This window comes from Silene latifolia, chromosome Y (genome assembly GCF_048544455.1).
Source record: "Silene latifolia isolate original U9 population chromosome Y, ASM4854445v1, whole genome shotgun sequence".
Taxonomy (NCBI): Eukaryota; Viridiplantae; Streptophyta; class Magnoliopsida; order Caryophyllales; family Caryophyllaceae; genus Silene; species Silene latifolia.
In genome coordinates this window covers 354,903,727-354,975,815 of record NC_133538.1, presented here as the reverse complement: position 1 = coordinate 354,975,815, position 72,089 = coordinate 354,903,727, and the positions used below count along the sequence as shown (strand labels likewise).

Genomic DNA, 72,089 nt, shown 5'->3' with positions numbered 1-72,089 from the left:
TTATCTTTGATAGGGTTGCGATAGCCGTGTCAAATTTTGGCGCCGTTGCCGGGGAGGGTATTGCATCCTTTTGAGTCTGCATCTGCATTTGTTTTGCATTCACGTTTAATTTCTTGCCTGCATTGTTGTTTATTTTCAATAAAAATAAAAAAAAAATCAAAAAAAATTAGAAAAATTTCAAAAATTATAAAACATTTCACGTTTATTTTTGCATATAGGTTGAGTCGGAACGGTAGATTCCCGTGATGAAATTGCACTATAACTTGTCATATTACTTGAGCCTTGCACTTTTATTGATAGTCTTGACCTTGTCATACGCATAATCTACAATTTACTTCAAATATAAGTTTGTTTAGACTTGACCTATAAACTGGCAAACTACTTAAAAAATTCTGAGTTTTAGAGCCATAACTGGTGACATTCATGGCCAGTTCATTAGGAATTTTGAGAGTAGTACTCCTTGCATAGCATGTTTGTCTCATTTGCACATTTATGACATTCAATTTCTCGTCAAATGCACATATTCGGGTTTGTGGTTGGTGTCACATGCAGGGAGGGTCTTGCAAATTTCCCTTTCTTTATATCTTTCACCCACTTAGCTCCACATTAGCCAAAACTTGCCTTTTGACCCATTAGCTACATTCCAAACTCAGCCTGCCTAGTCAAGCTAGTTAGTTTGTCCTTTTGTGGTATATTTTCCACTGCAGTTTGGCCTGTCGTTCTTGTTGGGAGTTGGTGTTTGTATTAAGGAAGGAGAAAAAGAGAAAAAAAAAGTATTGAAAAAAAAAAGAAGAAAAAGAAGGAAACGTGAAAGAAAAGGAAAAAAAAAAAAGAAAAATTATACATGAAAAACAGAAAAAAAAAAGAGCTGATATGAAAAAGAAAGAAAGAGAAATTGTGTAAAAAGTTGTACCCTCTTGTCAGAGTTGAGAAGATGTTCGAAGATGTACAATCGACAAGAGTTGTTTTTCAGTTAGTTGTTTCAGACGGTGTCTTTAAAAAGGGAAGTTTGTAACCGTCTGACTCCTCCGTTCTATCCTATATTTTTTGAGGAGATTGTGCTTTGAGTCTAGTGAGTTTTGTGCCAAGTGAAGGGCACTAATACTTAGTTTTCAGTCAGTTTGAGATCCGGATGGTTTCATTATGGTCCTGTTAGGAACTAGCTTGACGCTCTTACCTCCACATTTCCATAACTTGTTTTGCCTTTTCTCACCTAAACCTCACTATTCCCATATTATTTGCATACCCTCGGCTGTGACGGACATTATTGGTTGGAGTGTGTGCATTAGTACTTGAATTGTCTTTCATTTTTGTTGCATGCATGCTATGTAGGTCGCAGTTAGGTGAGTGACTGTCCCTTCTTCTCTCTTCTACATATTACATTCGCCCTTTGCTTCATGAGAGAAGAGTGACCACGTGAGAGTCCAGTTTTGTCGGTCTTGCAAGGTCGATAGGTCAGCTTTATTTATGAACAGCTTATAATTCGTTTGCGTACTGACTACTTGGCTTTAACTGTTGATTTTTGTTGCATTAAATCGGTTCAAGTAGACAAGTTAAGCTAGCTCTGAGTTGTCATTTCCGTTCCATTAGTTTAGTTTTGAGTTTACTCGAGGCCGAGTAAAGGTTTGGTTTGGGGAGATTTGATACGTGCCTAATATATAGTCTTTTTGGCCTATTTCAAAGACGTATTTCTATGCATTTCTATACTATTTTTATGGTATTTTGCCCCGAATTGGCTACTTTGGTGTATTTTGTCCTTTTTGTAGGAATGATCGCGAAAGTGGTGGAACCATATCCCTTTTTGCCCTTTTTGCATGCATTTAGAGGAGACGGGATTGTCCCAGTAGAGTACCGCACTTGGAAGCGTCGTGGCACGCACTACGAGGCACTTGGGTGAAGACGTGAGCTGAAACGAAGACACAATCACTTGATCGAGCAGTTTCCCAGTCGATCGAGTGGTTCCTACACCCCCTGATGCTCGATCGAGCTATTCCTTACTCGATCGAGTAAGCTGAACATGACCAAGTCCTCGATCGAGTACCCATTTGGTCGATCGAGGGACTTCTCTTGAGATGTTGGTCGATCGAGTGGTTTAACCAACTCGATCGAGAGGTTTTCGACATTATGGGCTTTAATCAGTCCATGTTTTACTTTTCCGCATAAACTCTTGGTTGTTTTGGCTATTTAACCTATGATTTACTAGGTTAATAGCATCTCCTTTTCCATCTAAGCTTTTACATTAGAAAACTACTGCTACTTTCCTCGTTACTTTTACTTTATTTGCTACTCTTACTTTCGGGATTGCTTCATTGAATTTCGTGTTCTTTACGCCGGAATTTGCTTGGATTGTAATTCTCCCCTTCTCTTTATTAATAAGAATTGCTTGTTGCTTTAAATTCTCGTTTATGTTATCATTTCTCCTTGCCCTAATTTTCATTATTGCGTTTTATCATTTATTCATTATGTTTTCTCGCTTTGAAATTTATCTACTTTATTAGTTTAATTAAGAATATGAGTAGCTAAACCCCTTCATGTTGGGATTAGGGGATCTGCGGTAGAAAAATGACGACGTAGTGAATGAATTGGACGAATTGATTAAGAGACCTTGTCACTATAGCAATTTAACTGTAATTCCCGACCTAGTTGAGTGCACGCTTCTATGTCACCCATTAAATCAAGCTACAATTAATCCTGGATCGAAAGATTGGACTAAATAGGCCTGCTATAAACAAGAGACTACCCTAATGAGGACGAAAGTTAAGTTAGTGGTATTTTAGGGTAGGAAGTGGACCGAAAGGACCTTCTAACATCCGTCTCACATTAGTTAAATCCGAGTCATTTCTTCTTTGAGTTGTTGGACTACCGTAGTGAACCGAAATCCCGACATGTCCCTCTCTTCTTGATAGTTAATTCGTAATTTACCGCTTTAATTGTCGTAGTTTAGAAATCAAAATTTAAACAACCCCCAATTGTTACCATAGGATTAGAATAGACAGCTATAATTACATTTCCTCCCTGTGGATTCGATACTCGACTGCCTCTGCTACATTTTAGTTGAGACCGTTAGGTTTTATCTTTGATAGGGTTGCGATAGCCGTGTCATAGCACATGTTTAGTTATATGATCTACTGCTAAGAGCTTTGAGTTGCTTTGATTTTGACTGAATGGAGCAGCTGTTGAAGAAAAGAAATTCGAGCTGGGACCTGTCTGAAACTAGCGCTACTCGGGAGGCAACCCGGAGAGATTTAATTTTTAGTTGTTTTTTTTCAAATATTTCATTTTAGTTGTAATAATTGGTTTTTATACCATAGACTATATCAGTTATGCTTGTTTTGTTAGTTTTGCGGGCTGTTATGTTGCGTCTTTGCAGGTATATATTAAGGAGGACTCGATCGAGTACTTTTGTAACTCGATCGAACACTGTTGCTGCTAATTTCACTCGATCGAGCATTTAATCTTCTCGATCGAGTACTTGCTAAAAGATGATCACTCGATCGAGTGCTTCACCTCCTCGATCGAGCTGTTTTAGGATGCCTAGTTCACTCGATCGACCGTTATTCTCTCTCGATCGAGTTGCTTTGGACTTGCTTAGATTTCTGTGACGACGTTCTCGGCTATTTAGCGACCTCCCACGTTGCAGGCTGGTTTGGGGAGGTCCCTTCTACGCGTTATCTTGTAAGCTTTCCGCATCTACACTCTTTCTCTTTTGGTTTGCGTTTCCTTTCCATGTTTTGGTACAATGAGGGCATTGTACGGTTTCGTTTGGGGAGGTTATGCATCCATATATCTGTGTCTGCATATTGTTTTTATTGCATTTCTGTTGTCACGTTTAATTTTTCCGCTTGCATTGTTGTTTATTTTCATAAATTTCAAAAATCTCATAAAAATAGAAAAATTTCGAAAAAATCCAAAAAATATCACGTTTATTTTAGCATATAGGTTGAGTCGGAACGGTAGATTTCAATGATGATTTCGCACTATATTTGTCCTTTTTGTTTAAGCCTGGCATAAAACTTAATATCTTTAGCCTTGTCTTATTGCATATCTACGAGTTAATGTTAAAATTTAGCTGAACGAATAGACTTGACCTGAAAATTTTGGCAAGCTACTTATAATTTCTAAGATCTAGAGCTTAAAAAACTGGTGTCATTTATGACCAGTTTCATGTAGGATTGTGAGTAGTTACTCCTTGCATACCATGTACATTAATTTGCACATATATGAAATTCAATTGCTTTTTGCCTACATACATTCGGGTTAGTGGTTGGTGTCACATGCGGGGAGGTGCTTACAATTTCCCTTTCTTTCATTTTTACCCATTTAACTCCACATTAGCCAAATTTGCCTGTTGACCCTTAGCGACATTCCAAATTTAGCCTGCCTTGTCAAGCTAGTTTAGTGTACGTTTTTGCGGTATATATTTTATTGTGTCGAGTTTGGCTTGTATCCACTGATTTGGAGTTGGTAATTTATGAAGAAAAAAAAGAAGGAAAAAATGAGAAAAAGAAAAAAAAAGAAAAAAAAAAGAATTGAAAAAAAAGACGAAAAATGATGAAAGAGAGAAACCGAAAAAAAAATAGAAAAAAAAGATGTTGTTTGATGAGATCGGTTTCTGCTCCTATACTTTACTTATATCTATTGAGGAGTATTTTCAGTTCGGTTTGGTGAGTTTTGTGCCAAATGAAAGGCATATCCGCTTAATTCTATAATTGAGTTGGAAATGGATGTTGTCATATGGTTTTTTTTAGGTACGCCTATAACTCCACATTCTCATACATGTTTTGCCTTTTCTTACCCATTGCCTCACTTTACCATATTTTTGTAAGCCCTCGGCTGTGACAGGACCTTGTTTGGTTGGAATGTATGTACGGTAGCTAGAATGTCTATGATATTAGTTGCATGCATTTTAATGTAGGTCGTAGTTTAGGTGAGCGACTATTTTTCTTTCTCTCTCACATTTAATTGCTTAGCCTTTGCTTCATGAGAGAAGAGTGACCCGTGAGAGTCCATTATTAAAGGTCTTGCAAGGTCGACGGTTCAGCTATTTTATAAACATCCTATAACTCGTTTGCATTTGACTACTTGCTATAAGTGTCAGTTTGCTTGCATTAAATTGGTTTAGGTGGGCATTTGTAGCTAGCTTTGAGTTATCTTTTCCATTCCATTAGTTGCATTTAGTTTACTCGAGGACGAGTAAAGGTTCGGTTTGGGGAGATTTGATACGTGCATTTTATATAGTCCTTTTAGGCCTTTTTATTCACGTATTACTATGTTATTATCGTAGTTTTATGCTACGAAATGCCCCGAATATGCTACTTTGGTTTTCTTTGCCTTATTTGCAGGAATGGACCAGAACGTAGTGAAATCAGGCCTTTTACCGTCCGTTTAGTATGCATTTGGAGGAAAGAGTGAATTTCGAGCGAAAATGTAGCTGTCTTGGGATGCGTGAAGCCATTTCGGGAGCTAAATATTCAAGTTAAAGCTGAAACTAACGGAATAAGTAGCTTCTAGAGTCATATTTCACTCGATCGAGTGCATTTCTAGTGGATCGAGTACTTATGGATGGTTGAAGACCTCGATCGAGTGCTTTCTTAGCGCGATCGAATAGTTTCTTATTAGGGTCTACTCGATCGAGTATAGTTTCTAGTCGATCGAGTGGTTTGAGCTCGGATTTGCTCGATCGAGTGGTTTTGAATCACTCGATCGAGTGGTTTCTCTAATGGCCTCGGTCTTTTTACTCTATTTTCGTTATTAGGTCAAATAAAAATCCTATTTCTTATAAATAGGAATGACGGACGTCATTTGTAGGCTCTCCATCTCTCTTACGATATCTTATCATACCATACACTGTATACGTTACTTTTTCTCTGCTTCTCTTTCTTTGCCGGATTTTACTTTGTAATTCTCTCTTCTTCTTTTCTCTTTTATTTAATTAATGTTTATTTGTTCTTCTACCTTTTGTTCTCCCTTTACCCTTATTTATGTCTAACTAATTTCTCTCTGCTAGGATTAGGGGAGTCGATTATTATTGTTAATTGTTAATTAGTTTGCAGATCTGTCGTTGTTATTATGTCTCTGTTGTTTATCACTGCTCTTAATTGTAACTAGTTGATTGAATCGATGCAATTAGCTTATTTAACATTGGTAAGCCTTGACCTAGACCGGAAGGTTGGAAGGGGTGAGACCTGCGGTGAGAATTAGGGCACTTTAGTGAGGGCGGAAGCTAAGCTATTAGTGTTTTAGGGTGAATTGAGACCGGAAGGAGATATCCGTTGCCCCTTTAACCGACACATCGACTGATCTGTGACCTTAGCTGCAATTGACCGATAATCATTGATGACTCGACATCCTAGTTCCCTTTTCTTATTGTTAATCTCTCTTTTTATTACCTCTTCCCTTAATCTTGTTTAGTTTAGTTTTATTCAATTCAAAACCCCCAAATGTGACGTAGACAGACCGAATAGACAAGTAGAAGGTGACCGCCTCCCTCTGGAGATCGACCCTACTTACTGCTAGCTTCTGTTAGTGTAACTAGGTATTTTATTTTTGGTACCTGACGACTGATACCGTCGTAGAGTATCAAAGATAAATTTATAATCTAAACTACTACTATAGATAGTGGCAGTCAGGGTCGAACCACAGAGAGGCGATGCAATTAATAGTTGTCTAATTTCAGCCTAAGGTAACAGTCTGAGGGGGTTTGATTTAAAAAGTTCTATAACTGAAGGCAATCAAATTTAAAATTAAACTAAAACAAATAAATGAGTGATTAAAGAAACTGGATGAAATCAAATATTAAAAGGATGCTAAGATGGTCGGTTCACTGTAGTTTCGACGGCAATATCCTAAATAAGTCTGAGAAAATCACGTAAGACGGGAAGAATAAGAAGTCCTCTCGGTCCATTCTTAACAGGTAGCATATCTCCATCTAGCTACGGGTCCCTTATATCACTAGTACTGACTCTCGCCCTGAAAAGTGATTTAAAAGCCTAAATTAACTTATCTCTCGATCTTATTAATTTAGTCGTCTTAATTAAGTAGTCTATTTCCCTCTCCTATCTTTCGATCTATCGGGTCGGTCAATTCCTAAGCATTCAACTAGTCGCGTACACTCGATTCGTCAAATATAGCAATTAAATTAATTAAGTTGAAGTTGTTCTCACGTGAGACGGTCGATCGACCATGCAAGGCAGTCGATCGACCATGACGCGACTCGGGTCAACCTATTCTACACCGTCTACACTATAGGTCCCCTACATCTTAGCACAAAGGGTTTAGCTACTCATACTGGAATTAACAATAATAACGAAACTAGAGATGAAAACAGTAGGATTCATAACTAAATTAAATGAATAAGAAAACCGCGTAAAACAAGGAATTAAGGCTTTAAGGATTCTAACTAATCAATTCTAATCTAATAATGAATAACAACAAACTGAAATCAAGGAACGTAATTTACCGATTGAAAGCAGGAAGAATCTGAAAGCACGAACGAAAGTAAAGAAAATAAAATCGATTGTATTGAATGTTTATGAGATCTAATGCTAAACTTGATATTGAACCCTAATTATTTCCCGAAAATTCCCTCATGATCCTCTGAAAACATCAGGTTACGTTATATAGATAATCTTACGTAACTTATTCCTAGAACCTAATTACATTGGGCTTCGGAATTCTCGTTCTTTTAATTCACGCCAGAATCACGGTTTGGTCGATCGACCACAAGGACCAGTCGATCGACCAAACCTCTCTGAACAGTAGCTCCTGATCTATTTTAGGAATCGCGCTCTGGTCGATCGAACATAACGGTCAGTCGATCGACTGCTTCATCAGGTAGTTGCTCCAAAAGCCTTGTAAATTTGTCTTTCAGGCCTCGATACGCGCACCAAGTTTACTTCCCGAGTAAATACTTCATGTCAAATAATATGCCAAGTACTAGGGGACGGATTTGGCTCATTTCCCGCCGGATTCTTCACATTTCTGCAATATTACACAAAAACACAAAAGTAGACGGAAATAGGGGAAATAGTAGCTTAAACTACACAAATGAGCTCTGAAATGCGTGTAAAATAGGGTGTAAAACATCATATTTAGGACACGCATCAAACTTCCCCAAACCAAACATTTGCTTGTCCCCAAGCAAGAACTAGACTCGATCCTAGGACCTAATGGAACGAGTTCAATCTCAGAGCGAAATGCGTGCTGTAAAGCCTAAACCAGTTTAATGCAACAACTAACAATCAATTAGCGATATGAATCATGCAAACGAGTTATGTAGTCGTCAAAAAACTGCTGAACCGTCAACTATGGAGACTTATCATTATGGACTCTCACGGGTCGCTCATATCTCACGTAGGCACAGGTGAATATATGTAAAAGATAGAAATAAGTATATGTGATGACTCTCACCTAACTACGACCTATAAGAAAACGCATGTAGTCTAATATGAAAATAATCTCTACAACCGTACATATGCATTCCAACCATAAAAGACCATGACACATGCCGAGGCACAATTTGGATATGTGAGGTATGGGCAGGAAGGGGTTAAGATAAATTTGGATAAAAACAGAGTTAAAAGCCAAGCTAGTAACTAAGGGAACCAAATTAATAATTCATTCCAACTTCTTGCTCAAGATTAAACGATATAGCGGTGCTAATAGTAAGCACGAATCTCACAATCTCCAATAGTAACTGTAATTCCCCAAATGATAATAACAAAACTTGGGAATAAAATCACCATCTACTCAAAACTGCAACCATGTGATTTTTTTTTCTAATTTTCTTTTCTCAGGTTTCAGTCGATCGACCAAGATAGTCAGTCGATCGCCTGGATTTTGCTCTTTTGTCGAACGCTGTTCTGTTTTTGCTCTTTTTTCCTTTTTTTTCTCTTCTTTTTTTCTTGTCCTTTTCATCTTCGCCACATCATCTCAAAACGAGCATTAGCTACCAAAAACGAAATAACAATCCCAAAAACATAAACTACTAGCTTGACAAGGGCAGGCTAAATGTAGGATGTAGTTAACGGGACAAAAAGGCTATTTTTGGCAGTATGGAGCTTATGGGCAAAATGAATAAAGGGGTGACCTCTTCCACATGTGTCAACTAACCACGAACCCGAATGCATACAGGTATTAAGCAGATTAAGTTCATATTTATGCATATTGATATAACATGTCTTACAAGGAATAACTACTCACATTCCTAGATAAACCGGTCATGAATGTCACCAGTTATAAGCTCTAAACCTCAGAAAAATAAGTAGTTTGCCATAAATCTAAGTCAAGTCTCAAGGTTCAGCGAATAAAGTAACGAAAATTCGTAAACTATGCATATATGATTCTACTAATAACATGTCAATTTAGCACGGCTTAGGCATAAACAGCTGAAAATGCAATGTCATCATTTAAATACAGTCGTTTCGACTCAACTTATATGCTAAATAAACGTGAATTTTTTTTTGAATTTTTAAAATTTTTCAATTTTTTGAATTTTTGTATATATATAGGAAATAAAATAACAAATGCAAAATGAAGTGCAATAAACGTGAAACAGAAATGCAAAAGAACATGTGAATGCAATGCGCAAAACCCTTCCTCAAACCAAATCACACAATGTCCCCATTGTGCAAAATTATATAAGAAAATAAAAGGGAAATGGGATTTTTGCGATAAATAATAACTAAATAAAACATGAAAAGGACTCGGAAACTCACAATACTTTAAGCACAGCAAAAGGAAACCTCCCCAAACCAGCGTGAGCTAGGAGGCTTCAGTAGCCAGCAGTGCTACCATAGGTACCTGAAAAGAAACAAAAGTACCGCGCGTAATTCCGAGAAGCAATTTACGAAACGCAAAATTATGTTCAAAATAAGAAAAATAGAAGAAAACAGAAATGGATCGGAGAATAAAGTGGAGAAAAGACTCCCTCAACTCCGCAAATCGACCAAACACAGCAGGGGAATGGTCGTGAACAGGTACAGCAGCGGGAAGCAGTCGTTCGACCATAGCAGCCAGTCAATCGACCAGAGGTGACAAGAACAGAAGCCCCTGGAATCGCGGCTCAGTCGATCGACCATAGCAGCCAGTTGATCGACTGAGAAAACCTGCTGTAAGTTTCTGATTTCTTCGAATTAACTCAATAAATTGAGCTAATATGGTCTACGAACCTGCAAATACACATAATAACGCGTCTAAAATTGCGCAAAACCCAAATGTAAAGTCTAAAGTCCTTAAATCCTAAGCAAACTTATTAAAGCGAAGTCTCGCGCAAACTTAAACAATAAAAAGTCTAACCAAAGCAATAAAATGTCTTTTAGAAAAGTCTCAATCTCCTCAGCAAACTAATAGTTGATCAAGAATGGCCACGGAATGGCCCACTTGCTCGGCTTCTGGCTACAAGAAGTAGCCTCTACAGTGCTCATCTCCTCAACAACACTCCTATCAATTCCAATATCCGCAGAACTCAACGGATCAACATCTCTAACATCTTCCCAATCAATGACCTCGTCTGGCTCGTCAAAATCCAAATCGGACTCCGTCACCTTGACAGGCTCCTCATCTGTTCCATAGCTATGACATCCTAGGCCGCCTCTTGGAACGATTGCCTCCTTCACAGCTGGAGCAACATGCGGCTCCAAATTCCCCAAACCATTTCCTGCAATATCTAAAACAGAAGAATCTTCCTCCAATTTGCTCTCAATCAGGGGGGGAGGTGTTATAGCAGATATAGGCATAGGGGCAGGCATATCAGAAAGCACAAAATAAGATTTCTTCTCAGAAATCGTATTACAAGTGACTGGCCACATAGAATCTTTCTTCTTCGCGATCTGGGCAAAAACAATGGACTGTTTCCCTACTTTAAAGGTCAATGTCCCTGAGCCAACATCTATAACTGCACCAGTAGTGTGCAGAAATGGTCTACACAAAATGATAGGAATGTGAGCATCCTCCGGTATATCTAGTACAACGAAGTCAACTGGGAAAAAAACTTTCCTATTTGCAGAGGAATATCCTCTAAGACTCCTATAGGCTGTACCGCAGAACGATCAGCCATCTGTACTGTCATATTAGTAACTGCAAACCTAGTCAATTTCAATTTCTTAGCAAGACTCACAGGCATAACACTAATACTGGCCCCTAGGTCACATAACGCCTTCTCAATTGAGAAGGTACCAATATTACAAGGAACAGAAAAGCTACCAGGGTCAGCTAACTTATGTGGAGCAGTATGAGTCAAATAGGAACATGACTCCTCAGTTAGTGCGACAGATTGCACAGTATCAAGTGACTTCTTTTTAGACAAAAGCTGCTTCATAAATTTCGTGTAAGCAGGCACTTGATTAACTAATTCAAGGAAATGAACTTGCACATTTAAACTAAGAATAACATTTTCAAATTTGTTAAATGATACTTGATTCTTTGTTGGCACCAATCTCTCTGGGTAAGGGGCTGTAAGAAGCAACTTAGCCCTCTCCTCTAAGTCTCTCATACCGGCATCAGTGGATTTCGGTTGAAAATCCACTACTTTGTCCTTGTTGTAGCTCGGACCTTCTTCAGACCGTCTCAGGAATGAACCATTAACCATCAGGGGATCATACTTTGGAATCGGAACTGAGCCATCAGCATTTGGATCGTGCCTCAATAATTTCGGAGTCGTCGTACCCCGAAGTAAGTGGTCCCTCAAGTTATCTGGCATTGGATGACGAAAAGGTTCACGATCAGCAGTATCTTCAGTCGATCGACCATGTAGGTCGATCGATCGACCGCTTCCTCGAGAACAGAAACGCCTTCATATTCGCGAGCTGGTCGATCGACTAGGCGTGTCAGTCGATCGACTGACATACCTGCTGATCGTCTTTTTCTTGCTACTGTTCACTCCGGCCTTTTTCGTGCTCAGTTCCGCCTCATCTTTTTCAGTAAGATCTTCGACCATAGCGGGCCCATCAAGGGTAGACCCACTCCCCAAAGTGATCGCATTTAGAGTCTCTTTTTGATCCGGCAGCGACGGTAAATGCCCCGGAGCTCGAGTTGCACTTTTGCTTACCAGTTGGGCAATTTGACTCTCCAACATTTTTGTAGAAGTCTCTCTAGCTAGAGACTCCTTTTGCACCAAACCCGACAAATTCTGAATCATGTTTTTCAATTCAGAAATATCAGAACCTTGAAATTGCTGTTGCTGAGGCACATAGGGAGGCTTTTGATACTGCTGCTGCTTATGAGGGGGCACATAACTCCGCTGCTGCTGCTGTGGAGGTGGACCCGGATTAAGGACATTCTGGTTAGTCCACCTCAAACTGGGGTGGACATTAGAGATATCGGCATAAGTACCCGTCTACCTATAATGTTGAAAGGCAGCACATGTTTCATTCGAACTAGTACAAAATTCCAAAACATGTCCCTCTCCTCCACATCTTTTGCATGTAAAAGGACCATCTGAAACTGCATTAACTTTATATATCCCTCCTTTTTGGGATCCCCCAAAATCTATCTTGTCGAATCTCGTAGTAAGGACTTCTATTGCAGCTACAGCAGGAGATTCAGCTGATCTTCTCTGATTTCCTCTAGAATTCCCATGCTCAGCTTTATGGGTGGCCAGGTCATCGATGATTTTCCACCCCTTTGTCTCACCGCTATTTTCTTGAAATCTTCCATTAGCTGCATTATCTAGGATAGCTCTCTGATCATCATAAAGACAATTATAGAATTGGTTGCACAGAAACCATTTCTCAAACCCATGGTGCGGAATAGTTCGCACCAGTCTTTTGAAACGGACCCATGCCTCATGAAAATCTTCATCAGGACCCTGTTTAAAGCTTGTGATATAAGATCTAATCGCATTGGTCTTCGATGCAGAGAAATATTTCTTATAAAATGTTAGGGCCAGCGAATTCCAATCAGTAATCCCGTTAGCAGCTCGATCCAGATCTCGGTACCATTCCCTTGCAGCATCACGAAGCGAGAATATGAACATCGTCTCCTTTACCTGGTCCTGGGTCACACCTGCTGGTGGGGGTATGGAACAATAGTAGTCAATGAATGTCTCCATATGTTTAGCCGCATCTTCATTTGCAGCTCCCCCAAATAGGTTTCTCTCAACCAGGTTAATGTAAGACGGTTTCGGTTCAAATTTCCTTTCCGTCCCGGCTGGCAACGCGAAACCCTTATATAGATTTTCGGGTTCTGGCTCGGAGTGACTGGCTATACTTGCTTCTTCAGCCATATCTGGAGATGTAACGGTCTCAGCTGAAGAAGTAGAAATAGGAGATGAAGGTGGATCCTCCTAAAATAGCTCGTTCTCGTAGTAACTGGACAGAGTACTCAGCTCTTCCTCTGTCGGCAATACTCTAGATGATCGTCTCAACTCACGCAAAGTCCTTTCGATCTCAGGATCTAAAGGTCGTAATTCACCACCCTGTGACCTGCGCATAAGAGGAAACTACAAGTAGAATATGAGAAGAGTTTAAGGAACAGATGTCCCTTAAACCAAGAAAAAGACTAAAATAAATACAACTAAAAAATTAAACAATTGCCTCTCCGGCAACGGCGCCAAAATTTGATACCGTCGTAGAGTATCAAAGCTAAATTTATAATCCAAACTACTACTATAGATAGTGGCAGTCAGGGTCGAACCACAGAGAGCGATGCAATTAATAGTTGTCTAATTTCAGCCTAAGGTAAAAGTCTGAGGGGGTTTGATTTAAACAGTTCTATAACTAAAGGCAATCAAATTTAAAATTAAACTAAAACAAATAAATGAGTGATTAAAGAAACTGGATGAAATCAAATATTAAAAGGATGCTAAGATGGTCGGTTCACTGTAGTTTTGACGGGAGTATCCTAAATAAGTCTCAGAAAATCACGTAAGACGGGAAGAATAAGAAGTCCTCTCGGTCCATTCTTAACAGGTAGCATCTCTCGATCTAGCTACGGGTCCCTAATATCACTAGTACTGACTCTCACCCTGAAAAGTGATTTAAAAGCCTATATTAACTTATCTCTCGATCTTATTAATTTAGTCATCTTAATGAAGTAGCCTATTTCCCTCTCCTATCTTTCGATCTATCGGGTCATCAATTCCTAAGCATTCAACTAGTCGCGTGCACTCGATTCGTCAAATATAGCAATTAAACTAATTAAGTCAAAGCAGTTCTCACGTGAGCCGGTCGATCGACCATGCAAGGCAGTCGATCGACCATGACGCGACTCAGGTCAACCTATTCTACGTCGTCTACACTATAGGTCACCTACATCTTAGCACAAAGGGTTTAGCTACTCATACTGGAATTAACAATAATAACGAAACTAGAGATGAAAACAGTAGGATTCATAACTAAATAAAATGAATAAGAAAACCGCGTAAAACAAGGAATTAAGGCTTTAAGGATTCTAACTAATCAATTCTAATCTAATAATGAATAACAACAAACTGAAATCAAGGAACGTAATTTACCGAATGAAAGCCGGAAGAATCTGAAAGCACGAACGAAAGTAAAGCAAATAAAACCGATTGTATTGAATGTTTATGAGATCTAATGCTAAACTTGATATTGAACCCTAATTATTTCCCTAAAATTCCCTCATAATCCTCTGAAAACATCAGGTTACGTTATATAGATAGTCTGACGTAACTTATTCCTAAAACCTAATTACATTGGGCTTCGGAATTCTCGTTCTTTTAATTCACACCAGAATCACGGTTTGGTCGATCGACCACAAGGACCAGTCGATCGACCAAACCTCGCTGAACAGTGTAGCTGCTGATCTATTTTAGGAATCGCGCTCTAGTCGATCGACCATAACGGTCAGTCGATCGACTGCTTCAGCAGGTAGTTGCTTCAAAAGCCTCGTAAATTTGTCTTTCAGGCCTCGATACGCGCACCAAGTTTGCTTCCCGAGTAAATACTTCATGTCAAATAATATGCCAAGTACTCGGGGACGGATTTGGCTCATTTCCCGCTGGATTCTTCACATTTCTGCAATATTACACAAAACACAAAAGTAGACGGAAATAGGGGAAATAGTAGCTTAAACTACACAAATGAGCTCTGAAATGCGTGTAAAAGAGGGTGTAAAACATCATATTTAGGACACTCATCAACGACGGTATCATTCGCTGTTTTCTGTTCTTAATTCACAAGACTTTTCATTAATTTGTCAACTGAGTACTTGCCTTGCCTAACTCGTTGTTGCAATACAGTTGTAGATTTCTATTCAATTCTAAATGGAAGAAATTTCAAAAGTAAAAATGACTATTTATTTGATTTTATTTACCTTTTAGTAAAATTCATTTCTTATCGTGGTAGGTATTTGAGTGATGTTACCGAGACTATGCGAAGTACGAGTTCATATGAATTCTTGTGCCCACATACATTTTTTTTTTTGATAAAGAAAGTAAAATAGGTCAATCGAAATTGACCCATAACATCCTCGCGGATTAGACCGGTAATCGAAAGTAAAAAAAAACTTTCACATTACCCAAAGAAACATAAAAACAAGGGATACAAACAAAGAGACTCTCAAAGAAAGTTAAACGGAACTTGAAATCCCAAAAAAAGAAAAACCGAGTCAATAAGAGTAAAAAACTAAAAATATGCAAGAAAGGAGATAGCGAAATTAAAGGAAACCAAATCTCCATTCTCAAAATATTGAGACTAATATTTTTTTTACAAATCATGCATAGTCAGATCTCCATTGCAAATGCCAAGCTAACAATGGAAATGGAGAAAACATCCCAAAAAAAAAACAAATTCTGTCAACACAATTCTACTATAGTTTTGCTAAAATCATATCATGAGATTAGATCTCATAAAGTATTTTTGTTTAAATTCATGCCTATTTTAAACCTTCAAGCTAAAGATGAATGATTGAAGGTAACTCTCCAGTGCTAAAATGGAGAGCGTAAACAATCAAATCTTAAAGAAGGTAAAAAATAGAACAAGAAAATTGACGGAAAAAACATTCAAGAGGAAAGAGGCAGAGATTGCTGGAGAAGAAAGAAAACCAAGAGTAAACTCTATAGATCTACTTACCGGATATTAGGCCAAAGAGGTTGTTTGGAAAAAGATTAAGGTACTTCTTGTTTGTCAATATTTTAGTGTTTTAGCATAGTTTTGGTTAATTTCACTTATTAAGTAGTGTGTATGTATTAATAATATGAGGTTGTATTTTAGTGCCCTACGCAGCCCTTTGGTACCGTCTTATGTAGATATTATATTTGTCGGTACATGCTGGAGATAATCAGAGGAAGATATGTTAGTATTATTCCAAATGTATGTTTCTGTTTCCTTATTTAAATCATTACAACCTATTTGTTTACTTTCATTTAGATGTCATGGATATAATTTTTCTCACATATTTTCTTTGAATTTGTTTGGATTTCATGCTTAAAGCCCCAAAGTCATATACACTTGAGCAAATTGATGAGGTGAGGGATATATGGGCCAACTTTGCACTCCGATTTAGCCAAAGATAAGCGATGATGAAGTTTAGCTTAAGTAGGTTAGGTTTTGTTTTACTTTGCTTGTTTCGTAAAAGAACATTGAACTTAGAAACATTTATGTACGCTAATTCAAAACTTGTAGCTAGAATTTGTGGATCGGAGATGTATGTTGGCGTTAATGTAGTATTTGGAGATTCTTTTGGTATGGCAATGCAGGATTTTACGCTATTATTGTAAGCTATATGGCTTATTTAAGCCATATAGGCTGGGAATATTAAAAAGAAAATTCTATATAAAAAAATAGCAGGTACAAAGACGTCGGTTTATTTAATAACCGTGCTCTATTAATTCAAATTTATAGTGGTTGGTGCAAATGGGTCGCGGGAAATTTTAATAAAGAGAACGGTTGAATTAATTTCTGGAAAGAGAACGCGCAAGCAGAACGGTTTTGTTTTTAACCGCTCTAAAAGGGGTTACAAAAGAAGACGAATATAAATTGAACCATTCGGTTAAAGTTATCTAAAGAGAACGGTTTGATTATGAGAAACCGTTCTCTTAGGAAAAGAGGACGGCCAACGGGAGCATGATTCCCTTCATGATATAAGGACGGTTTTCAACCGTCTTCTTACCTCTGTTTTGTAGTAGTGCATGAGGAATGTCAAACTTTATTTTTCTAAGCTAACTTATCGTGTACCTTTGAAGCAAATATCATAAGAAAAATCGTTGTTTAATACGGAGTATATTACTCTGTGTGTAGTATAGGTTGATATGCCAAAATATTTATGCAAATTTTGATGATAGATTGATATAGGCAAATAGACAATTATACCCAGTGGCAGAGCCAGGAATTAACCCCAGCGGGGACAAAAAATCTGAAGGGGGGCCGGGGGGGATGGCTAATGGTTTAAGGGAAACTCGAAAAAAGTTTGAAAATTTAAACTAAAGCTTTGAATTTCTGACCGCCGTCACCCCCTCTAGCCCCCTAAAACCACAACTTACGCGACCCGACCCATTTTGAATCAAATTCTTGAAAACCTTAATTGTCCCAACCCAAACCTGACCCGGTTGGCTCGTTTCCCAGGTCTATCTCCGTCCCAATCATTTTTTTACATTTAAGTAAAATATTACTAATAAAAATTAAAAGGATAAATAAATGACGGGGCGTGAGGAATGTCAAAGTTTATTTTTTTAAGCTAACTTATCGTGTAACTTTGAAGCAAACATCCTAATAAAAACCGTTGTTTAATACGGAGTATATTACTCCGTGTGTAGTATAGGTTGGATATCCCAAGAAATTTATGCAAATTTTGATGATAGATTGATATAGGGAAACACACAATTATAGCAAAATTTGAACTGAGGGTCGGAAAATTATTATGATGGAATAAAATAGGCATGATTGCTCTGATAATGATAAAATACGCAATGAATGGATCGTGAAATGATCAATTTCAGCTTGTCATAGGAAGCAATCAGGTTGTTTAACAAAATTTCTAGAATGATAGATTTGTTATGGAATTCATTTGCATTCTCGAGAGTAATTAGTACTAAACAAAATTAAGTCACTCGGATTGATTATAAAGACTTGAGACTACTATTAAGTTATTAGATATAATATTTAAAATATGATGTTTAGCTAATTGCAGTATTAAACTCTATTTCTATATTATTCTTATGTTACTTTTTATTAAACACTATTTCTATATTATTCTTTGTGTTAATTTTTAATTTTATTTTAAGTGTTTTAAAAAAGTTCGAGCTGACAGACATATTATGTTGTGAATTATCATATTGAATAATCCGTATAAAACTGGTGATTATGAATATACCTAAGTTTTTTTTTTCTATAGTATATCAAAGTTTTTATATATCTAAATAAATACGAATATTAAGAAATAATCTTCTAATTCCAATAGAAAAGTTGGAAAAAGTAATTTGAAAATAACAAGTGGACTATTATTAAAAAACTAATTTTCTAGTTTTGATAGGAAAATTGTAAATGATTAATGATTTTCTAATTCTAATAGAAAAATTGTAAGTAATTAATTTTAAAATTTATTTAAGTGTTAGTTTTTAAAAAGTTGGAGACTACAACGTTGCTCGAACAAAGGCTCAAATATATATTTATATTATATATTGATTGATTGATTGACTACATTGAAGCTGGAGAAATATATTTACAAATTGTATAATAGTTCATATAGTGGCAATTAGCTAATTTGGCTAATAATTTAATTAATGTAGACTAAAACAAAACAAAACATAACAGCTATCGCAGGAATCGAACCCCAGAAGCTCTTGAGCATCTTCACTACATTAGAATACTTGTAGAATAGTCAAGTAAAAAATTCATACCCCAAAAAACAACTTGGGCTAAAGCCCAAGTAGCCTAACACCTGGGTCCGCCCATCGAGTGTTCTTGATATGGAAAGATTTATTAGTTAATGCAGCTGATGACAATTTTCAACAGTGCTCTATCTTACAAGGTGTTACTGGTTTTGCTGATCCTGGAATTGTCTTGGGTATTATGGGCCCTTCTGGCTCTGGTAAATCCACTCTTTTGGATGTTTTGGCAGGTTAGAAATTTTAAGAGATCCAAATTAGTCGAAAAATTATGTATATGAGGCAGGGGCGGACCTAGGGGGGCCCGGGGGGGGGGGGGGGGCACGTGCACCCCAAAAAAAAAAAAAAAAAAAAAAATCTAAAAAAAAAAAAAAAATTCTAAAAAATTAGATCGACGTTTCATTCCTATCAACATATCGCCAATCTCAATTCTCACCATCAAATCGCCTTCACCAATACTACCCCTCCTCTGGTTCACCAGTCTCCTCCACGGCACCACCACTCTCGTTGTCGCGAGTCACGTCCACCGCAGCCAGCCACTACCGCACCACCGCAGGTATGAATCCCTAATTCGATTAATAACCCCCAATTTAATTTCTCAAATTTTAAACCCTAAATTAATAAATCCCTAATTCGATTTTGGATTTGTTCATTTGTTGATTGTTGTAGTGTTGTGTGCATTGTTGTAGTGTTGTGTGCTTAATTAATGAATGGTCATCATTAATTGAATCAATGATTTAATTGTTATTTGAGACTTTGAGTATGTTCTTAATTTTTTTAATTTTTGATGGTAATTACTAGCTACTGCTCACTGCCTCACTGTCGGATGCCCTCAGGGGAATATGATTTCATATAAAATAGAACCCTTGCTCTATTCCTGTTACCACAGAAACAAAATTTTGGTAGTCATAGATAGCTCATAAGATTCATTACATGCTCTAGTTTAAACAAAAAGAGTTCAAGAGGAAAATATAGATTACGAAAAAGACAGGTTTATTACCCTAATTCCCTGGTCACCAAAAAATTTCAACATAAAGCATATTGAACTGAATATACAAAAATGCTTAATGCTTGATCCTTGATGACATGATTCAAATTTATAGCATATAATTCAAAACTGAACGCTAACTTCCGAGTTAAGCTGTATTGCTTTCGCTTTGTGACAGATTATTAGTGAAATTTAGAAGACTATTCTGCAATTGAAACCCTCTAGGCAGTAGCTTAGTTCCACAAAAATTCCTTTAAAATTTCATTGTTTTGTTTATTTTAGTAACTGAAGAAGATGGGGAAGAATAAAACTATTCTAGACTGTTGGAGCAAGTATAGAAAGTCCCAAAAATCTTGTTCATCATCTACACCATTATCAAGAGAAACTCAAGAAGTTAACCACCAAAGTGAGCAAGATGATGAACACACCTCAGAGGTAGAGAATCAAAATGAGCAATGTGATCCAATACAAGTAGAGAACCAAAGTGAGCAATGTGATCCAATGCAAGTAGAGAATCAAAGTGAGGATTGTGATCAAGCACAAGTAGAGAATGATAATGAGCACGAGTCTCCTTTTATTCCTTCTCAAAATCAAGATGATGAAGATGAACTTGATCTTTTACCACATGATCCGGCAAAGCGAAACCCAATTTCATCTTACCCGGTTAATGTTCGAGATATTATAAGAAGAGGATTTATCGACAAGAAGGCTTGTAGACCAATACCAAAACCAGATTTCCCTCAAACACTAGAAGGTACCAAAAAGCGTCGCTTTAAAGCTTATTGGTATAATCAATATGATTGGCTTGAGTATAGTGAGCAAAATGATGCGGCTTTCTGTTTTGTATGTTACTTGTTTAGAGATTCTACAAGTTCTCCCGGTAATGATTCATTTGTGGATGGAGGGTTTAGAAAGTGGAGAAAAGCATTAGAAAGGTTTAAGAGACATGTTGGTGGAGTTGGTAGTGCTCACAATGAAGCTAAAGAAAAATTTGAACATTTCATAAATCAAAAAACGTCTATAATAGAAAAGGTAGACAAAGTAAGTAGCAAAACCAAAACTCTTTACAAGGCTCGATTGGTATATTCTCTTCAATGTTTGAGATTTCTTTTGAAACAAGGTTTAGCATTTCGTGGCCATAATGAAAAAGAGTCTTCAAATAATAGGGGAAATTTTCTTGAGCTATTGACATGGCTTGCTGGAAGAAGTGAAAGTGTTGCTAAGATTGTTCTCACTAATGCTCCGGGTAACCACCAAGTGACGGCCCCAAAAATCCAAAAAGATCTTATCAAATGTTGTGCAAAAGAAACTACTAGGCTTATTGTTGAAGATCTTGATAATGATTTTTTTGCAATATTAGCTGATGAGTCTTGTGATGTCTCTCAAAAGGAGCAATTAGCCCTTTGTTTACGTTATGTTAATAAAAAAGGAAAAGCGTGTGAAAGTTTTCTTGGTGTTGTGAAAGTAAATGATACAAGTAGTCTGACACTTATGGCTGCAATTAAGGATTTACTTGATGGACATTCATTGAGTATGTCGAATATTCGGGGTCAAGGTTATGATGGAGCAAGTAATATGAGAGGTGAGTTGAATGGTCTTAGAAACTTGATAATGAGGAATAACCCACATGCCTACTATGTTCATTGTTTTGCTCACCAACTTCAACTAACTCTAAAGGGATCAGTTGATCACCACCATCACATGACAGTAACGTCAAACTCTAGTCAGCCAAGCGTTATCGATTAACGTTGATAAACTGACAAAGATATGAACTACGTCCCTTATATTCCTTGTACGAGATTTAAAATGTAAACGCGCTATTGTGAAGGACACTCACTCCAACAGATTGCAGAGCACATGATACCCATTAAACCTGTAGCTAAACCCGTAAAGCAGAAGTTGCGCCGTATGCGCCCTGAATGGGCCGTGAAAATCAAGGAAGAGGTGGACAAACAGGTCAAAGCCGATTTCATCAAAGTGTCCGAATACTCTTACTGGTTGGCCAACATAGTCCCCATGCCCAAAAAAGACGGTAGAATTCGGGTTTGCGTCGACTTCAGAGACCTGTATAAAGCAAGTCCGAAAGACGACTTCAATCTGCCACATGTTGACATCCTGGTGGATAACACCGCCGAACACGCCGTATTATCATTCATGGACGGGTATGCTGGGTACGACCAGATCAAAATGGCCGAGGATGACATGCACAAGACATTCACTACACAATGGTGTACATATTGCTACACTGTCATGCCCTTCGGTCTAATCAACACCGGAGGAACTTACCAAAGAACTGCCACCACTCTCCTACACGACATGATGCACAAGGAAGTGGAGGTATATGTCGATGACATGATCGTCAAATCAAAAGAGCGGGATGGCCACATCAGCGCCCTTCGAAAATTCTTCGCTCGTCTGCGAAAATACAACATGTGACTAAATCCTCAGAAATGTGCATTCGGGGTCACCTCCGAAAAACTCCTAGGACACGTCGTCAGCAAAAGGGGCATCGAAATTGATCCTACCAAAATCAAAGCTCTCCAGCAAATGCCTTGGCCTAAGAACGAGAAGGAGATTTGGGATTTCTCGGTCAAGTCCAATACATCAGCCGCTTCATAGCCAAGCTCACTATGATTTGCGAACCAATCTTCAAGAAGCTTTGAGCCTCCAATCACACCGATTGGGACGATGATTGTCAAAAGGCCATCGACAGGATAAATGAAATCCTATCCAAGCATCCTATCCTCATGCCACCTTAGCGGGGAATTCCCTTATCCCTATACTTGACTGTCACCGACACAGCCATAAGAGTAATAGTAGCACAAACAGTCGACGTCGAAGAACGAGACATCTACTACATCAGCAAAAAGTTCATCGAATACAAAACAAGATACACCCAACAGGAAAAGACATGTCTTGCCCTGTTCTGGTCAACAAAGAAGCGGCGACATTACATGCTCAACTACACGGTTCACATCTACTCCAAGATGGACCCGGTCAAATATATCTTCGAAAAATCCGTACTAAACGGATGGCTGTCTAGATGGAAACTCATGCTATCCGAATTTGACCTCAAATTCGTACCCCTCAAGGTTATCAAGGGAAGGGCAGTCGCCGATTTCCTAGCAGAAAATTCCGTCAACGAGGATCCAACGACCGACACATGGTCACTTCCTGTCGAAGATATCCTTTGTGCCGACACCGACGCATGAGATATATACTTAGATGGTGCATCGAACCTCAGAGGCTTCCGGGTAGGAATCCCTCTAATATCACCGAAAGGGGAACATGTTCCGATCTCAGTCAAGCTAGACTTCGCCGTCACCAGCAATGCCACCGAACACGAAGCATGCCTTATCAGCCTATAAGTAGCCATAACACTTGGCATCAAGAAGTAGAGGGTCCACGGTGATTCCTCACTCATCATTAATCAAGTGTCCGGATCATGGAAAATCCGAAGCGATAACTTAGCACCCTACCGAGCAAAAATCAATCAAGAGGCCAAATTCTTCGACCAAATCAACGACTTCCACTTGCCACAAGAGGAAAATCAATTTGCTGATGCCCTAGCAAAACTTGCCGCGCTCGTCAACATACCTGACGACATGACGCCAATGCCCCTATGTGTCGAGAGAAGGAGCGAGCCAAATCACATTTGCACCATCAACTACAACGAGGAAAATCATGTCGAACATTGGTACCAAGCCATCTTCAACTACAAAACCAAAAACGAATTCCATCCTAACTCTGATACCAGAGGACAAAGAGCCATCCGTTTACTTGCATCACAATTTATGATAAACCAAGAACAACTATACAAATGAACACCCCAGAGGATTCTTCTCCTTTGCATTGATCACCACAAAGCCAAAAAAGCCATGGAAGAGGTCCACGACGGAGAATGCGGCCCTTACATGAGCGCAATGATGCTAACCCAAAAAATCATGCGGTTAGGCTACTACTGGACCACCATGGAAGCCAATTGCAGAAAATACGTCAAATATTGCCACAATTGCCAGATCTTCGCCAACATACAACATATACCACCATCCCTTTTATACACCATGACATCACCCTGGCCTTTATCGACCTGGGGCATCGACATCATCGGAAAAGTCAAACCGATATGCACCAAAGGACATTGCTTTGTCCTCGTCGCCATCTACTACTTCACCAAATGGGTGGAAGCATAGTCCTATGTAGTCTTGACTGCCAAACAAGTGGCCAAGTTCATTCAGGAGAACATTGCTATGATACCACTTGTTAGTATTTTAAACCATCTTAGATTCATCTTATGATAATAAAACTAATAGCTAACTTTATGTGATGGTCTAAAATCTACATGCATGCAAAGATTTTAAGATGAAATTTCCTTACATTAGGTATAAGGCAAATTGGGCACCACAAAGATTGCCTATCTTTGTAGTTCTTGAGCCATGTAAATATGGATGATCCTCCAAGAACACCAAACCACCAAGGAGATGGTCTCCTTCATGATGCACCCAAGACTAAACCCAAATTTTATCCTATAAATTACTAACTAGAAAAAGTATAGGATAACCTTGTATATTATGTAATATTATTACATTAATAATATTAGCTTATGTTTATTATTTATGTGAAGTATTTGATGATGATTAACTAATTAATCAAGTGGTTTTTGGTGAAGAAGATGGAAGAAAAAAAAACTCTCCTTTTCTTCTTAATATGATCCGGCAAAGAGGGCCTTTATGGGTGATTTTTTTTCCTTAAAATTTTCCAACCCTTAATTTGTGTATAAGATGAGGGTATTTATAGGCAAATGGAAGGGGACACAAGGTGTTATGTGTCAACAATTTGGACACTTGTCCAAGCATTAAAAACCGGTCCATTGACTTGTATTTGGGTCCATTTCGATTTTCGACATTTGTCCCATAAATGCTTATAAGTCTTATATTTAATTATATTATATAATTAAATATTAATTTTATTATTTAACACTTAAATAATACAAATTAACAACTAATGACTACTTAACTATTATGTAATTATTAGCTCATTTTATCAATATAAGATGTGTCCTATGAACCCTTATTAGCTAATTTTACAACATCTTGTAAATTTAAATAGCTAATTACCTCCGCCTCAAAACTTATACACATATCGTATAAAATTAATTAATTAACAAATTCTAATTTACATTTATTAATTAATTATCATATAATTAAACAATAAATCCTCTTGGCCCGAGTTCTTAACTCGTCATCAAATAATATATACACATGACTTAATTAAAAGTCATTTAATACAAGGATTTATTTAATTTGTATCTCATACAAATAATTAGTTTTGATATTTATTTATTTGGGCATCATCCTATAGGTGTGACCTAAAGGGATCAGTTTATCACCGCCATCACACGACAGTAACGTCAAACTCTAGTCAGCCGAGCGTTATCGATTAACATTGATCAACTGACAAATATATGAACTAAGTCCCTTATATTCCTCGTACGAGATTTAAAATGTAAACGCACTATTGTGAAGGACACTCACTCCAATAGATTGTAGAGCACAAGATACCCATTAAACCTGTAGCTAAACCCGTAAACCAGAAGTTGCGTCGTATGTGCCCTGAATGTGCCGTGAAAATCAAGGAAGAGGTGGACAAACAGTTCAAAGCCAATTTCATCAAAGTGTCCGAATACTCTTACTAGGTGGCCAACATAGTCCCCGTGCCCAAAAAGGACGGTAGAATTCGGGTTTGCGTCGACTTAAGAGACCTGAACAAAGCAAGTCCGAAAGACGACTTCCCTCTGCCACATGTTGACATCCTGGTGGATAACACCGCCGAAAACGCCGTATTATCATTCATGGACGGGTATGCTGGGTAAGACCAGATCAAAATGGCTGAGGAAGACACGCACAAGACTGCATTCACTACACAGTGGTGTACATATTGCTACACTGTCATGCCCTTCGGTCTAATCAACACCAGAACAACTTACCAAAGAACCGCCACCACTCTCCTACACGACATGATTCACAAGGAAGTGGAGGTATATGTCGATGACATGATCGTCAAATCAAAAGAGCGGGACGACCACATCAGCGCCCTTCGAAAATTCTTCGCTCGTCTTCGAAAATACAACATAAGACTAAATCCTCAGAAATGTGCATTCGGGGTCACGTCCGGAAAACTCTTATGACACGTCAACAGCAAAAGGGGCATCGAAATTGATCCTACCAAAATCAAAGCTCTCCAGCAAATGCCTCGGCCTAAGAACGAGAAGGAGATTCGGGGTTTCTCGGTCAGGTCCAATACATCAGCCGCTTCATAGCCAAGCTCATTATGATTTGCGAACCAATCTTCAAGAAGCTTCGCGCCTCCGATCACACCGATTGGGACTATGATTTTCAAAAGGCCTTCGACAGGATAATGGAAATCCTATCCAAGCATTCTATCCTCATGCCACCTTAGTGGGGAATTCCCTTATCCTTATACCTGGCTGTCACCGACACAGCCATAGGAGCAATGCTAGCACAAACAGTCAACGGCGAAGAATGAGCCATCTACTACATCAGCAAAAAAATTCATCGAATACAAAACAAGATACACCCAACACGAAAAGACATGTCTTCCTCTAGTCTGGTCAACAAAGAAGCCGCGACATTACATGCTCAACTACACGGTTCACATATATTCCAAGATGGACCCGGCCAAATACATCTTCTAAAAACCCGTACTAAACGGATGGCTGTCTAGATGGACACTCATGCTATATATCTGAATTTGACCTCAAATTCGTACCCGTCAAGGTTATCAAGGGAAGGGCAGTCGCCGATTTCCTAGCAGAAAATCCCGTCAACGAGGATCCAACGACCGACACATGTTCACTTCCCGACGAAGACATCCTTTGTGCCGACACCGACGCATGAGATCTATACTTAGATGGTGCATCAAACCTGAGAGTCTTCCGGGTAGGAATCCCTCTAATATCACCGGAAGGGGAACATATTCCGATCTCAGTCAAGATAGACTTCGCCGTCACCAGCAATGCCACCGAATACGAAGCATGCCTTATCAGCCTACAAGCAAAGTTTAGGGTCCACGGTGATTCCTCACTCATCATCAATCAGGTGTCCGGATCATGGAAAATCCGAGCGATAACTTAGCACCCTAACGAGCAAAAATCAATCAAGAGGCCGAATTCTTCGACCAATTCAACTACTTCCACTTGCCACAAGAGGAAAATAAATTTGCTGATGCCCTAGCAAAACATGCCGCGCTCGTCAACATACCTGACGACATGATGTCAATGCCCCTATGTGTCGAGAGAAGGAGCGAGCCAACTCACATCTGCGCCATCAACAACGACGAGGAAAACCATGTCTAACCTTGGTACCAAGCCATCCTCAACTACAAAACCAAAAACGAATTCCCTCCTAACTCTGATACCAAAGGACAAAGAGCCATCCGTTTACTTGCATCACAATTTATGATAAACCAAGAACAACTATACAAAAGAACACCCCAGGGGATTCTTCTCCTTTGCACTGATCACCACAAATCCAAAAAAGCCATGGAAAAGGTCCACGACGGAGAATGCGGCCCTTACATGAGCGCAATGATGCTAACCCGAAAAATCATGCGGTTAGGCTACTACTGGACCACCATAGAAGCCGATTGCAGAAAATACGTCAAACATTGCCACAATTGCCAAATCTTCGCCAACATATAAAATATACCCCCATCCCTTTTATACACCATGACATCACCCTGGCCTTTCTCGACCTGGGGCATCGACATCATCGGAAAAGTCAAACCGATATGCACCAAAGGACATTGCTTTGTCCTCGTCGTCATTGACTACTTCACCAAATGGGTGGAAGCACAGTCCTATATAGTCTTGACCGCCAAACAAGTGGCCAAGTTCATTCAGGACAACATCATCTGCAGATATGGGGTACCCCATGAAATCACCAGCGACCAAGGCTCCCACTTCCTGGGGGAAACACAAGTCTTGCTGGACAAGTACAAAATAAAACGGAATCGATCATCCCCTTATTGTCCCCAAACCAATGGAGCAGTAGAGGCAGCAAACAAAACTTTTGTCACCATCATAAAAAAAGATGCAAGATAATTACCGCGATTGGACGAGCAAACTCACATTGGCCCTCTGGGGATACCGAACCTCTATTAGAACACCAATAGGAGCCACACCCTTTTACCTAGCATATGGTATGGAGGCGGTTCAACCAATAGAGTTGGAGGTCCCATCTCTACGCATCCTACTGGAAAGTCAAGTTCCTGAGGCAGAATGGACCCGTCGAAGGTTCGAACAACTCACGCTTGTAGACGAACGGTGACTCAACACCTTGCACAACGTCCAGCTATACCAACGACGTATATAACGGGCGTTCAACAAAAAGGTCAAACCCAGAAACATCAAGGAAGGCGACTTGGTCCTCAAGTGGGTTCGATCACCTTTACCCATCGATCCGAGGGGGAAATTCAAACCCAATTAGGCCAGGCCATACCCAGTCAAGAAAATACTTTCGTGGGTGGCGCAGTGAGATTGAGTGACCTAGGCGGGGAGGATTTCACAAACCCGACCAACCTAGACCAACTCAAGAAATACTACCCTTGAAACCTAGTAACCACAAACCTTACCCTAGTTTCATAACTAGTGACCACAATATCCCTTTCAATTCAATTCCTGAAAGCGTTCTGATTTTAAATCGCATGTTTTATCGAGTCTAAGTTATGATACCGTGCCATGTTTCAAACGATCTTTGATCTGTCAAAGGCAACATCCATTTGCACTCAAACAAAAACACCTGAACTACGAGCATGGTTTGATTTCACTTCTTCAGGTGGATACGTAGGCAGTCCTTTCTTACACAAGAAGGATACAACCACAACATCCAAACAATATTAACAAAACATTCGAACTACGAGCATGGTTTGATTTCACCTCTTCAGGTGGATATATAGGCAGTCCTTTCTTATACAAGAAGGATACAACCACAACATCAAAACAAAATTAACAAAACAATCGAACTACGAGCATGATTTGATTTCACCTCTTCAGGTGGATACATAGGCAATCCTTTCTTACAAACGAAGGATACAACCATCCCCACAAAAAAAAAAAAAAAACAATCACCCATACCAACTTCAAAACAAAAGAGAAGGGGAAAACATTCCCTTTTTCCACAAATAAACAAAAAAATAAGCCTTTCTCCCTTGCCACGAAAATCTCCCTTCACAGGTGCAATGTTTAGGATAATTCAAACCGAATTGCCTTTACAAAATGGATGGAAGAAACAACAAGCGTTCACAATTTATTTCAACACAAACAATCCTCTTATTTAATTAATAATGAGAAGGATTACAAATTTGGCAACAAATAAAGCTATTCAAGTCCACAACTTGCCAAGCTAGAGTGTCAACTAAGACATCTCACATAGTAAAACTAGCACAAAAATACACAATACCTAACTAGTACAACATAATAAAAACACACAACAATATTACAACATAATAGTAAAATAGGTAATGGAGGTCTTCATTCTTCCATTCTACCATTTCCTTTTCCCTCGGGGTACATCTTCCCCTTGTTCTTCTTATTGGCCCGCCTAGCATGGACTTCCTCTTCGGAATGGATCCTCAACGGATCTACAACGGCGACGACATCCGGTCTCTTGTAAGACCCCATACTCGGTCCAAGCCGAGCCTACACACGGCTCACCATCACTTTGGGACCCGAGTCCCTCCTTTTCGGTGGCCTCACTACATCCGGGCCAACATCATCGACAACGTCGTCAAAGAAGGCACGATTGGGCTTGCCAACTTCTCTATACTTCACGTCAACGACCTCGTCTTTTGCAGAACTTGGATCTTTCTTCCAAGGTTTGAGCTCTAGACCACTTGATATAAGCGGGAGTCACCCATGTCGTAGCAACGGGGTTTGGTACCTCCCAAGTCGGCCGAGTGGCCCACCACCTCTCAAAAATCTCCACAAGCTCGGAGTTTCGAAAACACTCTCTTGGACGAGAGTATCTTGAGCGGGTACCTTTTTTTGGCGGCCCGTTTGCCTCATAAGCCTTTCGGGATAAATGAAGGAAGCAACCTTCAAACCCACCACCATCAAAGAACAAGAACTAGCGGCCGGAGCAGGCAACCCCGTGAAGGACCTCAAGTGCCACCACGACACCACCCAACGGATATGAGGACCACCCTTCTCCACCAATCTCGAGGTCCAATAGGCCTCGGTGGTCGCAAAGCTATCCGAATACAACTTCTTCCTCATAGTAAGGTGACGGAAGGAGTAAGAAGAAGAATCGACCGGAGGCTCTACATACCTTAGTCTCTCCATGAGCCACACTTGGAGGATCCTTGGAGATCCGAACGAAGGGACTTCTCAACAAAAGCCATTCTTGTCCAAAGCTTGGATGATCTCGCCAAGCACCAACCACGATGGAGTCCACCCGTGCTCCATTTGCTCAACCACATGCACAAGGGTCATACTACCGTACCATCTTGACCCCTCCTTCTTCAAGGCATCGACAAGGAGGTATGCATGCAATAGGCAAAAGGCAAGAGCCCTTCGCCTAGCCACCTCCGAGACATTAACATCCAACCGGTTTAAGAAGATGTTGATGAGAGCCAACATATCCACACCATGGGGAGCAAGGAGAAAGTTCACTTGGCTCATTGACAAGCCCAACATTGAACGAAACTTCTCTTTGTAACACAACCGAGTCGGAGGAAGCACCGGAATACAACCCGGCCACCCTCTAATGGTTCACTTCTTCGGCAAGAGGACAAAATTCACCTTTCGGAAAAATGAAAATATGATGTTTCGAATCCTAAAACCGAGAGCATGCTTCAAGGAACGAGGATTACACCTTAACTTGACGAAGCACCAATAATTGACCAACTCCCATTACAACGAGTTGATACTTCTCGGGAGGCGACAAATCCCGACACCAATGTCGCAACCTATTTTCGAAAGTATCCATGAATTATTTTGTGGAAGAAAAAGAAAGGTTTTCGTAGAGATGTTTTTCGTGTTTCGGATGATGAAACAATGAAGCACAAACGTCCTATTTATACAAAACAATCAGCGCTTTTTTTTCTGAAAAAGGGGGATGCTCACTTGCATCGCCCATGGCCTCGCACCTCTTTGGGTTGGTTCTCAGGATCCGCACCTTGATTTGTCCCTATCAAGTTGTGTTTCTTCCTGACACCTAGAATTTCTTGCCTCAAGGCTCGCGCCTCTTCGGGCCTATCCGGAATTTTTGTGTTTCCTCACACTCACATTTCCTTGTTATCGTGTTTTACGAAATCCAACACGGTTTCCATGACGCAGCTTTAAACATACGGGTTTTTCTTTTCTTTTTTTAGGGGGGAAGGGCTAGTTGCCCCGATCCGCGACAGATCATTTCCATGTCAGTAAAAAATTCCGAAAATTATCCGCTTTTTCGCATTTTTTCACAAAAAACTTCGAAAATTAATAACACGACGTCAATTCTTCTCAAAAATTAAAAACTAGTGCAAATCCGAGTCTTGATCTCACAAAAATCAAATCAAACACACTTGCAAAATCTCTTTTGAAATTCATCCATGACGGTTTGAGTTTTAGTTTTCGAGTCGCAAATCATTTTGGAAAAATTCGATGTAATTTAATTCAAACACGAATTAATTTCTCGAAATTTCAAGACTATTTTATTTGAAAAATCCAAACGTGACGACTGTCGCGAAATTTTCAAAATTTCTTTTTAATTTCAATTTTAACTTCGGGTCATCGTGGTTATTTTTGTTTTTAACAAATGCTTTTGTGTGTTGACATGTATGCGTATGTGCTACTTGTTGCCTGTTTTCTACACTAACAATGCAGGAACAAATGCCAAAGCAAAAGGGGAATCAACCGTTGACCGTGCTTCTCCGAAACACAACACAAAAAATGCCAAACACAAACAAACTACAAACCAAAAACACATATATACAAATTAAACCGCCTCATGCAAAATGTACATATATATAAACCGAAGTCCAAAAACACGGACGGACAACTACAACTACTCAACGCCTCCCGGTGGACTACTCTCGGTCTCGCGAGGAGTCGCGGGCAAACCAAACACCACCTCCTGCTCTGGCCCCTTCTCAGGAGAACTCTCCAACGTCTCGGTCAAATGAGCCCTAAGAGAGGCAATCTCCGCATCTCGGCTCCGAAACTCGTCCTCACGACGCTTAAGCTCTTGGTCCTGACTAATGAGCCCCAGCTCCTGTGCCTAGATCGTCAACCTCGCTGCGTCCAGCTCAGCATGGACCCGAGCAAGCTCCACCGGATCCGCGTTACTCTATAAAACACAATACAGGTCGTTAAGATCTAAAACCTAAAATGCAACAAAAAATCACACAAAACAACCAACAAAAAGAACCTGCGCAAGCCGAGACTCCCTCGCAGCCAGGTCACCTACAAGTGCTCTCCACCGGTTAGCCATCTGCCACAAAGCCTGATAACTAACAGTCGACACCAACAACCAAAAAAGGCTTTCAACAAAACAAAAAAGCAAGACAAAATACAAACAAGAAGGAGAGTTCGAACTAGAAGCTCACCCTCAAAACTGTCAGCCTCCACTCCATGCCGACATCGGTCACCTCAGGAACCGCAGGCTCTGGCAGACGCAGCTGTAACTCCTCACCACCCGGCCCCTGGAAAGTGGTATATGTTGTGAAAGCTGGGGGCTGGGTCCTCATCTACACCCTACAACGGGAAATCGTGTCGAAGGTAACAAGCCCTTCCACCAAAAAAGGGGCAAGAGAGGCAGTAAAACAAAGAACAGGGGAAAACATACCTCGATCGGGTACCAAGCAAGCCTCGACAAATGGAAGGTGTCGTAGTCGGCCTCTCGTAACAAAAACTCCTCACCGCCACTACCGTGAAGGTGCTCCTCAACCTCGTCAGGTGTCAACTCCTGGAACAACACCCGAGGCGGATCGACCGGCACCATGAAGGTCTCACTGAAACACTGGCGAGTTAAACGCTCGCCAAGGTACCAAGCCGGCTCGATCGCCGTCTCAAGGTACAAACGCTGGCAACTGCGAGATCGCAGACGCTCCCTAACAGAGGCCAGAACGCCCGTGTAGTGCTGCCAAGGCCACCCGACAAACGACACTCATGGTAAAGCTCATCAACTAACTGGGGGATTTCTAAGCTACCTAGTCATCCTATCTCAATCCTTTTCTACAAAACAAATGATATAAGAAAAAATGACTTACATCACCCACCCGGAGGGCGTTCACCCGACGCCTGCAGTCCTCGTAAGTCGACTTGGTGGACTTCTTCCGAGCCACCGTCCAACCCCTCACAGCCGGGTAAACCAAAGGCACGTCACCCATTGTCTTCGGGCACAAGGGGACAAAGGAAGCAAACAACCAAGCCTGTAACACCAAAACACAGCAACCACAAATCAGCCAATTTTTTAAAAATTGCCAAAACTAAAAAAAAATTAATCAATCAAAAAATCAAATTCAAAATAAAAAAACAAAAAAAACGCTCGTACCTCCAAGATTAGGTCAGGACCAACCAAAGCGGGAGAACTCCCGTCCTCCATCGTCTCCAGACGAACGACGGCGTGCAAGTAACGGGTAAAACGCGCCAGAACCGGCGTCACCCAGTTGTACTGACCTAAAGCGTCTAGGTCAGCCAGCAAAGGAAGTACCTTGGTCGACAAGCGCTCACCCTTGTCACCAAAGTACGTGGTACCCAAAAAGTACCACAACCACAACCGCGCCTCCTGCGCGTTAGCTCTAAGCTCAACCTCCGGGCTCGCCAACGACGCCGGAACAAAGCCAGTCACCCTCCCTCTGAAGTGGTCCCTCACATAGGAGATCGCTATCAGGAAAGGAGTGATGTCGGTCAGTGCAGGCAAAACATCGACGATCAAACCCGTGATCACGGCAGAAGACACTCTCTTCGGCGTCTCCGGGAACTGGCCAGGCGTCTCGCCATAAGGAAGGCCCGATATTATGGCAAAGTCCTCCAAAGTGATACCGACCTCCCCAAACTCCATGTGGAAGACGACGTTGTGTCGCAGTAATGGTCCAACATGGCGCGAATCAAACGCAGGTTCGATCTAATCGAAGCCCCGTGAATCTCGCGCCAGGAAGCAACCGGCAGCCCCATAGCCGACCTCTCTATCAAGGCCCTCGAATCGGCCTGGAGAACGTCATAAAAGCCCATGCAAGTCGAGAAGCCTGAGAAAGTCCTCATGGTAGCAATCTCCTGAAATTGGGAAACAAACAACATCAAAACATCTATTTAGGTCTGAAATATCAAAAACAGTAAAAAACTCAACGAAGCATCAAACTCACCAAGCCCTCGTGCGCACGGTAGGAGTTGTGAGTGTCTAGCCGCAACAACAACTGGCTACCGTCAAAGCCCTCAGCCCAAGCAAGCGCCGTCCGCAGGTTCAACCCCCGCGGAGCCGTAACCCGTCTAGCATCCCAACTATCAACGAAAGCGTCATACGCCTCCGTCTCTACTCTCCGCCTCTTTGCCCCGCGAGACTACACGGGACGAAGAAGACCCCTCTCAACAATCCGTACAACGTTCTGGAGCCCTTGTTTAGAGGGCCGAGGAGTCCTCCTCCTAGTGCTAATCCTCCTTCTAGAAGAACTGGCCTCAGAACCCGGCTGAGCTCTCTCAACACCAACGACCCCAAAACGGGCTCCTCCCGAGCCTCTGTGGCTCCCTCGGCTCGAGCAAGTCCAGCAACAGACCCCGCTCGAGCCCCTACGACTCCCTCGCCTCTAACAGCCTCCTTAGTGGCCTCCTCCTCGGAAGCGTCTTCCACCACCACCTCGGGCACACTCGCCGGAGTACTAACCGGTCCAGTTCCAAACAAGAGCTCTAAGGCCTCGGCCACGGATCCAGTGGGCCTAGAAGCCCCAGAACACTCACCTGAAATCAGGACACAACAAAAACGTGAGCCGAAATTTTGGCATTACCACGAAAACACTTCACAAAAATCGCCCAAAAAAAACAAATGACTCGCCCTTGTTTTCAAGCAAAAAACGAGTCAAAATAACGACAAAATTACACAAAACCACCCAACACCTCAAAGACCGCACAAGGTCCGCAAAGCAAGCAAAAAAGATTCTCGACACAACTGGGTATTTTTCACAGCTCAAAAAAGGCAATTTCGCGCCAATTCGGGCACAATCAGGTCAAAATTAAAAATTACGACCACAACATAATTTAATCACATCTCAAAGTAACCTAAACTACCGATAAGGTCCATTTCAAGACAAACCGGCTCAGTTTGAGCCCAAACAGACGCTTATTTCGTCAGCATAAGACCGTCTCACAAAGGCAAAAATTCAAATTTTGCCCACAACGCCCAACGAAGGTTCAATATGGCAAAGACGGTCTTCCCCGTCTACAATGCAACCTAGTGGGGCACACAACTCAAGCAAACAAGCACAACATTATGTAATGAGACGATCTTTTGTCTTATTCACGTTTTTGCTCCTAAAAGGCGGGAATGGGGACTAAAATGCAAACTAAAAGCACCCCTATACTCCTAAACAAGTTTCTAACCTAATGCAATCATCAATTTCACTCAAAAATGGGCCAAGCAAAAATGCCCAAATCGATCTTTGAAGGTTTAGGGTTTCGCCCTAATTCAATTAACAACAAGGCAAACAAATTCAAATTGATTCAAAAGGATTTACATACCTTGAGATGACAAGAAGACAATGGCACGAAAACAAGGAAATGGCAAATTTGAAAAATGGCGATTTTGTGGGTTTTTGCGGTTTTGTGTCGAAGAAGACGAAGGCAATGGGGAGCTCGGCCTTCTTGCGTCTTTTTACTGAAAAAAGGAGAGGCTTCTTCCCTCGCAGGACGGCTCGCGCCTCTTTGAGGTGCTCCCATTCTTATTAAGCGAAGTTTTGGGCTTTGGCCCAATTTATTCGCTATTTTCACAAATTTCAACGACGGAATTAAAAACCGTCATTTTCATCATAAAAAACAAATAGTGAAATTCAAATTCGCTATTTTCACAAATTTCAATGACGGAATTAAAAACCGTCATTTTCAAATCACAAAAAAACATCAAGTTTTCTATTTTCACAAGTTTCAAGGATGGAATTAAAAACCGTCATTTTCAAATCACAAAAAAACAAATAGTGAAATTCAAGTTCGCTATTTTCACAAATTTCAACGCCGTCATTTTCAAATCACAAAAAACAAATAGCGAAATTCAAGTTCCCTATTTTCACAAATTTCAACGACGGAAATAAAAACCGTCATTTTCATCACAAAAAACAAAGAGTGAAATTCAAATTTGCTATTTTCACAAATTTCAACGACGGAATTAAAAACCGTCATAGTCATCACAAAAAATAAATAGTGAAATTCAAACTCGCTATTTTTCACAAATTTCAACGACGGAATTAAAAATCGTCATTTTTAAAAAAAGATACAAAATAGCGAAATTCAGATTCGTTATTTACACAATTTCAAGATGACAGCATTAAAAGCCATCACCTTTTTGAAACAAAAACAGGAAAGTGGAATTCAAATTCACTACTCCTCACAAATTTCAAATCACAAGATGACGGAGTTAAAGACTGTTATCTCCCAAACAAACATTAAATGGCGGAAGTCACATTCGTTATTTCTACAAACTCTAAGCAACGACAATAAAAACCGTTACCGCTCTTCGAGGTTAGAAATTACTAATTACGATAACAGAGACCGCCATCCACAGGAGCCGAGCTCAAACCTATCTCCTTCCGGCTCCATAAACATCCATTTTAAACACCGAAATTCCCCGCAGGATATCAGAGACCTCCCCACGGAGCCCACTAACTCAACAACTTCTTGAAATAAGCCCGTCTAACACGGCTATTTCCCGCAGTCGATCATTCGACCTTTAACATGGCTGGCGAGCCTCACAACGCATCTTCGACATGGCTGGCGTGCCTCATAATGCACCTGCAACATGGCTGGCAAGCCTCAAAACGCACCTTCAGCATGGCTGATGAGCCTCCCAACGCACCTTCAGCATGGCTGGCGAGCCTCAAAACGCACCTTCAGCTTGGCTGGCGAGCCTCACAACACACCTTCAGTATGGCTGGCGAGCCTCAAAACGCACCTTCAGCATGGCTAGCGAGCCTCACAACGCATCTTCGACATGGCTGGCGATCCTCACAACTCACCTTCAGCATGGCTGGCGAGCCTCAAAACGCACCTTCAGTATCGCTGGCGAGCCTCAAACCGTACCTTCAACGCGGCTGGCGAGCCACATCATATCCGCAACATGGCTGGCAAGCCTTCGCGCGCAAACAAGACCAAAACTCAAGGACATATCCTGAAGATGCCTCAGGTATGACTCCTTCCTATGGCTGGCGAGTCTTTGTACGTAGTCTAACGGATTTTAAATGACCCACATGGACAGTCGACGCACTCTAAACTTTTCCGACGGCAGGTCCTTGACTCGTGTCCCTGAGTCGCCTGGGTGTCGCCCTTCCCGACGGTAGGTCTTTGGCCCGAATCCTTTCGAGCCGCCTCGACGTCGCTTTGGTCTCCAGGTTATAATCTACGATTGAGTTGGGGGCTATACTTTGACTTTCGCCCTGTCCAAGCCTCAGTCAAAGTGGGGGCTTTGTAGATATCCAGTATCTGTTGACTCCCCAATAAACACCCGATGATTATCGGACTACAACATGCGTAGGAATCATTACGTTTAATCGACAGTTTTATAAACTATACGTCGGAAAATTCAAAACGATTTCGAAAACAAAACATTTTCAAAACGTTTCAAAAGTACCTAGAGTGTTTTATGCACGACGATGGGGTCGCAATGACACTAACTAGAGTCAAAACCGACACTGCACCAAAAACCGACTCAAAATTCAAATCCCGACTCCAACAACGAGTCAAACCAAGTCAAACACAAAAAAACAAACATCACAAAGCTTCCATGTTAAGTATACCCAGTATACTTGAATGGTCAAGTACAACAATCATGTTATCCAAAACCTAGGATAGAACAAATCATGATTTCAATTGCGTAATGGTGACAAGACAGCTCGAAGACCCACGAAATGGCTCGCACCTCTTCGAGTAGCCCATGCGGCCACGTCGCTCAAAACGCACACAACCACTCAATCTTCTATAAATAACCCTCAAATGCCACCATTTGAAGGCACGCAAGTGTCCGCCCCCTCATTTCTCCCTTAAAATTCTAGTCTCGATTTCTCAAGTTACAAACCGACATGTGTTTTCGACCTACCGATCGAAAATACAAGTCTTACACATTGTTTGATACCGTCATCGTGTATTAAATCACTTGACCGACCACTTCGACCAACTACACAATCACTAAACTAAATAAAACACTCATTACATTGCTAAAACGGTTTTCAACCGGGTTTTTCGACCTAACAAGTTGTTACACTTCCGTCGATTTATCATCTCAAACCTAGCATGTAAGTATGAGGGTGTAATAATACTTTTCATGTCTTTTTATCTGTTTTTTATGACCTTAACATGCTAAAACTTGCATAACATGATCTAAAATACGGATCGAATGAGCCAAAACCGAGTTTTGACCGAAAACAGAAGGCCCTAGTCACCACTAGGTACCTCGCGCCGCAATGGGGTGTCCAGGTCAGAACTTAAACGTGTTTGAGTTTATTCTTTCCATTTTTTCATTTCATTTTACAACCGGTTTTAACCATTTGAAATCATTTTTATGATAAACTTTTTAGCCATAAAACATTTTCACCCTTGATTCCTTATACTATCACGGTTTAATTCGTGTTTCGGTGATAATATTTGGTTAATTACATTTTAAAAGGTATTTTAAGACCTTTTTTTTATTTCTTTATGAAAAGGATTCTCAATCCTCTAATTAAACTTATTTAATAATAGGTCTAAATTACTCATTGATTTAGATAATGATCTAGTGCATGCACAACATAAATTAAAGAGAAAAGTAGGAACAATGTCCCTTACATTGTAGAAATCGGTTTTAGGGCACAAGAGAGGACACCATCCTATACTTGTTCTTGAGCTACAACTTTATGGATGATCTTCCAAAATCCTAAAGTAGAGATTCTCCTCTTGATTGCACCAAGACTATCCCTTAAATCTAATAATATATTAACTAGATATGATTATTAGAAGCCTTAAAATTAATCTAAATTATTTCTTATTACTACTTTAATACTCTAAATTAATTAGATCTTTGAACAATTATAAATCTAAAACTATTTTAGAGAGAAGGGAGAATGAGAGAGAGGTTGTCTAAAAATAAAAATGTAAGAATGAATAATATAAGAATAAGAACAACTCTTATTCTTATTGTGGGGGTGGAAAACCAGTGGGAGGGAGTGGCCAAGGGAGCCAATGCATGCCCTTCAAATTTTTAGAATTGGTCTTATCAAAATGAATTAGGTTGTATTCTAGTCTATAATGGTAATCATTGTATTTTTAACAATTAAAAACAAATAATCATTTCACCCTAATTACCCATAAAAGCTGGTGCCCCTTTTGTAAAATAGAATCCATTTTATTTTTGTCAATTTTCATTTTGTCATATAATGTGTAACATTGTTAGCACATTAATTCACGTGTTTTATCTACCTTCTAGACTCTTGTTAGTCCCAATTTTGAGTGCTTAAATTGCCAAAAAGCTCAACTTTCGGCCACTTTTGCAAATCTTGTTCTCTGTTCTCTTTTTGGCTATTTTCCCGGTTTGTCATGTGCATATTTCGAGTCAATGGTACTCCTCTTGGTGCTTTCTTTATGTAGGTACCTCGGTGGACCAAGTTTATGACAAGGGAAAAGAAGAACAAAGCAATTTGGAAGTCGGACATGAACTTTATAAGCTAGGAACATTAGTTAGATTGTAAGATATGGTGCATAAGATGAGAGATGTATCTCATCTTCCCAGAACGTACCTCATCCGGCTGATTTGGGCCTATTCTTTGGTACTATTGAAGAAGATGTGGAGCGTAAGACAAGGGATGCACCTCATCTGCCCATAATGAACCTTATCTTACTGAGTTTTGTACCAACTTTTGATGTATAAGAAGAAGATGAGGAGCGTAAGATGAGGTACGTACCTCATCTTACTCGTTTCCCCCCTCATCTCTCTTCCTTTTTGGGCTAAAATTTGTAATGGACTATTATGGGGTCATATAAATACCCCAAATCCATATCTTAAAACCCTAAGCTTCATTTTATGCAAAGTAGAGAGAGAAACACAAGAAATTTCCTTTGTATTTTGGAGATCAAATCTTCATCCATTCTTCATATAATTCAAGTTCAAGTTTCTTATTCAATTTTCTTCTTCCTTGTTCATTCACCTTTAATTGTTGGTATTTTCTCTTTCCTTTATCTTTCTTAGTTACTTGTTTGCATTTTATTTATTTCTTAATTTGAATATTTACCTCTCTTGTAGTTAAAGTTACCACCTTTAAGCTTAATTTCATCTCAATTATAATTTAATTAGTTAATTATCATTATCTTAGTTATTAATTGCATGATTAATAGTAGAAATCGATTTTATAACATGTCAATTGCTAAAGTGTCAACCTTTATCATTTGTATTAGTTTAATTAGCATGATTAGTGAGTAGTCACCCTTCTAGGGTCCGATTAGGCCTAAATGATGAGTTTATTTTGGTGATTAATCACTTTTGACAAGTTGTGGTGTTATGGGTAATCGATTTTGGTTGGGTGATTTGAATTGACCCTTTGTTTTACCCTTGTCCAACCTTTTGAGGCTATGAATGGGAGTTGGGCCGATTTTGGGCTACCTAGGCTATCAATGGGAGTTGGGCTTATGGTAGTGGGTACCGGTATACTTCGGAAATCGACTGTAGGCGGGTTATTCACGGGAGTGAGACCAATCTAAAGAGACTTAACCAATTGACTAAGGTATTCCATCCATGGGAGTGGGGAAGGACTTAGTTGGGACTTATTGTTGACCTTAATTCCTTGGACTCGGTCTTGGTCATCCATGGGAGTGGGACCTTAACCTGACTCAAGAGGCTACCTACACTCGGGAGGGTTGGGTGGTTAGTTTAGCTAGCATTATCCCTCTTGACCCCATGAACCCGTTACTTGTTGATTGACTAATTGCCACTATGACTCATTGCTAAGGGCTTGATCGGATCCTAGGCCTTCCTTAACCTTGATGACATCTTTTACAATCTCACTTGCTCAATTTTCATAATTAGTTTATTAGCACTTTAATTTGACTAGTTTAGTTGTTTAGTTAAAATATCAAACTCTATTATTATCGACTTAACTAAGCCTAAGAATTAGAACGATTAGTAATCTCCCTAGCTCTTCATGGATTCGACCCTCATTTTGTACGACGACAAACCGTGCACTTGCGAGGTTAAGATTTGAACCATCAAGTTTTTGGCGCCGTTGCCGGGGAGCTAAGGCTAGATATTAATCGTTTTATTCTAGTTTAGACTAGGTCTTTATTTGTTACTAATCCCTTTCTTGAGTAGTGGAAGGTGTTTTAGAAGAACCGGGTAATCTTGAGTTCTTTGAGAATCCATTTGGAATTCCCGAAGAAGCAACAATGGCCGCGGTTCCTATGAGAGACAAGTTGGCTCCGAAGAAGGTGGTGAATCCTAGTATTGTCAAGCCACCTATACAAGCAAATAACTTTGATGTGAAGGCTTCTTTGTTGCAACTAGTCCAAGGAAACCAATTTGGAGGGGGAGCCACCGAAAACCCCAATGAACATCTTAATGAATTCTTGGATAGTTGCGATATGTTTAAAGCAAATGGAGTGTTGGAGGATGCTATCCGGCTTAGGCTCTTCCCTTATTCCTTGAGGGGGAGTGCTAAGGAGTGGTTAAAGAGTTGTGAGCCTGATTCTCTTTGGACTTGGGATGATGTCTCCAAGGCCTTCCTAAACAAATACTTCCCACCACAAAGAACTGCAAGGATTAAGAGTGAGCTTCAAGGCTTCACTCAACAAGATGATGAGACCCTTTACGAGGCATGGGAAAGGTATAAGGGACTCCAAAGGTTATGTCCTCATCACGGGATTGGAGATGATGAGTTGATCAACAACTTTTATGAGGGGTTGAGCAATTAAATGAAAATGAACCTAGATTCCGGCTCGGGAAAGGGGGCATTAGATAAAATTGATCAGAAGACAGCCAAGGAGCTTATAGAAGAGATGGCATCCCGTACTTTTCATTGGAATAATGAACGCCACAAGAGGAAAGGGAAGTCCAATGTGGAATCAACAAACAATGTGGAAGCTAAGGGATTGATAGAGGAACTCAAGGAACAAATTGCTTTGTTGAACTCTAGTAACATCTCAAGAAACTCTTCATCAAATTGGTCTCAAGTGCATTGTTGTGAGATTTGTGGAGATCAAGGGCATCCACCAAATGAATGTCCTTTGATGATGGGAGAGGCAAATTGTATGGAGCAAGTGAATGGAGTGTGGGAATCAAGCCCGACTAGACAAACTTTCAACAACAATCAATACCATCCCGGAATAAGAGCCCACCCAAATTTTTCCCATGGCTCACAAAATGTCCAAAACCCCACTTTCCAACAAAAACAACAATTTACACCAAATTTCCAAGCCCAAAAGCAAAATCCCACCTTTCAACCAAGACCACCATTCCAACCACTTAATCAACCCACCCAACAACCATTTCAACAAAATTCCCAACCTCTCCAACAATCTACTCAACCTAAGTCAAATATAGAGCTCATGATGGAGCAATTGATGACAACCCAAACCCAATTCATTGCTCACTCTAACCAAAAACAAGAGGAGACAACATCTTCTATCAACCAACTAAGAACTCAAATGCAAGCCTCCCAAAGAATGACGGATAATCAAATCTCTCAATTGGCTTCTCAAATGAGTCAATTTCAAGCCTCAAATGGTAGGTTTCCGGGTAAAACCGAGGAAAATCCAAAGACCATTAATGCTATACATTTGAGGAGTGGTAGGGAGTTGGAAGACCGGGTGTTCATCAAGAGGAAAAAGAGTAGCAAACCGGAAGTTGTAGTTGAGCCACCAAAAGTGGTTGAAGATGATCTTGTAGAAGTCGTTGTGGAGACTCCCATGCTTGTTGATGAGTCCACCAAAGTTGTTGATGAACCCACCAAGGTTGTTGAGGAACCCAAGCAACATGTTGTGAGACCATATGTGCCACCAATCCCTTTCCCTCAAAGGTTGGCAAGAGCAAGGCTTGAGCAAAAGTATGGAAAATTCTTCGACATGATGAAAGGAGTGCAAGTTACTATTCCATTGCTTGATGCTATTAAGGAAATTCCTACTTATCGAAGGTTCTTGAAAGAACTAATCTCCAACAAGAAGAAATTGGGTCCAAGTACCATGGTCAATTTATCACAAGAATGTAGTGCTATCTTATTGAACAAGTTGCCACCAAAACTTGAAGACCCCGGGAGTTTCTCAATACCTTGTGCTATTGGGACTATTTGCATTGAAAGAGCCTTATGTGACTTGGGGGCAAGCATTAGCCTCATGCCTCTCAATATCTTCAAGAAATTGAAAGGTTTTGAACTTTTACCTGCAAGAGTATCTTTGTAACTTGCGGATAGATCGGTGAGGTATCCAATTGGCCTTGTGAAAGATGTCCCACTCAAAGTGGGTAAACTTGAATTCCCTTGTGATTTTTATGTGATGGATATCCCCGAAGATTCAAACATTCCTATCATATTAGGGTGGCCTTGCCTCGCTACGGGGGGTGCCATGATTGATGTGAAAAATGGCAAACTATCTCTTCAAGTTGGTGATGACAAGATAGAATTCTCGTTGAAAAATCTCCTTCTATGAGTGACTCTTGTTATAGAGTGGATGTGTTGGAGGATTGTTTGAATGAACATAATCTTAGCCTTCATACTTGGATCCATTGGAAGTTTGTCCAACCAACAAGGATGGAAATAGGGGTGATCCTTTGTTGAGAGTTGATGTGAAAGGAGATTTGGGTAAAGAAGACTCAAAAGAAGATGAATTTGAAGACCAAATTAATGATGAGATTGAATCATTCTTGAACTCCCCGGATTCATTTAATCTAAGCTCTTTAGAAGATGAACCTTGGTTGGATAACTCTTCAAGTGATTGGGGAGTTCATGTTGATGCCTTAGAGGTGGCTCTTAATGGAGGTGGAATGAAGTATACCAAGAGTTGTGAGGAAGATGAACTTGGCCCTCCCATATGGGACACTTATGAAGACCCCTTGCAAAATGATAAGTGTGGGGAGGGAAGTTATGAAGAGCTTGGTGCCTCTATTTGGGATGTTCATGATAATGAGGAAGACTCCCCACTACCACCTCTTTCCGAAATCTTTGAAGAAGAAGTTCTTGTCCATGACAAGTGTGGGAAAGAAGAAAAAAGTTGGGAACTGGAGGTCGATGAATTCGAACTTGCCATATTGGGAGAGTTGAGGAGCCATGAGAAAAACTACGACATTTGTAGTTTTGACTCTAGCTTGGAAGAAATTGAAACTCTCATTTTTGGAAATGATTTGGTACAATTGGAGAGTCAAATAAATGAGGATATAAGTGATAGCATCATGAACCTCAATGTTGAGAAGTTGACTCCTTCACCTCTCATTGCTCACCCTTCTCCTCACTTTGATTTGCAGTAGAAGGTTTCCTCATTCTACGAGGTTTATGAGATGCCGATCCCTTCACATCCTAGCTACTTCTTCATGAAGAAGGGTCCAAGCCATCAAAAGGACCCAAGAAATGGTGCAAATAAAAGTAAGAAGAACCATGACAAGAAGTGTTGGAAAAGAAGTTGGGTGTGTCTTGCTATGAAACGGTGTTACTTGTGCTTGTTTGATGCTTTTGTTAAAGTCTTTGATCGGTTTCTTAGTGCTTTGAGTGACATGGATCACGCTACTTGGAAATTCAAGCAACACAATTTTGGATGAGAGGTTTGGTGGAGTCCCTTAAGAACCACCACATTGTTAGTATTCTCTTCCCTTGCTTTATTTATGTTTTGCTTGCATTTGCATTTAGTTTACTTAACTGAATAGGAGTTAATCTAAATTAGCTCTCTTTGCATTCATGTAGTGTAGTTTGCATTGTCCTTTAAATTTAGCATATAGAATAGTTCATGCATTATATTCATTAACCAAAAACCACTAAAAATTTGAAAAATCAACAAAATCTTCAAAAACATGTACTTCATTTCTAAATTTCCTCCACACATTTATTTCCATTGGAAGTAATGTTAATAAATAAGTGTGTGGAGGAAATTCATATATTTAAAAACACCAAAAACATGTCCTTTCCATTTTTAAAAAACAAAAATACCAAAAATATGTTATTTTTATTTTCAAAAAAAAAAAAAAAAATACAAAAATATGTTCCTTTCTTTTTCTTATTCACTCCCTATACTTTTGTCCATTGAGGACAATGTACATCTCAAGTGTGGGGAGGGAAATATCCACTCTTGTGAATATTTGTTTATATGTGTAAATACTTGTAAATTTGATAAAATTTCAAGAAAACACCTAAAAATTGAAAATTTTCAGAACAATTACAAAAACATTTGCATTGTATATATATATATCTTATCTAACCTTTGGCATAGCGCATTGAACATTTGAGGCAAAAAGGAGCTAGAAGACCGCTTGGTATAATCCTTTCTATCTCTTACTCCTTTTTACTATTCTTTCTTTTGGGTATCTGATGGACAAGAGTTGGTCGTCACACATCCAATCAAACACATTTATAATACTCAACAAACAACTAGTTAGCGGTAAGTCGAGGTCGATCCATGGGAAGGTGTGCATTGGGTTCTAAGTCTATCTATCTCAATTTGTGCTAGTGTCACAACTTGTTTGGGTTTGTAGTTATGTCCTAGGCTAATGCAAGAAATAAAGTAAAGCAAGCAATAAAAGGAAGGATGTAAATAAATGATTAAAAGTGCTAGGATATCATGGGGTCATAGGGGATTCATGGTGTTGATCATACAAACATGTTTACAATGTTGCAAGCAATTAATGTTGTGGAGGAACCGAGTTGGTTTATGTCTTACGGTTCATAGGAAGAGTTGGGTCCCGGAGCCGAATCGATTAGATTGTACAACACCTACAAGTCGACTTACTTTCCTCCTATTCAACTTCTATGCATGGTCTAACAAGACTCGAGTTGGTTTATATCTTACAAGGCATGTTGAGTAGATAAGAGATGGTTGTAAATGCAGGGATTCATAGGCTTAGCATTTCATCAAACATAACATGTTCATAAAGTTGACATCACAACAAGCAAGCAATTTAATTATGGAAGCACATTAGATTAAGCATGAATCATTCTCCATGTTGGTTTCCCTAATTACCCACTAATCCTAGCTAAGAGACTACTCACTCATTATCAAGTTTAACATGCTAACAAGGTTGTCAATCATATTAACAAGGTAAAACATGATGAACAAGTAAGAAAGATTAACAATAATTAAAACAAGGATTAAGAGAATTATACCTATGGAGATTCCAAAATAATAAAGCAAACAATAAAGGAAGAGAACTTGATTGATTGATGAAGGGTTGTCAATCTTCCAATAATAACCCAATAATCTTCAATTACCCAAAAGTAACAAACTTGAACAATAATTATGGAGAGATTAATGTGAGATTTGTGGAAAGATTAAAGAGTAATCTATTCTAATCTATTTCTAATCTAATCTAAGAGAAATTTCTAATGTGAAGGCTCTCTACTCTAAAAACTTCCATTTTTTGATTATTTACAAGTGAGGTATATATAGTAGAGCTTCATTAGGTTAACTAAGGCTAAATTAGTAATTACATTTTTGAGTTTTAAGCAGGGAAATGCTAGTCTTTTCGGAGAGATGAGCATCTCGGCTGAAGACGCCGCAATCCGTTCGTCCAAGAGGGGAATCCGCTCGGATTCTTGCAGGGGTGGACGAGCGTCTTTCTGCAAATCCGCTCGGATTGTAGCCGAGGAATCTGAGCGTCTTCGAGGCTTGGACGCTCGGATTATGTTTCTTGGACGGGCGTCTTGTCTCTTTGGCCGCTCGGATTCTGCTTCAGAATCCTTCTCTTTACTTTCTTCTTATTCTTGTAGGATTAGTCTTTAGTTCTCGCCTCCTCTTCATACTAGTCCATCAAATATCGTCAATAAGCTTCCAAATATGCACGAAAGATGGGAATTTCCGCCTTATTATCTTCTTTCCTAGAAAACATATAAAATGCACTAGGAAAGCAAACAAGAAGGATTTGACGGGTAAAATGGCTATGGGATGTTATAATAGTATGCAAAATAGGCTCAATTAGGGGACTAAATGTGCGCATATAATGTTCACATCAAATATCCCCAAACCGAACCTTTACTCGTCGCGAGTAAAGAGGTGACAAAAACTAGACCTTTATTTAAGCTAACCTACTAATATAACCGATGTGAGACAATTAGAGGGTCTCACTCCGCCCCTTCAACTCACAACAAGACAACCATGAGGTAGGATGCCGTCTTGCAAGGCAAGGTGGGTCTTGCCAAAATGGCGACACATCCAAACATTAAAGCACATAAAATCAAGTAATGGGTGCATCCACAAAAAAATAGCCACTTTCCTCATCTAAGTGGCGGAAATTATCTACAAGGGAAGCAATTCAAGGGTACACACTCCTTCATAGATGCAATTTCTTCAAACTACTAAGCCTAGAAGGATACCAACAAATCACCTCCAAATTGTGTCAAGCTAGGGTATCTTTGTCCTCAATCGTTAAATGCTTTCGTCAAGAATAGACTTCCTATGGTGTTAGAAACACTGGAGGATCGCGGAATTCCCCTTCTTGCCTAGACAAGAAGAAGGGTCGTCCCCTCTCTACCATGCACAAAAATGGATACGATGGATAAAGGGATCGATAGTATTTGAGTTTCATTTGGGAGTTTGCTTTTGTTGTTGTTTTTTCCCCCAATTTCTTGTGGCATATAACACTTGAGAGCACTTTCTCTTTGCCATTTCTTTGATGTTTGGCATTTCAATACTTGACAACTTTTTCAACTTTTTGCATTTTCTTTTGAACATTTTCAAAGTCACCCCAATTAGTAACGAGGGTGCCTTATATTTGAAGCATAGGAGTTTTCATTTTTGTTACTCCTCTTTTCTTTTGATGCAATTGCAAACTTTTTGTCTTTTCATTTCCTTTCTTGAACTCAAATTTTGAACAATTTTTGTTCCCATTCCCTTTTTTTGATGACAAAATGTATGGTAGAACATGGATGAATGATGGTTGCATGGTTTCAAGGGTCACCTTGGAATAAACGGTAGCCAAGGAGTTATCACACCACAAGGTACTCTTGATAGGCCTTAATCCATGGGTCAAAGGATACTAGCATGACACATCCTAGGATGTTTTACAAGTATTCTAACAAGCAAAGTCTTAAGAAGAAAAAGCATCTACTAGGGCCTATATACACTTGTCAAGTTTCCCAAATAGACGGTTTCACAAAATTTTTTCTAACATGCAACTACATGCCATGATGCAACTAACATATATACATCCTAATGCATATGATTCTACCAACTAATATGTCATATAAACTAAATGCAATCCTAACAACACATGGATACACAAACCACAACAACAAAATACACCACATTCTCCTTGACATCTAAGCCCATCCTCCTCATATGAACAATGAAAAAGAAATGGAAGGGAAATAGAGATTAGAACGATCATACCAAGCGGTCTTCATTTTCCCTTGCTAATGCCTCAAATGTAGTGTGGTATCTATGTGAGAAGAGAACAAAAACAAAAGTATATACAATTCTACACTACTAAATTAAAGAACATGTTTTTGGTTTTTCCGATTTTTCAAATTTTTATGGTTTTTGATTTTATGAATTAAAAGACATGTTTTTGTATTTTTCAAAAATTTTCAATTTTTATGCATTTTGGAATATAAATTCCCATCCCCCACTTTATTTTGGACATTGTCCTCAATGTACATGCAGGAGTAGGAATGAAAAGAAAGTACATGTTTTTGGATTTTTGAATAAATGCAATGATATGATATGAATGAATGCATGCTCTAACTAAATGCAATTCTATATGACATATATAACAAATGAATGCAATCTAAACTATATTATATGATGCATGCTAGATGCTTAAGTCACTTATGATCAAACCTCCCCAAACCGATTTAAACACTATTTCTAGTGTAGAAAAGAATAGGATTGGCCATTAGTGGCTATGCATGAATTCTAGTCTATATGCAACTATCTACATGAATCATGTGAGATAAATACAATGCAAACTTATCTAATCATGTGAGATATATTACAATGCAAGCTATACTAAATGAACTAACTAATGCAAATGCGATATGAGATATAATACAAATGTAAGCGAGAGCTAAAATAAATGCAATGTATATACAAAAGTGAGAGGAAGAGAAAAGTATCATACAAATGGAGGTGATGAGGTAGGCCTCTTTCACTCGTCATCATCCTCATTTTGGGGGTAGCCATACCAGTGAAAACTCCCTCCTTGGTCATACCCTCCTCCTTGGCCCGAGTATCCTCCACCTTGGCCACCAAGATTCCAAGTTTGGCCCCCTTGATTAAGGAACAAATGTTGTGGTTGGGCCCAAGAGGGCTTAGGGCCATTAGGGTCAATATACCCTTGTTGAGCCATTTGATAGTACTAGGGATAAAGGGCCAAGTAGTTGTCGACCCTCCCTTCATGTACCCCGAGGTCCACTCTATTTATGAGGTTCATCAAGTCATTAATACCCGGGGTATTGGGGATTTCCGGTCGGAATTCGGTATAAGGAGTAGGGTATGGTGGGATAGGCATATAGGAAGGTGGGTGAGTAGGCCTTGCCGGTATCCCACGAGGTATTTGTTGTTGGCGGGGTGCCTCTTCCCTTTGAGGGGGATTGCCGATGATTTGGATATCAAGGAGGTAGCTTGGGCTAGGCGAATATGGGCTCAATCTTGGGTCTGTGCCCGGTATATTCCAACCCGAAAGAATGATGGAGGTGCACCCTTTTGTGAACCATTCTATACTCCCTTCTTGACTGTAGGCACACCACCGGTGGTGGATGAAGACGGCATGCTCATCAATCAAAGTACTCCCCTCAAGAGGAGCATAAATCCCACGGGAGTTGAACCCGGCGCAAAGGAAGTTGGCCAAAATAGTAACTAGACCTCCCATCGCGAAGGTCTTGAGTTGGGTGCTCCCTTGAGCAAAATCATGAAACCTTGTAAGCATCTCAAGGGGGGTGTTGAAGTTGTATCGCCTCGTCCCCCGAACATTTAAATAGGACTCAAGAAATGTTAAATTAATGAGAGTACACCTATCTTGTTCATACCTCCCATTGATGCGGCCACAAAGCGTTCGGTGATCCGAATCACCGGATGTTGGATGGAAAAGGTATATCATTGCTTTTGATGGGTAAAATCCCTAGCTCCCAGAAATAGCCTTCCAAAGTAGGTCCGAAATCGGCGGGTTTATCGGTATAGTCGGTCGGCACAACAAGACCGAAAATGTGAGCAAATTGATCAAGTGTAAGGCTATGGTCTAGGTTGCACAACCTAAACTCCATGCTCACATTGGTTCGAGTGTTCGTGACAATACGAAGGCTACTAAAAAATTCCAGGGTGAGACTAAGGTACGTCTCCTCATGGGCATGGAAAAGTTTTCCAATCCCTAAGCCATCAAAGAACATCTCGGTGTGGTACCTTATCCCAAGGATCTCCAACACCTTAGTATCGATAAATTGAGTGGGTTCATAGTTCTTACCTAGCAATTCGACAAACTTCTTGCGGTGGGCATCGGAGGTGAAGAGTACCTCTTGGAAGTACTCAAGTTGCTCTATTCCTCCTCTTATGATGGGGCGGAAGTTCCTTGGCGGCATTACCTCTTGTGGGGTTGAAGAGGATGAACCCTTGCGTTTCCTACCGGCGGATTCAACAAATTTCTTAGCCTTGCCCTTGAGATTCATCATCTTGAACTTGGAGAAATGGGGTTTTTGTTGGCTTTTGATGTGAGGGGAGTGTTTTTGGGGATAAAGATGAGTGATTTAGGGTTAGATAAGGTGAAGAAATGAGGGAGAAAGGGGGAAGACAAGCGGACACGGGTAGGGCCTGGGCGGATAGTTCGAGAAAAACACCAGAATCCGAGCGTCTTTGTTGCGGGACAAGCGTCTTGCTTCACCAGAATCCGAGCGTCATAGGGAAAATCCACTCGGATTTCGTGACATGAACTTTGCAGTTTCTGAAGTAGGCTGAAGACGAGCGTCTTCTGTTTTGGACGAGCGGTTTCTCGAAAATCCGCTCGGATTTTGGTACAGTTCCAATTCTTTGCTTCAGGTGTCTTTCAGGACGAGCGTCCAGGATGCAATCCGAGCGTCTTCTTTTAAGACGAGCGTCTTTTGCCCAATCCGCTCGGATTTTGTGCCAGCGCTGAACAGTAATTGATACGTGCATTTTATATAGTCTTTTTAGTCAATTCTTGCACGCTTCTTTATGCTATTTTAGTAGTTATTTGCTACGAATATGCCCCGAATTGCATACTTTGGAAGTTCTTGTATTAATTGCAGGAATGAGCTTAGAGATGCGGAATCAAGCCTAAAACATGTCCCTATGCATGCATTTAGGAGATGAGTTGAGTCGGAGCTTGGAAAGTACTATTTTGAGATGCGCATTGGAGTAAGGAAGTTAGGCGAGCCAAGAGACTGCTTCAATTTGCTAGTTCCTGCTTGTAAGAGCCATATCTCGAGTTCTACCAAAGTTATTAAGGTGATTCCAGTTGGAGGTGAAATCTTATCCTTTTAGCTTTCCAACGCCACCAACCACGCCCTATTTGTCCAAGTAACGAAGAAATGGCAGCCGTTTGAAGTTCAGTCGCGGCGGGAATTACGCGCGAGAAGTGCTCGATCGAGAACTATTTCTATTCGATCGAGAGCCCATTTGCTCGATCGAGAGCTACTTCTTCACGATCGAGTGATTAAAGGGAAAGAAGTTTTCGATCGAGAGGAATTGTTCGGAATATCACTCGATCGAGAGCCTTAGGTGCTCGATCGAGCAACAATCTTTGACGGGCTTGGCCTGTTTCGTTAATTAGGTTTTATTATGTTATGTTTTTGCTATAAATAAGGCTTGCACGCCAGTTTTAGGGACGATCCGGGGGACTCTCTTTTCCTCTCCCCTTACTCGGTCACTGCTACTTTTACACTGTTACTTTGCTCTTTCTTTTCCGGATCAATAATTCAGTAATTCATTCCTTCTCTTTACTTTTATTTAATGTTTATTTCTTCTTTATTTCTTGTTCCCTATTTAATTATGCGTAGCTAATTCCTCTTAGTATGTTAGGATTAGGGAAGCCGTGGCAATAGCATGTTTTAATTGACTTGATAGATTAGTCTTGCGATAAGAATTGTATTAGGCAATTTAATTGTTATCCAGTCGAATGAATGCATGCAGGAGACCAATAAATCTAGTTAACCCCGACCTGGATCGAAAGATTGGAAGGGAAGACTTGCTTAATGACAATAGGGTATCGTAGTGAGGGCGAAAGCAAAGCTATTTACACTCTAGGGCGGTTTAAGGACCGAAAGGTGACGACCATAGCTCTTCTTATCAATAGTTTAATCGCCTCAGTATTCCCGATAGTATAGCTACCACGGTGGACCGATTCCTAGCATACTTCCCTTCTCTTCTGTTAATTTCTCTTGCTTTTATTTCCTTTTTGCCTTAGCCTCAGTAGTTTAATCAAAACAATCAAAATCCCCATTTGTGACATTTAGACAGATAAATAGACAAGTAGATAGTACACCGCCTCCCTGTGGAGATCGACCCTACTTACCGCTGACTTCTGTTAGTTGTACTTAGGTATTTATTTTTGGTACGAAACGACATTATCAAATTTTGGCGCCGTTGCCGGGGAGGCAATCTATTTATTTATTTGTTTCATTTTATCTGTTTCTAGCCTCAGGGGATTTTTCCCTTGAGGCCGTTCTAATCTTTTATTTAGTGCTGTTTTGATAGGCCTTACAGGTACTACCTAGACAGTTCTAGGTGAAAGATCGTCAAAGGGAAGGCTTGAGTACCTTTGACCCATCACCAATGTTCTATTATATAGAACAGGAGGTGATTTACTGCGGGAGATGTGGTGCTGCTGGGCATGATGCAGTTTGTTGTCTGACAGGGAATGACGAAGCTTACGCGTTCCAACAGTGTAGACGAGCTAGTAAAGCAGTTGTAGTTGTGCCGCCACATCCATCCTATCAATGGCCACCGCAACCAGATCCTCCTCATATACAAGAAGAAGAATTTGCGGAGCTGAAATCTTTATTGGAGACACTTGCATCTCAAATACAAGCTCAGCAAGATTATGATAGACAATTCCACTCGCGAGTTGATGAGCTCGAGTCTGTAGTTGCTCGATTAGCGGTGAGATGCAAGAAGAAGAGGTATACCTTCTTTGAGAGCGGTCTTTCCCCGAGGAAACCATGTTATCCAATGCTGAGGATGACCTCTATGACTCGGATGACGAGTTTCTATCTTATTTCAATGCCTCACGCGAAGATTTCAGCCCTGTACAGGAGGAATCACTCGATCGAGTGACTAATATTGGTCGATCGAGTGATTTGCCAGGAGAAACTACTCGATCGAGTGATATTACTGCTCGATCGAGTGGAATTCAGGAGGAAATTGGTCGATCGAGTGACTATACTGCTCGATCGACTGAATTGGCCATTGGGAGCTTTGATTCGTCACTTGGCTTCATTTTAGATGACGATTTTTATGATGATAACGGTTACGGTGAGTCTCCCATATTCAAAGCCGAGTTGGATGCGCTTGAGGCTGAGATTTACGGGGCGAATTCCACTGAGGGTGACGAAAGGACAGCTGAGTCAGTATTTGCTCCTAGCACGGATGAGGTATTACATTCTTTTGTCAGTGATTCCATTGTTGAGAGCAACCTACCTGAGGTAATTAGCGGTAATTTTATTATTGTTAATTTTCAAAGTAAGCTACCTCATTTGACTCGCGCTATTTCTTTTAATGTTATACCCCCTCCTATGTGGACGAATAAATTAACGAATTTTCACCGTACATGTCATCTCAAAATTGCTAATCTGAATCGGGACCCTAATATATCATCTATTGCTCCCGCGCTCCTTTATTTTGTGGATAAATTTAGGAGCTCACATAGGAAATTTGTTAGACTTAAACGGTTGTTTAATCTTATTTCTTATTTTTGTATTCCACTCTGGTGCTACTTACTATTTTGTGTAGCACATGCGCAGATGTATGATCTAATGCTGCGCGCTTTGAGCTGTTTTGATTGTGACTAATTAGCGAGGCTCGAAGAAAAAGAAGGTCGAGCTAGGACCTGACTGAAGCTAGCGCTACCCGGGAGGCAACCCGGCGATTTTATTTTGCTTTTTATTTAATTTCAGTTGTAATAAATGGTTTTTATACCATAGACTGTCTAAGTTTGCTTGTCTAGTTAGTTTACGGGCTGTTTACATTGCGTTTTTGCAGGAAATAAATTGCGAATCACTCGATCGAGTAGTCTTTCTACTCGATCGAGCACCTTTGATGATGGATTCACTCGATCGAGTGATTAATCTACTCGATCGACCACCTGCAGGATGAGAAACCACTCGATCGACCTATATTCCATTCGATCGAGCAGTTTTAAATGCCCATTTCACTCGATCGACTACTGTTCAACTGCCATCGAGTGTTTTTGACTTGGATTAGCTTACTGAGACGGTTTTCCGGGCCTTTAGCAACCTCCCATGTTCATGGTCGGTTTGGGGAGGTCCCTTTATTCGCGCATTTTGTGAGTTTTTCCGCTTTTACTCTCTTTCTCCTTCAGTTTGCATTTCCTTTCCATGTTCTGGTACAATGGGGGCATTGTATGGTTTGGTTTGGGGAGGTTGTGCATCCATATCTGTGTCTGCATTTTGTTTTAATTGCATTTCAGTTATCACGTTTAATTTATGTTTGCATTGTTGTTTATTTTTGTTAAAAATTCAAAAATTCCATAAAAATTGAAAAATTGTTAAAAATTCAAAAATTTCATGTTTATTTTTGCATATAGGTTGAGTCGGAACGGTAGATTTCAGTGATGAAATTGCACTATAATTGTCTTTTTGCTTAAGCCTTGCTTTGAACTTTTATCTTTTAGCTTTGTCTTATTGCATATCTACGAGTTAATGTTTAATTTAGCTGAACGAATAGACTTGACCTGAGATTTTGGCAACCTACTTATAATTTCTAAGATTTAGAGCCTTATAAACTGGTGTCATTTGTGACCAGTTTCATGTAGGATTGTGAGTAGTTACTCCTTGCATATCATGTTCATCAATTTGCACGTATATGAAATTCAATTGCTTTTTGCCGTCATACATTCGGGTTAGTGGTTGGTGTCACATGCAGGGAGGTGCTTACATTTTCCCTTTCTTTCATTTTTACCCATAAACTCCACATTAGCCAAATTTGCCTGTTGACCCTTAACTACAATCCAAATTTAGCCTGCCTTGTCAAGCTAGTTTAGATTGTTTTTGCGGTATATTGTCTATTGTATCAAGTTTGGCTTATATCTATTGGTTCGGAGTTGGTAACTTATGAAGAAAAGGAGGATGATGAAAAAGACGTGAAAAAGAAAAAAAAAGGAAGTTGAAAAAAAAAGGGAATTCGAAAATGAAAAATGAAAAAAAATTGTGAAAAAAACGTGATGAAGGAGAAGAAAAAGAAAGAAAAAAAAAAGAAAAAGAATTGGAATGTGAAAGAAAGAGACCGCCTGTGCTTAGTTTGATTTTGTGACGGTGTTGCTCCTATGTTTTATTTTGATCATTTGAGGAGTAAATTCAGTTTGGTTTGGTGAGATTTGTGCCAGTTGAGGGTACTATGCTTAATCAATAATTGGATAAGAATGGATGTTGATATATGGTTTTGTTTAGGTACTAGCTTGGCCGCCTATACCTCCACATTTCCATAAAATGTTTTGCCTTTTCTTACCCATTGCCTCACTTTACCATATTTTTGTAAGCCCTCGGCTGTGACAGGACCTTGTTTGGTTGGAATGTGTGAACGGTAGTTAGAATTGTCTATCATATTAGTTGTATGCATGTTTATGTGGGTCGTAGTTTAGGTGAGAGACTATTTTTCTTTCTCTCTTACATATATATGCTTACCCTTTGCTTCATGAGAGAAGAGTGACCCGTGAGAGTCCATTATTAAAGGTCTTGCAAGGTCGACGGTTCAGCTTTATTTATAAACATCCTATAACTCGTTTGCATTTGACTGTTTGCTATAAGTGTTAGTTTGCTTGCATTAAATTGGCTTAAGTGGGCATTTGTAGCTAGCTCTGAGTTATCGTTTCCGTTCCATTAGTTACATTTTAGTTTACTCGAGGACGAGTAAAGGTTTGGTTTGGGGAGATTTTATACGTGCATTTTATATAGTCTTTTTAGTCTATTCTTGCACGCATCTTTATGCTATTTTAGTAGTTATTTGCTACGAATATGCCCCGAATTGCATACTTTGGAAGTTCTTGTATTAATTGCAGGAATGAGCTTAGAGATGCGGAATCAAGCCTAAAACATGTCCCTACGCATGCATTTAGGAGATGAGTTGAGTCGGAGCTTGGAAAGTACTATTTTGAGATGCGCATTGGAGTAAGGAAGTTAGGCGAGCCAAGAGAGTGCTTCAATTTGCTAGTTCCTGCTTGTAAGAGCCATATCTCGAGTTCTACAATAGTTATTAAGGTGATTCTAGTTGGAGGTGAAAGCTTATCCTTTTAGCTTTCCAACGCCACCAACCACGCCCTATTTGTCCAAGTAACGAAGAAATGGCAGCCGTTTGAAGTTCAGTGCGCGAAGCAGGAATTACGCGCTGAGAAGTGCTCGATCGAGAACTATTTCTATTCGATCGAGAGCCCATTTGCTCGATCGAGAGCTACTTCTTCTCGATCGAGTGATTAAAGGGAAAGAAGTTTTCGATCGAGAGGAATTGTTCGGAATATCACTCGATCGAGAGCCTTAGGTGCTCGATCGAGCAACAATCTTTGACGGGCTTGGCCTGTTTCGTTAATTAGGTTTTATTATGTTATGTTTTTGCTATAAATAAGGCTTGCACGCCAGTTTTAGGGACGATCCGGGGGACTCTCTTTTCCTCTCCCCTTACTCGGTCACTGCTACTTTTACACTGTTACTTTGCTCTTTCTTTTCCGGATCAATAATTCAGTAATTCATTCCTTCTCTTTACTTTTATTTAATGTTTATTTCTTCTTTATTTCTTGTTCCCTATTTAATTATGCGTAGCTAATTCCCCTTAGTATGTTAGGATTAGGGAAGCCGTGGCAATAGCATGTTTTAATTGACTTGATAGATTAGTCTTGCGATAAGAATTGTATTAGGCAATTTAATTGTTATCCAGTCGAATGAATGCATGCAGGAGACCAATAAATCTAGTTAACCCCGACCTTGATCGAAAGATTGGAAGGGAAGACTTGCTTAATGACAATAGGGTATCGTAGTGAGGGCGAAAGCTAAGCTATTTACGCTCTAGGGCGGTTTAAGGACTGAAAGGTGACGACCATAGCTCTTCTTATCAATAGTTTAATCGCCTCAGTATTCCCGATAGTATAGCTACCACGGTGGACCGATTCCTAGCATACTTCCCTTCTCTTCTGTTCATTTCTCTTGCTTTTATTTCCTTTTTGCCTTAGCCTCAGTAGTTTAATCAAAACAATCAAAATCCCCATTTGTGACATTTAGACAGATAAATAGACAAGTAGATAGTACACCGCCTCCCTGTGGAGATCGACCCTACTTACCGCTGACTTCTGTTAGTTGTACTTAGGTATTTATTTTTGGTACGAAACGACAGTATCAGTAATCTGATGAGGGCCTTGGACGAGCGTCCGGCCCTCGGGACGAGCGTCTTTCGCTGCTTTTCTTCCTTTTCTTTCTTTTCTTTGGACAATCATACCCTTTCACCAATTTGTTGTTCCTCCTTATCTTTTTCTGAAATTTTGCTCAATAGAAATGTAAGAAAACTCTCTCTCTCTCTCTCTCTCTCTCTCTCTCTCTCTCTCTCTCTCTCTCTCAGTACTCTCATACAAGAAAGTAAATAACAATGCAAAAATGTACAATATTATACAAAGTGAGATTTCAAGAAATATCTTACAAATGGTGGTTTGAGATAGAATTCCACCAAACTAGTTTAAATTGTAGAAATTCTTGTCCATAGAGCTCAAGGCTCTCAATATAAGATCAAAAGCTTGTGAACAAGATCCAAATAAGCATAATTAAGGGTTGCTCCATTTGAACATGAAATTTGGCCAAGGAAGCTTGTCATATGTTCTTTCTTTCGCCTTATCCTCGACACTAAAGCTTTCCCAATGCTTCAAACCAATAAGCCCATGATTCTTGTCAACACTAGGCATGAAGTATGGTTCATTTTCATCCGTAGACTTCCACTCACCAACTTCTTCTTCAATTTTGGTGATGATGAAAGCATTTGAATTTGTCAATCTTTCAAGAGTAGAAGGAGAATTCTCATGGTATTGAAGACCGAGTTCCTTAGAAGTTGTCATTGTGGGTGCCAAATTTCCACAAGTAGCTTCACGAGCAAGTTTCTCCTTGAGCTTTTCCACCAAGTAGCTTTTGTATGATGCTTTGACCTTTGGGAGAAGGTCCACCATATCCTCTACAACAATCATTGGCTCCATGGTAGGTGTCAAGTAGTCTTCATAGGAGATAGGGAAAGGACATCCACCTTCATGATAGGATATCTCAAACGTCTCAAGAATAGGCTCCTCAAGCAAGGTGATATTACAAGTCCATCCCTTAGGCTCGTCATCATCGTTGCTATCTTCATATGAATCATGAATGGGGGCTTCATTCTTCTTCATTAATTCTTCCTCCAACATCTCAATGTTCACATCAAAAGACACACCCTCATACTCACAAAGGTTAAGAGTATTTGGCTTACTCAACCTCAAATCTTCCTCATCAAACGCAACACTTTCATACTCACAAGAGCTCAAGGATATTGGCTCTTCCCACTTCTCATTTTCCATGTCAAAGGTTACTACTTCAAATTCACATTCATGATCAATGTCCAAGGAATGGTGGGGAGTGGTTGCTTGGGACTCTTTCATTTGGGAGATTTGAATCTCCAATTCCTCACCTTGGGCAACAATGCCTTGAAGAACATTGTCCCTCTTTTGGCTCTCCTCTATCATTTGTTTGAAGAAGTTTTGTTGATCTCCCATCATTTGGAGAATCACATTTTGAATGGATTCATCTTTTTGTTGTGGGCATGTGTGAAAGTGGTTGTATTGTGGCAATTGAAAGTCATTATGAAGTGGGTATTGAGTGGGTGGTTGTTGTGGATATTGGATGTGGGGATTTTGTTGGGAAAAGTTGGGGTAGTGGTTAAGATTTTCATGGCATGAGTTGTAAGGTAGGTTTGTGTTGACTTGCTTCTCAAACTCCCCATACCCATAGTCATACTCAAAAGATCCAACACATACTCCATATGTCAAGTCTTGAGCCATCATAGCTAAGACAAGGAAACAACTACAAGAATGGAAACTACACAAAAATGGTAAGAACAATCCTTGAGGAACAAGTTCCTCAGGTGAAAGCAAAATCAAAATAGACAAACAAGCAAGAACTTAATCACATAACACCGTCCCCGGCAACGACGCCATTTTGATGGACAAGAGTTGGTCGTCACACATCCAATCAAACACATTTATAATACTCAACAAACAACTACTTAGCGGTAAGTCGAGGTCGATCCATGGGACGGTGTGCTTTGGGTTCTAAGTCTATCTATCTCTATTTGTGCTAGTGTCAAAACTTGTTTGGGTTTGTAGTTATGACCTTGGCTAATGCAAGCAATAAAGTAAAGCAAGAAATAAAAGGAAGGATGTAAATAAATGATTAAAAGTGCTAGGATATCATGGGGTCATAGGGGATTCATGGTGTTGATCATATAAACATGTTTACAATGTTGCAAGCAATTAATGTTGTGGAGGAACCGAGTTGGTTTATGTCTTACGGTTCATAGGAAGAGTTGGGTCCCGGAGCCGAATCGATTAGATTGTACAACACCTACAAGTCGACTTACTTTCCTCCTATTCAACTTCTATGCATGGTCTAACAAGACTCGAGTTGGTTTATATCTTACAAGTCATGTTGAGTAGATAAGAGATGGTTGTAAATGCAAGGATTCATAGGCTTAGCATTTCATCAAACATAACATGTGCATAAAGTTGTCATCACAACAAGCAAGCAATTTAATTATGGAAGCACATTAGATTAAGCATGAATCATTCCCCATGTTGGTTTCCCTAATTACCCACTAATCCTAGCTAAGAGACTACTCACTCATTATCAATTTTAACATGCTAACAAGGTTGTCAATCATATTAACAAGGTAAAACATGATGAACAAGTAAGAAAGATTAACAATAATTAAAACAAGGATTAAGAGAATTATACCTATGGAGATTCCAAAATAATAAAGCAAAGAATAAAGGAAGAGAACTTGATTAATTGATGAAGGGTTGTCAATCCTCCAATAATAACCCAATAATCTTTAATTACCCAAAAGTAACAAACTTGAACAATAATTAAGGAGAGATTAATGTTAGATTTGTGGAAAGATTAAAGAGTAATCTATTCTAATCTATTCCTAATCTAATCTAAGATGAATTTCTAATGTGGAGGCTCTCTACTCTAAAAACTTCCTTTTTTTGATTATTTACAAGTGGGGTATATATAGTAGAGCTTCATTAGGTTAACTAAGGCTAAATTAGTAATTACATTTTTGAGTTTTAAGCAGGGAAATGCTAGTCTTTTCGGAGAGATGAGCATCTCGGCTTAAGACGCCGCAATCCGTTCGTCCAGGAGGGGAATCCGCTCGGATTCTTGCAGGGGTGGACGAGCGTCTTTCTGCAAATCCGCTCGGATTGTAGCAGAGGAATCCGAGCGTCTTCGAGGCTTGGACGCTCGGATTATGTTTCTTGGACGGGCGTCTTGTCTCTTTGGCCGCTCGGATTTTGCTTCAGAATCCTTCTCTTTACTTTCTTCTTATTCTTGTAGGATTAGTCTTTAGTTCTCGCCTCCTCTTCATACTAGTCCATCAAATGTCGTCAATAAGCTTCCAAATATGCACGAAAGACGAGAATTTCCGCCTTATTATCTTCTTTCCTACAAAACATATAAAATGCACTAGGAAAGCAAATAGGAAGGATTTGACGGGTAAAATGGCTATGGGATGTTATAATAGTATGCAAAATAGGCTCAATTAGGGGACTAAATGTGCGCATATAATGTTCACATCAGTATCTTGGATATTTTGAAGGAGAATGGGAATTTTGTTGCCTTGGGTGTCTCCTTGGGAGACCTGTGGATTGTTTGGTGTTGATGTGTGCTGCTAGGATTAGACATTGGTTGCACGTTTATTTTCATGTTCTTTTGATTTCCGCTTGCATTTTGTCACATGTGCATATGTGTTGTGTTTAGACTTAGTTGCACTTAGTTTGTAAATGTTTTGCACAAGCATGGTCGACGAAGGGAACCAAGTACCCCCATGATGAGTTATGTGTCCAATTGTGCCTTTCCCCTTCCCGTGACTTGCACCCGTGACCTCTTAGTTAGCCGAGGGAGGTGGGCTCGGCTAATGAGTTTAGTCCGATCTTGTGAGACCTAGGGTCGTAGACTAGACCTAAGGCTCGACTTAGCTACCCAAGGGTAAAGGTAGAGCCTCCTAGGGTGGGTACATTCATACCCCGCCCTCATCTAGGTTTGAGAGTAGGCCTCCTTGCGAGGGCGTGTCACATCAAGACGCATAAGTGTGTCATTTCGTCCTTAGACCGTGAAATTGCATTACATTTCTGTGCACATGATAGGAAACAAAAATTCGTTTATACGAACCTCACATAGCCAAATAGCCTTGTTTTGTCCCTTCTATTATCTCCCTTTTTGATTCGCCCCTTTGAGCTTTAGCCTTTCCATTTGACAAACCCACCAAAATAGCTACATTTCATAACCACCCTTCCTTGATCAAGAATTAGTCGGTTTTGTAGTTGTGTTGTAGGAGGTGATTTGGGTCATGATGGTGGATAGTATACATATCCACTTGGGTCGGAATTTGGTATGTATTTGGCATTGTATATAAATAAGAGGTTTTGAAAAAGAAATGAAAAACAAAATATAAAAGTGAAAATGTCATGAAAAATCAAAAAAAAAAAAATGAGTCACTTGTGTTGTAGATATGTTGTCAAGAAAAGAAAGAGGCAAGCAACACCCCTCCTCATCATTAAATGGGGTAGAAAAAGTCGTTGCTAAATAAAATTGCAAATTGATGTTTTTCCAAAATGAGTCGGGTTTACACATTTTTTGCATGGCTTGGGAAAGCGAGCCTTTGTTACGGTGTAGACGTTACCATTTGTTGAAATAAGAGGAGTACTTTTGACTTTTTTCCAATTTGAGTTGGGTTTATGCAATTTTTGCATAGTTTTGGTGATCCATGCTATGTTAGGGCATAGACGTGTCTCATGTGTTGCAATAAGAAATGGGTTACGATGTGTCGGCAATTCTTGATTTGAACTCCACATATCCAAACGGTGCTTGCTCCAATCCCGTTTTGTCCTACTCCCTAGCCCCGTTACAACCCTTGTTTCATATTGTGTGCACTTTGACATTGTTTGTATTTTATTGGACATAGGACGGTCTTACACATTAGATTGCGGGCACGTTTTCGCTAGTCGAGTTAGGAGAGTGATTTTGGTTGCTATATATCACAAAAATCACCTTGTTCTTTCATTGAGTGACGAGTGAAAACCGTGAGGATGTCGTTGCCTAGGTCCCCTTAGTCATGGGTCTTATGTTTGAATCTCGTGTCGGTTTTGTAATTCTCGGCGGACTTGCCTATTTCCCCTTACCCCGCTCTTGAATGTGTTTCTTGAGCATTGGTCACGCTAGGGTTGCTTGAGCCATGCTTAGGGGGTTGGCACCTCCGTTGGAACTTCTGAGACGATACTCCCGACCAAGACCGTGTTTTGTTGTTTGAAAAATCCGGCCACTTAGATGGGGAAAGTGGACTATTTTTGTTAGATGCATTCTATTGCTTGATTATGTGCTTTCATGATAGATGCGTTGCAATTTTGTAGCAAGACCCAACTTGCCTTGCAATAGGGCACTTTTCCCTCATGAGTGTCAAATTGTGAGTTGAAGGCGCATTGAGTGCGCTAATACTCATTCGGATTATAATATTACAATAACTAAGTGATGCTTATATCGTGCGTTCACTTTTTGGCTCCTAGTCCTAGCTTAGTCTTATGAGCTTGCTCGAGGACGAGCAAGAGTTTAGTGTGGTGAATTTTGTTAGCACATTAATTCACGTGTTTTATCTACCTTCTAGACTCTTGTTAGTGAAGGAAATGTAGATTCATATACATGTTAACATACTCTTATATGTCTAAATAATTTGTCATAAAATTAATTACGGATTTTATGCATGCAAACAATAATATAAATAGAGGAGAAATCATGTCCTTACATAGTAGATTTCGGCTATTAGGGCACAAGAGAGATCACCTTTCTCTTCTTGTTCTTGAGCTTTTCCAATGGAAGAACAAAGATCTAAGTGTAAGATCTCTCCCTATGTATTATACCCAAGGCTCCTCTTAATATAATTAATATTACAAATACTAGTTATAATATTAATCAAAGGTAGAAAATTGAACCAAAAATTTATAAAACACTTATATTATTTCGGTTTTATGAGAGAAGATGAGGAGGATTTTTCTTCTCTCTAGAACTTGATTTTGGATGATAATGTTGGAATGAAAATAATACACTACACTTAGTATATTATTAGGTAAAAATTATAGAAAAACAATGATAGTTTTTCTTCCCCAAAACCGTGTAAGAGGAGAGCTATTGGGGAGCCAATGCATGGAAAAATTGTTCTTCACAAGGAACAATAGGCTTGCATGCCTAGACTTGCTTTTTCATCATTATGTTTTATCAACTAAATAAAACAATTAACTAGCTTAATGCTCCCCAATTTTTCGGCACTTTACATAATATGGATCCCATATTATTTTTGTCAATTGTCAATGTGTCACATGTCATATGTGACATAAATATGTTATGTATTTTTAACATATTAAAAATCAACGTATTAATAAAAATACGTCACATACAAAAATCGACTTAGTAATTTCATAATTACTTGTGCCAAAATATTTTACCATAAATTTCAACTGATTGAATTTATAATAATTCATTCATTTTAATTGTTACATTAAACAATTTATTTCATCCGAGTAATTATACAATTTAATTACTCAGACCGTATCTCATTTAATCACATTTCAATTTGATACGTAAATTTTACTTCAAAATCGTCCGTCAATTTTCAAGTAATTTAATTAACTCGCAACGTTATACGATCAATTAAATAATCAATTAAGAGTGTTGCCCTTTAGGTATGACCTAGGGGGTCAACTGATCACCACCGTCACACGACAGTAATGTCAAACTCTAGTCAGCCAATCATTACCGATATATGTTGACCAGTTGACAGTAACAAAATTACTTCCCAATTGTATTCTTTAAAATGAGATTTAATAATGATATTTAAATCATGTGATCGCATTATTGTAGAGGACACATTTCCCAACAATCTCCCACTTGTCCTCGACAAGTGTGCGTCACCAATTCTCTTGTCCTATTACTATCTCCCACTCAATGCAAGGTGTCTTTCAGGTCGTACTTGCAAGTGATCATATCGAGAGTGGTTTCCTCGATCCGAGAATAACTGATTGACCGGATTTATCCACTCTGGATACCTTCCGAGCGTGGCCACGCATTTCCAGTTCATTACTCCTCGAGTGGCCCTGAGATATTGTTATAACCCTGACTAGGGGTGGACAATTCCTATCGCACTCATTCCCTTCGGCTAGCCACAGCCATCATAACCCAAAATATGCCCATTTGACCCCATTTACGAAGGTCGTAGTAACACAAATCAAAGTTAATCAAATCGTGCCATCTTAGGCGAATAGTCTCTAGTCAAAAGAATCGACTCATTAGAACACTATAGTAGCTCTCGCCACGACCAGGCTATATAAATTTGCCATAACTCTATAAGCGGTCATTAGGCCCGACAAAATGTTCCTAACATCACCTATGTGATCGACTAGTCATCTCACATGACGGTATGGCACTTGAACTTGCCATCAATCGCCTCACACTCTAGTCACTTCGAGACGTCACCTCATATAAGTAACTATGGGCAAAACAATGTTAATCCATGTTCACTTTAACGGGGTTCAATTGTCTCTACAACCCGTTTGGATGTAACAAAGTATAAATTAAGGATAAAAGATAAATGCGATTATGAACATGAACAAAAACAACACTTTTATTTCATTTCAAAATCTAACAAAAATTTGGTACACGTTTAAGTCCCATGGACGCAACATGCCCATCATGCTTGGCCTGCGAAAAAGGCTTGGTGAGCGGATCGGCTATGTTGTCATCCGTCCCAACCTTACAAATCGCAATTTCCTTTCTTTCAATGAAATCTCTTATTACATGATACTTTCTAAGTACATGTCTAGATCTATTACTAGACTTTGGCTCCTTAGCTTGGAAGATCGTCCCACTATTATCACAATAGAGAGTGATGGGATCATCGGCGGTAGGTACTACTTTTAGACCTTCCGTGAATTGCTTGATCCACATAGCTTCCTTGGCGCGACTTCGATGCTTGCTATGTACTCAGCCTCCGTTGTCGAATCCGCGATTCTGACTTCCTTGAAGCTTCTCCACCACTACGTCACCACCATTGAGCATGAAAACAAAACCAACTTGTGATTTCATGTCATCTCTATCTGTTTGAAAACTTGAGTCCGTGTATCCTGTAACACGCAACTCGGTGTCTCCTCCAAACACAAGGATAGAGTCCTTAGTTCTTCTCAAGTACTTAAGGATGTTCTTGACAGCAATCCAGTGACACTCACCTGGATTTCCTTGATATCTACTCGTCATGCTCAAGGCATACGAGACATGAGGACGTGTGCATATCATGGCATACATGATTGATCCAACAATGGAAGCGTAAGGGATCAACTTCATGCGTTCAACATCATGGGGTTCGGAGGGACATTGAGTCCTGCTCAATATCGTTCCGGTTACCATAGGTACCAAACCCCTTTTGGATTTGTCCATGCTTTGAATCGTCAAGAATCTTATCAACATAAGACTCTTGACTTAGTGCCAATATCCTCTTGGGTCTATCTCTATAGATCCGGATACCTAATATGCGTTGTGCCTCTCCTAAATCCTTCATTTGGAAGTGGTTACCTAACCACTTCTTAAACGAAGACAACATTGGAATATCATTTCCAATGAGTAGTATGTCATCGACATACAAGATTAGGAACACAACATTGCTCCCACTGAATTTCATGTATAAACATGGTTCCTCAACATTTCGAGTGAAACCATTTTCTTTTATAACATGATTGAATCGATGATTCCAACTTCTAGATGCTTGCTTAAGACCATAAATGGATCTCTTAAGCTTGCACACTTTGTTAGGATTTTTAGAATCAACAAAACCTTCGGGTTGTATCATGTACACCTCCTCTTCTAAATGCCCATTTAGAAAAGCGGTTTTGACATCCATTTGCCAAATTTCATAATCATGAAATGCGGCGATCGCTAACAAAATCCGTATGGATCTTAGCATGGCTACGGGGCGAAGGTCTCATCATAATGGAGACCTTGGACTTGGGTAAATCCTTTTGCCACTAGCCTAGCTTTGTAGACATCGTCATGTCCTTCTATGCCATTTTTGACCTTGAATATCCATTTGCATTGGAGGGGTCTTGCCCCTTTAGGCAAATCTACCAAGTCCCAAACTTGGTTTTCAAGCATAGAATCCATTTCGGACTTCATGGCTTCAAGCCATAAGGTGGAATTAGGACTAGAGATTGCGGCCTTGTAGGTGGCGGGCTCGTCACTTTCCATAAGCAACACATCGAGCGTTCCATCTTCTTCGATAAGTCCCACATATCGATCGGGATGGCGAATAACTCGGCCCGTCCTTCTTAGTGGAGGAGGTACAACCGCGTTAGACGACGAAGGAACATCTTCTTGCGTCTCTATCTCGGTTTGTGGCTCTTGAACTTCGTCAAGTTCAAAATTTCTCCCACTCTGTCTCTTAGAAATAAATTGACTTTCTAAGAAGACAGCCTCACTAGACACAAACACTTTGTTTTCTTGAGGTTTGTAGAAGTAGTAACCTCGAGAGGTCAAAGGATAACCTACAAAGATGCATTTTTCGGATCTTGGGGCAAGCTTGTTGTCGGGTTTAGCCTTGACGTAAGCATCACATCCCCAAATTTTCATATAGGATAGATTAGGAACTCTTCCTTTCCATGTCTCAAATGGAGTCTTTTCGGTGGCCTTAGTGGGACTATTATTTAAAGATAGAATTGCAGTTTTGATTGCAAATCCCCAAAACGAGTTCGGTAACTCGGTTTGACTCATCATGGATCGAACCATATCAAGTAGGGTTCGATTCCTCCTTTCGGCAACACCATTCAGTTGTGGTGTTCCGGGTGGAGAAAGTTGTGATATAATGCCACAACCTTTCAAGTGTGAATCAAATTCAAGACTAAGGTATTCACCACCACGATCGGATCGTAGTGCCTTAATCCTTTTGTTCAATTGGTTCTCTACTTCGTTTTGGAATTCCTTGAATTTCTCAAATGCTTCACTCTTGTGTTTCATTAAATAGATATACCCATATCTACTTAAGTCATCGGTGAAGGTTATAAAGTAGTCATAATTACCACGAGCGGTGATACTCATTGGTCCGCATACATCGGTGTGTATGAGTCCTAATAGTTCACTAGCCCGTGTCCCTTTACCACTAAAAGGATTACGAGTCATTTTGCCAAGTAGGCAATATTCGCATGTACCAAATGATTGATAATCAAATGGTGTAATCACATTAGTAGAAATTAATCTTTTGATGCGATTCTCGTTTATGTGACCTAATCGACAATGCCAAATGAACGCTTCACTTGGGTCACTTGTTTTGAGTTTCTTTGATTGAATGTTATAAATATCATTAGTCGGTTTTGAGGTCTCTAAAATGTAAATGCCATTTATGGAAGAAGCTTGGCCAATAACCAAATCATTCCTAGAAATAGAGCAACGATTGTTCTTAATGACAAAACAAAAACCGTCCATGTCTAGCATGGCGATTGAAATAATGTTTTTAGAGAGCGTAGGAACATAAAAACAATTATGCAAATACAACTCAAAACCGTTTAGCAAAGCTAGAACATAAGTTCCTTTGGATTCGGCCGCTACCCGAGCTCCATTTCCAAGTCGAAGATCCACATCTCCCTTGCTAAGCCTCTCCACATCTCTTAAACCCCGTAAATGATTACAAAGGTGAGAACCACAACCGGTATCTAGTACCCATGTCGTAGTGGAAGTATAATTTATATCAATAACATAAATTTCTTTAGGAATTGTACCTTTTGGAGTAATGAGTCCTTCCCTTATATTTCGCAAATACATAGGGCAATTCCTAAGCCAATGTCCCATGCCATAGCAATAATGGCACTCATCATTAACTTGCTTGAAGTTTTTGATTTTCTTTCCTTTCTTCTTGAACCTCTTGCCCTTGAAGCAAGAACTTGATTGCTAGAGCTCCCACTAGCTTTGGCATCCTTATCTTCCAGAGATAAAGACCCTATAGATCGTATGAGGTAGTCTTCCTGAGACGGACTCACACGAGGTCTAGTAGTAGTGGGTGGTTTAGAAGTAGTGATGAAATTAAGGTTTCCATCCGAACCTATCCCGAAATGAAGTTCTCTAGTTGTATCGAAATTATTGTTGGAGCATACGTCGTCAAGAACATGGTGATATGACTCAATGGTTATCGGTGCGGTAGCATTTGATGAATTCATTGTAATGCACTACAAATATGGAGGAAAGGAAATATTAACATTTGTCTTTTTAAATCATACTTGCAAATTTAACAAGATATGAACATTTATATAGTGACCTCTACCCAACTATAATAAATGATTCCAAGACCCAAATTCATATCAACTTAGGCACGGGGTAGCCGATGAAACCCTCATCAATATAACTCGGTGGATTAACCTTTTAATCGATTCTACTTTTAGAACTCTTGGTCGATAAAATTACTCTAATATTTATCTATAGCCCAAAACACATCAACAAGGGCACGGGGTAGCCGATGAAACCCTTATCAATTACTTTTGTTGATTTCAATCCAAATTTCGAATAAATGTGTCCATTGTCCAAACCCACATTAATTTAGGCACGGGGTAGCCGATGAAACCCTCATCAATATGAATTCGGTGGATTTGACATTTATCACCCACTTCCCCTACGTAACAAGGTTTGTACCCGGGGTAGCCGAGTGCACTCCCTCGCGAAATAGGTTTTCATGGTTTCTACTATTTGGTAAGGCTATGTCTCAATTAGTTGTTTTAGCGAGAGGTCGTGTCAATTTTTTTATCTATCACGTTTTAAGTGAACTAAAGCGGTGAACTACGATAATTCTAATTGACACGGTCGATAAACTTGATAAAAGACAATGCATGTTTAGTTATGGCGATTTAGCGATGCATGTGACATAAAATAAAATGCAAGCATAAAGATAAATAAATCCTAGTATGGCCTTTCCTAAAATAGAAAAACTATTAATCTATTACATATTCGGAAACCAACTCCATTGGTCCCTTGAACTTCGGTTGTGGCACGCATCTCGAGGTAACACCGTCTTTATGTATCGCCATTCTTGAAGTAATCCGTCTTTTGGAACTCCTAATGAATAAAATTACATAATAAATTACATAATTTCCTATTATACATTTGTAACTAAAATAAAATAAATCTATTAAATTACAAAACGGTGATACGAGATCACAATAAAAATTACAACCGAATCGATATTCCCATACATTTCGGAAATACCAATTAAAATCTAAGGCCATACTAAGTAAAATTACATAATTCAAAAATTACATAAATTAAAATTATGACAATCATAAAGAAAATGCAGCATTATAATATGTATGAACATGCTCAATTTTTATGCTAAATCGCCTTTTAATTAGCTAATATCGTATATTACTCGGTTTTTACGGATTTGCGTGATTTCAACATTTTATAATCACAAAAAAATGCATAAACTCATATTTATGCATAAGTTAATTACCCTAACCTCTTAGGACTCAAAATATAGTCTTCACTAATAATTTGACCATAATTAACCTTTATTTATAAAATTGTTCAAAAATGGACCATAAATTACAAAAATAAGCCATTAAACTTCAAATAAATCTAAAAATTTCAAATAAATTCAAAATTTGAAATTTAAAATCATGAACATTCTGGAAAAATTCCATGACACTCATAATGTTCAAAATCTTAGGTTAAAAATTTCAAATTTTTTTCCGAAAAACAATGTTGCGGTTTATCGATATTTAATAAAATAATCATAAAACAAAGGGAAAAATTATTTTCATTAACTTTTCAATTTTAGATCTGAAAAATATAATAAAATGCAACATTAGACGTTTTTCCTAAGTCATAGATTATGTTTTAATTAATTTTCACTAATAATGTCGATTTATGCCATTTTTCTTCAAAAATTCATAAATCATGCAAAAAGACTTCTTTATAGCCAATTATTTTACACACATCTTGTAAAATTGCATGTGACAACATATTAATTTTCTATGACCAGATTCGAAATTTAACTCATATTAACCTATTTTTCACTTAAATCCGAATTTAATAAAGAAAAATTCATTTTTCGAGCATAACAAGTCCAAAAATTATGAAAATTTACAGGTTATCTCAAAATATTATATGTGAGAACATATCCAAAAACCAAGTGAAAATTCGAAGTATAGCTATTTTTAGACCAAAAATGACATTTTTACTCATAAAATCATATTTAAATGTCATTATTATAAAATATGAACAATAAAAATCCGAAAAATTAACCAAAATATCCTAAAACACTTTAGGACCAGAAATATTAACATGCATGTAATAATTTCGTGATATATCATAATAACACAAATTTTACAAGTTTTATTTTGTTATTCATATAACTCGGAAAAACTTTTAACCAATTTGCATGCAAACAACCGTGGCTCATGATACCGATTGAAGGAAATGTAGATTCATATACATGTTAACATACTCTTATATGTCTAAATAATTTGTCATAAAATTAATTACGGATTTTATGCATGCAAACAATAATATAAATAGAGGAGAAATCATGTCCTTACATAGTAGATTTCGGCTATTAGGGCACAAGAGAGATCACCTTTCTCTTCTTGTTCTTGAGCTTTTCAATGGAAGAACAAAGATCTAAGTGTAAGATCTCTCCCTATGTATTATACCCAAGGCTCCTCTTAATATAATTAATATTACAAATACTAGTTATAATATTAATCAAAGGTAGAAAATTGAACCAAAAATTTATAAAACACTTATATTATTTCGGTTTTATGAGAGAAGATGAGGAGGATTTTTCTTCTCTCTAGAACTTGATTTTGGATGATAATGTTGGAATGAAAATAATACACTACACTTAGTATATTATTAGGTAAAAATTATAGAAAAACAATGATAGTTTTTCTTCCCCAAAACCGTGTAAGAGGAGAGCTATTGGGGAGCCAATGCATGGAAAAATTGTTCTTCACAAGGAACAATAGGCTTGCATGCCTAGACTTGCTTTTTCATCATTATGTTTTATCAACTAAATAAAACAATTAACTAGCTTAATGCTCCCCAATTTTTCGGCACTTTACATAATATGGATCCCATATTATTTTTGTCAATTGTCAATGTGTCACATGTCATATGTGACATAAATATGTTATGTATTTTTAACATATTAAAAATCAACGTATTAATAAAAATACGTCACATACAAAAATCGACTTAGTAATTTCATAATTACTTGTGCCAAAATATTTTACCATAAATTTCAACTGATTGAATTTATAATAATTCATTCATTTTAATTGTTACATTAAACAATTTATTTCATCCGAGTAATTATACAATTTAATTACTCAGACCGTATCTCATTTAATCACATTTCAATTTGATACGTAAATTTTACTTCCAAAATCGTCCGTCAATTTTCAAGTAATTTAATTAACTCGCAACGTTATAAGATCAATT

General features: G+C 39.3%; 1 protein-coding gene and 1 non-coding gene across 2 annotated transcripts; one reads left to right on the top strand and one right to left on the bottom strand.

Annotated features, from left to right (window-relative positions):
* Positions 1-19,233: 19,233 nt before the first annotated feature.
* Positions 19,234-41,901, top strand: LOC141631660 (uncharacterized). Its single transcript, XM_074444300.1, has 3 exons — positions 19,234-19,340; positions 20,055-21,354; positions 41,303-41,901. Exons 2-3 carry the CDS (start codon positions 20,067-20,069, stop codon positions 41,899-41,901), a joined length of 1,887 nt encoding a protein of 628 aa, XP_074300401.1. The 5' UTR covers positions 19,234-19,340; positions 20,055-20,066.
* On the bottom strand, positions 41,746-41,852 carry LOC141635476 (small nucleolar RNA R71). The gene has a single exon (XR_012540164.1). It is a non-coding gene; the product is annotated as a small nucleolar RNA R71 (small nucleolar RNA).
* Positions 41,902-72,089: the final 30,188 nt, after the last annotated feature.

Excerpts from the sequence above, each read along its gene's own strand:
- LOC141631660 (XM_074444300.1), top strand. The coding sequence starts at position 20,067 with ATGGGGAAGAATAAAACTATTCTAGACTGTTGGAGCAAGTATAGAAAG. Across the intron at positions 21,355-41,302 it reads TGGAGCAAGTAATATGAGAG|TGGAAGGTGTTTTAGAAGAA; the intron begins GTGAGTTGAATG and ends TTTCTTGAGTAG.